This window comes from Lactuca sativa, chromosome 5 (assembly GCF_002870075.4).
Source record: "Lactuca sativa cultivar Salinas chromosome 5, Lsat_Salinas_v11, whole genome shotgun sequence".
Classification (NCBI taxonomy): Eukaryota; Viridiplantae; Streptophyta; class Magnoliopsida; order Asterales; family Asteraceae; genus Lactuca; species Lactuca sativa.
The window spans coordinates 169,468,208-169,529,155 of NC_056627.2; the positions used below are offsets into that span (position 1 = coordinate 169,468,208).

At 35.7% G+C, this 60,948-nt stretch overlaps 4 protein-coding genes and 1 pseudogene across 4 annotated transcripts; 1 reads left to right on the forward strand and 4 right to left on the reverse strand.

Annotated features, from left to right (window-relative positions):
• The first annotated feature begins 3,754 nt into the window (after window positions 1–3,754).
• On the forward strand, window positions 3,755–5,343 carry LOC111891347 (polyubiquitin 11-like; annotated as a pseudogene).
• Window positions 5,344–12,176: 6,833 nt separating this feature from the next.
• Window positions 12,177–13,722, reverse strand: LOC111891348 (polyubiquitin). Its single transcript, XM_023887400.3, has one exon. The coding sequence runs from the start codon at window positions 13,607–13,609 to the stop codon at window positions 12,443–12,445; it is 1,167 nt and encodes a 388-aa protein (XP_023743168.2). The 5' UTR covers window positions 13,610–13,722; the 3' UTR covers window positions 12,177–12,442.
• Window positions 13,723–52,659: 38,937 nt separating this feature from the next.
• Window positions 52,660–53,133, reverse strand: LOC122197888 (uncharacterized). Its single transcript, XM_042902042.1, has one exon. It carries the CDS (start codon window positions 53,131–53,133, stop codon window positions 52,660–52,662), a length of 474 nt encoding a protein of 157 aa, XP_042757976.1.
• A 43-nt stretch (window positions 53,134–53,176) lies between these two features.
• On the reverse strand, window positions 53,177–54,110 carry LOC122197889 (uncharacterized). The gene is made up of 2 exons (XM_042902043.1): window positions 53,830–54,110; window positions 53,177–53,627 (listed from the first exon to the last, which is right to left on the reverse strand). Exons 1-2 carry the CDS (start codon window positions 54,108–54,110, stop codon window positions 53,177–53,179), a joined length of 732 nt encoding a protein of 243 aa, XP_042757977.1.
• An 873-nt stretch (window positions 54,111–54,983) lies between these two features.
• On the reverse strand, window positions 54,984–56,537 carry LOC122198262 (polyubiquitin-like). Its single transcript, XM_042902635.2, has one exon. The coding sequence runs from the start codon at window positions 56,411–56,413 to the stop codon at window positions 55,235–55,237; it is 1,179 nt and encodes a 392-aa protein (XP_042758569.1). The 5' UTR covers window positions 56,414–56,537; the 3' UTR covers window positions 54,984–55,234.
• Between the last annotated feature and the right edge of the window lie 4,411 nt (window positions 56,538–60,948).

The following is a 60,948-nucleotide window of genomic DNA, read 5'->3' on the forward strand; positions in this document are numbered from 1 at the left end:
TTTTGCTTTTTATATTTCAGTTAACCAACTAACATATTTCTATGTACTATAAATGTAGGCGCCAGAATCCGATTCGTTTAATGTTTTATTGGCAGAAGTCGGATCTCAAGACATATTAAATTAGAAGGTTTTAAATATAGTATAACTAAATCTAATATTTTATAAACTTTAAAATATTATTAGCTTTTAGATTGACATATGAATTTATTTTCTACATCTAGAATGTTGTTTTGTTAACTGGTGATAACGCAACACCCGCTTCGAATCTTGATGAAAACACCGCAACAAGTCCGCTAACTAAGTGGAAAACCTTTAAAAAAAATATATGGACATGAAGAATTAAAACGCAATCGGTAAGATGTTTACGATGTTGGTAATCTGACAATCATGTCCTCAAACAAACGACCATCAACATCAATGACAAATCGTACTTCTAGAGAAGACAAGCCAAAATTGTTAATTCCAAAGCAAGATAAATAATATATGATTTTCATGATTTTGTTTGAGTAGTTGAGTGATTTGAATATTATTCATTTCATATTTTGTTTACATACTATTTGGTTTTGGGGTTTGATTTTTGATGACTTTATTTCATACTATTCGTTTTTGGGTTAGAATTTTGATCAGTTGAATACATTTTGGGTTTTATGAAATGTTGAATTATTCATCTATTTTCCTTTTAGGTTTAAACTCAGATTAATTTAGAAATTCAATCATATTTTACTCTATTATTTCGTTTGAATGTAAATATTTCAACATTGTTACAATGTTATTCATTACAACCTCAATATAAATATTAGAAAACTACCACTTTTTAGGAAATTGTAAACTTTTATAAATCTTTTAACCGTTATAAAACAATTATTTATATTTCTTGTGAAACTATTTATAAATTTATTAGTAATATTTACTGTTGAAATATTATTCTTTTTAGATATTAATGATATTATACAATTTTATAGATTTAAATAATAAAACTCATTACAATGATGCTAGACAGAGACGATGACTAAGACGTTTACATTTACTAAATAGAAGATTGAGATCTATGTCTAAAAGAGAAACTTTATTTCCATCATCTAAAGCAATAAACACTTTTGATTGTGTTTCACTTATACAGTTTCCACCCTTAGATCAAATTGTTTATGTCATATTGCCCAATGTTTGGTCAAACACGTCGTTCATTAATGTTTCCGCTCAAACCTTCATCAATTTCCTTTATCCCTAAAATAAAATTCAAAATTCAAAATTCAAATCCTCTCCAAATTTAAAGCCGTAATTTATGCACTGGTCATCCTATATGTTTGCAAATCAACATGATATATCTTCATAATTATTCTATTTCTTTCTCAGTGTAGATCGATGCTACCAAAATTCATCAAGGGAAAAACAATCATCTTGAATTTAAATCTTATTAATATAGTAAATACCTTAAGTTTTGAAAGTAATAATCGGTTTGATACATGTTAAATTACAATTGCTCGATTTCCAACTATCTAACTCAATAATTGTATGTATTTATTCTTAAACTTACCCTTTTTTTATAATGTTATTGATTATATTTATTTTATTTAAGTTTAAATTGCAGAGAATTTTACTTGAAAGTGATGAGCATTAGTTGATGTTTGTATTAAAGCTTGTGGATGATGCAAAACTCTAAATACCTTAGTGATAATATCCTACATACTTAATAACTGAGTATTTCGGAAAAAAATATATTTTCCATTAACTTTGATAACAAATTTGTTGAATTAAACATATTTTTATGCTTATAAATTTGTTTTCTCTAATCACTTGTACTTATCATCTTGAAGATGAGAAAACATTAACCTCATCTATATTGAAAACTGCTAAAAAGATCATATTGATCATACCTTTCTGACATGATCTTCAAATGTTCTTTGCTCAATTCTTTGTTTTTTATTTATATCGCTTTTGTGTATTTGATTTGTTTCTTCAAAAAATTCAATTTTCTACTAATGTTGATAAAAAATTGTTAAATTAAGCATACTTTTATCACTATAAATTTGTCAATTTTCTATTAATAAATCAAGTGTAAATGAATTTGAACAATTGTTAATTACATATTCTATAATGTAATTAATGCACTAATTAATCAAATAATAATACATGTCCACGTGGTTGGGTACCTCCAGGACAATAAGCAAACATGCAAATTATAAGCAATTTCACAATATTGTATTTTTTTAACTAGCTTTAAATTAAAAATTACTTCTTTCACTTACTTAAGATTATTGATTACTCATATAGGTTTGTAATAAAATAAAATTTTGATAAATTGAAAAAATTGTTCAACAAAACCTAATTGGTTATATATCAATTTAGGCTTCTTTTTATGTTGTCATGTTTGTTGATTTGGCTATGTAAGATTCATTCGAAGTTCTATTTCTCTACAAGAATGTTAATGTTCACATTCAAGTAGAAACAATCACAATTGGTAAGTATTCTAAATGATTTTTCACTTACATTAATCAACACTGTTACTTTAAATGGTGCGTTCTCATAGAAGTCACATCGGTTGTCATTATACAGATCTTCTAGCGGTCTATAGAAGAATCCTAGCAGCTCTATGAATAATTTTGCCGTGTTTTCAATGAAGGATCACTTTTTCAACATTTATTCTCTAAAGTTCTTTCTCTTATTTTTGATATACATGTGTGTCACAACAATAAGGTAGGAAGATGTGTTAGTAATCATTAAAGATGAAAAGATAAGATATAATTTAAGAATATTATATAAAGTATAAATTGTGGATTTGTGATATTTATTTCTATGAAAAACATGTGGTTTGATTGCTAGGTTATATATTTGTTTTTTTTTTGTTTTTTGTTTTTTTTTTTTTTTTTTTTTGTAATTTGATTTTGACAAATTTGATCTAAATTTAATACTTGAAGCATGTAGGAAAGATATGTGCTAACGATTTTGAATTTGTATTGCCCTCCAGAAACCAGTTGTAGCCTCATAGACTGTTCCTTCATATCTTGGTAGGTCTTAACATTTCCCCAAATTTGGCTACATGAAGTCATGGGTGCACTTCTTGAATCAATCCTCTAAACTGGATTTCATTTGTTAGTTGGATGCAGTGACCAAAATGCAAGATTTGTGAAAATTCATTATTATTTATTAGTGTTAACCTTTGGCAAATTATGAAACTAATATTATATTTTTGTTCATGACATGTTTGTTTTCTTGTAATAATTTCTTTGATCAGAAGATATCTATATGTGATTGAGTGTAGCCTGAAAAATCATATTTTAATTCTTATAAGGAAAATATACTTTATAAATTTACCAAATTAAAATATCTGAATTTGATGTTGATGGTTATGACGATGCACTTAAACTGTAATGTTTACCGAATTTCTTTGCAGAATTTAATGTTGCTGGTATATATAACAACTTATTGTTGCTTTTGGTTTTACAAGGCCAATATAAAAAAGAGTTATGTGAACCCACATGGAGGTTGGTACACCAGACAAAGTCAAATCATAAACCTACTACACAACATGTTTTAATCAAGAAGTCGCATCATGTTGTGATAAAACAAAGATCATGTGGATCATTTATGTTAAAAATTACTGTATTAAAAAACCAAATTGCTCTAATATAAATATTAAATATTTTTATTTAATAAGTTTGGTTCAAAAAGTCTAAAACTGAATCTAAGTAACATTTTTTTTATTAAAATTTCACCTAAAACAATATCACCTATTAATATAATATGTATTTAATTTATGTCCCCGCGTTTAACCCTCACCAGCAAGACCATTACCTTGGAGCTCGAGAGTTCGGATACCATCGACAACGTCAAAGCCAAGATACACGACAAGGAAGGTATCCCCCCTGATCAGCAGAGGCTCATTTTCTCCGGCTAACAGTTGGAAGATGGCAGAACCCTCGCGGATTACAATGTTCAGAAGGAATCCACCTTTCATCTCGTCCTCCGTCTTCGTGGCGGTATGCAGATCTTTTTCAGAACTCCAATTGGAAAGACCATCACTTTGGAAGTTGAAAGCTCGTTCACCATTGGTAAAATGAAGTCGAAGATCGAGGAAATAGAGTGGATTCAACCCCAACATCAGCTTTTGACCATTGCTGAGAAACCCTCGAGGGTTCGAGAACTTTGGCAGATTATAACATCCAAAAAGAATCTACATTGCACCTGAGTCTGTCGTTGGGAGGAAATATGTGGATTTTCGTTAAGACATTGGCAGGGGATACAATCTCGCTGGTGGTGGAGAGCTCGGAGACCATTACTAAGTTGAAGAAAAGGATTCGAGACACAGATACGACTCCAATATCTCAATATGGTTTGATCATTGCTGGAAAGAATCTAGAGGATGGTAGGACTTTGAGTGATCATAACATCCAAAACGAATCTACATTGCACATGGTTCTAATAACGTTTCAATCAGGAACTGAGATGCAGATTTTTGTTAAGCCATTGACAGGGAAGACAATCACACTGATGGTGTACATATCGGAAACAATTGGCGATGTGAAGGAACACATTTATCAAGTAGAGGGGTTTCCACCTGATCGAATACATTTGATCTTTGATGGAAGATATCTAGAGGATGGAAAAACTTTGAGGGATTATAACATCAAAAAAGATTCTACATTGCACTTGCATCCCAGGATGAGAAGTTATATTTTTGTTAAGACTTTAACAGGGGAGATCAAGCTGGATGTGAAAAGCTCAGAGACCATTGGTGATGTAAAGGTATCGATTCAGAAGATAGAAGGGATTCCACAGCATCAGCAGCTTTTAATCATTGATGGAAAGATCCTCGAGGATTGTAAAACTTTGAAGGATCATAACATCAAAAACTAATCTACATTGGAACTGGTTATGAAGGTAGGAGGAGATAGTATTGGGATTTTTATCAACACATTTACAGGTAAGACTATCACTTTGGAGGTGGAGAGGTCAGACACCATTGATATTGTGAAGTCAAAGATTCAGGAAATAGAAGGGATTTCACCACATCGCCAGCGCTTGATAATTGCTGGAAAGTACCTCAAGGATGATGCGACTTTAATGGATTATAAGATCCAACAAGGATCTACATTGGATCTGGTTATGAGGTTGGGAGGCGATATGAGGATTTATGTTAAGGTTTTGACATGGAAGACGACCACTCTGGTGGTGAAAAGCTCAGACACCATTAATGATGTGAAGGTAAAGATTGAGGAGAAACAAGGAATTCCTCCTCTTCAGCAGGAACTCATATTTGATGGGAAAGAGCTACAAGGTTATTGGAATCTGGCTTATTATAATATCCAACCCGAGTCTACTCTCAAGCTTCTTCTGCGACTTTGAGATTTTCATTCATGAAAACATTGTATTATTGTATTTTAATTGTTTTTACAAGCTCTGAATTTACGTCTTCATGGATATTTAACTAAAAACCTCCTTATGTTCGTATGCTAGCTGTATTTCTTGTTGGTGCTCTTGCATAGTTGTAGTTATAACTATCATGTACCCTTAGTTAGGATTCAAGTTATTTTGTATGCAAAGGTATGATGCTTGAATATTAAACTTTATTCCACAACTTATTATTGTTATTGGTCTTGTTTAGTTCTTCACTAGGCTTTGGCCATTTCCGTGTGTTATTATTTTCCAAAGATGGTTTTCTATATCTTATGATTTCAATTTTATAAGCTACTAGTTGTATAGTGTTAAATAATGCTACTCCATATTCATTCAATCCAAACAATGAAATATTTAGTGTGGCTTATTTTAACTTGGTATGATCGTCTTGCAAGAATATTTTAAAAAGTGTTATGTTAGACGTAATACATATATATCATGCAATCCTAATTACCAAAAGTCAAGAATGGATGCTGCTGAGTTATTGCAATGCAGCGGGATATAAAATCATGTTCGAACATAAGTTATAAATTTTGATTTTAAATGAGTTGTGTTGTATAAATTTTCACATAAAAATGTTTAGAGGATCTGCTGCAGATTTTGCATTTGACTAGACAGTTTGTGCAGCTGGTTGTATCTTTAATGTGAATTGTCAATTTTACGGACATTGATTTGGTTTCTTGATAACAATTTTGATGTGTTATCATATGTTAGTTGAAGTGTATATTTTTGGCTATGAGAAATGACCTTCAAGAATATGAAAACCGACAGATTTCATGAAGAGTAATAGTAGTTGTACAAAAAGCTTCTCATTTGCAGATGATTTATAATTGCATATATTCTAGTTTGAATTGCATTTGGATAACATGTGTGCGATCGAATTTTCTAAATCTTAATCTCTACGAGTTCAGGTCCTCCTCGTAATTCAAAAATTGGTGTAGTGCTATTGTTTTATGATGATATTTGTAAGTCTCTTGTTTAGTTGTTTGCTATCCTAACCAACTATTTTATTGCAAAAATGGAAAAAAAAATACCGAAACGACCTACATATTTCAAAGTATAGTATGATGCTATAATAATAATAATAAAAAGAGTAAATTACAAAAATGGTCCTTATGGTTTGGGATAAGAGGCATATATAGTCCAACTTCATGAAAATGGACAAACTCTGTCGTTGTGTTTTGTTGATATTACATAGATATTATTTCCGACCCACGACGTCAAAAAATGCCATTAATTTTCTATAAAATGACATTTTTACCCTTTCTTTGCTCTTTTTTTCCTTTACCATTTTTTTGGAATTTGGGGTTATTTCTCTAAACTGCAGGGAACATTTATGTAATTTACCCCAACATTTACTCAAATGTGATGGAGATGGGAATAAAATCCCCGATGTTCGGTTCCCCTGCCCTACGCAATCGTCTTTCTCGTTCACCACCATTACAAACGTCTTCTCTAGTGATCTTAGTAAGCCTGGATCCAGATACATGAAAACAAATTTATGTTTTTGGTAAAGATCTACAAAAATGGAATCGATGTTCTTGGTCTAAATCTACTAAATTGGAATTGATTCTTGGAGGTAGTAGACGGAGATGGTGAAGGTGGTTGGTGGAGTGGAATGGTGACTTCTGTTGAAGGAATGTGGTGGTGTTTCTTTGATGAAGGTAGTAGGAGGTGGGGTGTGTGTGGGGCAGAGGGGGGGGGGGGAGGGGGGGGGGGGGGAAGAAGGTATGGGTTGGACAGTGGTGGTCATGTGTGACACTTGTGAAAATAGGTCAAGTTCCATCGAACACTATTGCTATAAACATGAATGTAATAGACCTAATGTAACATATTCCACTCATTATAATGCAAGTAAAGTTTTACACTTGGAAATGCATATGAGATATCATTCAAGTCTTTGATAGATGGGTATAGATCGTTGACAAGAAAACATTTTTCATTATACATAAGTAATGATTTGATACATATGATTGAAATAGATATGTGTATTAAGTAACATTATGCATACGTGATACACTAAACAAAAAATACAGGTAATTATGAATCTGTGGATATAAAGAACATCAAAAACGGAGTTCGTACGCAAAAGTTATGACAATCCGAAGAAACTGTAGTTTAGTGACAATCTAGGGTATGTAATCGTTAAAACGAAACTTCAAATGTTTTGTTAGGTGTCTTAAACAATGAATTTTGGAATTTCAAATAATTTCCCCTTAATCACCAATATAGTATTTGATTCTAAAACTAACTTGTTATGCCCGAAAAACCTCGACACTACTGTGGATAATATAAAGGTAGAGCAATACTAGCTTTCCCGTCTCATTAAGTTAGCTAAGCGGCTCGGCACAAAAACATATTAACATTTTACGAATTAGGAAAGGGTCTAATATTTGATTTAAGTGCTAACTTTTTCGTTTCACGAAAAACTAACTCTTTCGCAAATACAGTCGAATAACAGCAAACAGTAATCTACTATTAATGTACTTTCATATAATTCATTTTCCTAGTTGCACTACTCGTTTGGTGGATATTTTTATATTTTACGGAAGGTAAAATCGAATTGTATAAACCAAAAACTTGAAAATTCTATTTAGAAGTCTGATTGTAGCACTCGGGACACGTGGCACGAGAACGCACCACACAATACATTCTTATCCGCACACATCACTCAAGAAATGCTGTAAACAGGAAGCATTAACTTTTATAGCAAGCATCAACCAGTCTTTCTCCCTCATACGTCTCTCTCGGTCTCTCTTGGTTTCTCTCTCTCTCTCTATCTCTTTTTCATTTTTTCGGCCGACGAGTCACCGCCACCAACAACCGCGAGCCACCGCTGTTGTTGACGACCAACTGCCACTATGTAACACCTATTTTTTAGAATTGATCAAAAAAGGACTCAAGGAGTTTAATGATAAGGTTTTGGGGAAAACTCATATGCTGCGACGTGGTGAAGAGGTCACCACGATGTGGCCATGTCATTTAATGAAGATCGTGTCTGGCCTGGTTGCCACATCATAGCAAGAGGATGGCCACAACATGGCAACTGTTGTAGCCCCGACCCAAGATTTTTAGGTTTTCCCCCATATTTAAAGGCTCAAACTCATGGTATTGGTGATTCTCTTTAGCCTCCATCCTCCTAACTCGAAATCTTAGTCCTCATTTAAGTGTTCTTGATGTTTTTGTGGTGTTCTTGAAATTTTAAGCATTGAAATACATCTTTGGAATAAGAAGGTGGCGTGCTTATTGGTTGAGAGGTTGTATCTACTTTAAATCTTGTATCTCCGACATCTTAGGGGAGTTTTGGAAGGTATAAAGCTTCCACCTTTATCATTCTTCTTTTCATTTTATGCTTTGGGTCCCTTCTAATCCTTGGACAAGATGTTCATGGAGTTTTGAGCTACTCCAGAACCTTAGACTTGCTTGGCGACCATCTCTTGGCCTTATTTGATGGATAAAGTGTTAGTTCATGGTTTCCTTTGAACCATGCACAAGTTTTGGTCATATTAACGACTTAATGGAGTTATGGGTAGAGAAGATGGGCTCAGGTGATGGTTGGCTGTTAGATGTAGTTGTGCATCCATGTGAGCGTGAGGAGCTGGACCAGGTAGTGGGCCTTAAGAAATCAGACCAGGTATTGGGCCTTGAGAAATCAAACTGGGAAAGGGATTAAGAATGGCAACAATTGTTGGAGATAAATTATCATATGGAAATTTGTCTTCATCAAAAACAACATGGCGTGAGATATATATTTTTGAGGTAGGTTGATGATAACAAATATACCTTTTGTGAGACGCACTGTACTCCAAGAAAATACATGGTTTTGATCGAAAATCGATTTTGTCAGGATTGTAGGGTCGGAGATACGGATAACAAAGACAACCGAAAGTCTTGAGAAATGAATAATCTGGAATTTTGTGGTACAATTTTTGGTATGGATATTCATAGTTTAGTACAGGGGTAATGGTGCGATTGTTCAAGTAAGTTGCAGTTTTGAAGGCATGCTCCCAAAAAACTTTTGGGTAATGAAGATTGTGCTAGTAAAGTGAGACCCTTTTTGACAATAATCTGATTTATTCTTTCGATTGCCCCATTTTGTTCCTGTGTATGGTGATAGGATACACGATGAATGATGTCATGTGTTTTAAGAAATGAAGATACATTTCTATACATGAAAATTGTATTTTGAGTAAATTACACGAATGGTCCCTATGGTTTAGGGTAATTTGCGTGTTTGGTCCCTAACTTATTTTTTTTAACTCGGATGGTCCCTACTATTTGTTTTTGTTACGCGTTTGGTCCATATCTTACCTAAAAACACTATTTTGCCCTTGATTTTTTAATTTATTTAAATAAACACACCCCCAACCCTACCCCTTACCTACCCCATCATTTTTCCCTATTCAAATAATATTCTTTTTAGGTATGACAAGGACCAAGCGCGTAACAAAAACAAAAAGTAGGGACTAAGCGTGTAACAAAAACAAATAGTAGGGACCTTCCGAGTTAAAAAATTAAGTTAGGGACCAAACTCGCAAATTACCCCAAACCATAGGGACCATTCGTGTAATTTACTCTTGTATTTTCACCATTGTGAGAAAATTAAGAAAAGTTTGGTAAACTTGTGACTTGTGTGACAGAAAATAAACCCATATAAACTTGGAGCAATCATTCATAAACAACACAAAATATATGTGACCATTTAAAGAGAAAACGGGAGAAGGCCCCCAAACATCCGAATAAATCAATTCAAACGGTTATGAAGAAATAAAATGAGATGTAGGAAGATGCATCCTATGACTTTTTCCTAATTGACATGAGTCACAAATATTAGGAAATTTATTATTTGAAACAGGAAGTTGAAAACTTGAAACTATGCGTCTAAGAATCGATTCACGCGGGTGAGCAAGCCGCATATGCCATCCATGTAAAGAAACTCGACTGGTATTGAAGACTTTTGGAGATGAGCGAAAACTGGTAGGATGAAACCGATAGAGCCCCTCCTTTTTATCCCCTTGGATTAGAGTTTGACCCTGAAACATCTTAACAGAACGGGTTTTAGGCCAAAATTCAACAAAAACAGGATTATCAGTGAGTTTTGATACACTAAGAAGGGATTTTGTGAGACCAGGAACATGAAGAACGTTGGTTAGTTTAAGATGAGGGAGAGATGAAGATCCAATATGAGAGATAGTAAGTTATTACCGTCTCCCACTTGGAGTTTGTCATCTCCAGTGTATGGATCAACAATGTTGAGTTTGTTGAGGTCTGGTGTGACATGATCAGTTGCTCCACTGTCTACATACCAAGCTGGATCAAACACTGTAGATTGACTTTGTTGAGTCAAGTGAGTTTGGCAAGGATTGCCTTTAGGATTTTGTTTTCTGGAGGGATAATCTGTGAGATTGCCTCACTGCCAACAGCCAATGGCTTCATGTCCAGGCTCGCCAATTGACACATGATACGCTTCTTTCTAGGATCTGAATTTCAAGAAGCATAGGAAGAGTTGGAGCCCTGTCCATTATGAGTTTGGAACTGTGTATCATTAGACATTTTTAGTTGACGCAAATACAATCTGGGTGCTTACTAAAGAACACGAATAATGCCTTATTGCAGTGGCATATTCCACATGAGCTTCCATAAGCAAATATGGCTTAACGAACTTGTGTTTATGAAGTTACCAAGCTAACAAAAGCCAGTATACTAAACTTCATCATAATACCGGATCTTCCTATCTTTCACCTTAACAATCTTAAATATGGAATAAAAGAGAAAGAACATATATACTGTATAGGAGGTATTATGAAACAGACAATTATATGAAAAGAAAAATGGTGATACAAGCAATGTTCTTTTAACCAATTAGTATCAAGTATAACCACCTTACTTATGTAAACTTAATTATATATCATGAGATAATTCATTTGAAAAATTGATAAAAAGTACTCACGTTTGGACCCAACCCCTCGGAAACAGAATAATAATAATAAACCGGTGTATTATCTGAGCCCCACAAAAATGTTCTATACATCTATACTCGAAAAGCCATTGTTAACAAAAGCAAAGAAACTCTATAATCAAAATTCTCAATAGGCACAACTTAACCTTCTAGAATCAATGAGCACATACATTGATTGATATATAGAAGTTGCTAGATGTTGAAAAAAACAATTTCATCAAGGTCTAAGAATTGTTGAACTCATTTTGTTCCAGTAATGCACCAACCCACCAAATTAGAGTCTCAACTCTCAAAGAATTGTTGGACTCATTTTGATGTATTTCCTGGTTGCTATCTTTGTTATACTTAAAAAATAACCTACAAAGAGCCACTAATCATATCATCAAGTTTTGAGAAATTTAAAAGGGCAGGGAATCAAGAAAGTTCTTTTCCATCTTTTGTCACTAGTTCATGTACTTCAAGGATTTGTTAGAAGATTCTAGGCATAATTTTCTTCATTGCTGTGAGATTGGCACGATTTTTTTTTTCTACTCCTTGGTTCTAAACCTGTAGATTATTTATTAAATGGAAAAAAGTTTCCTCGCTCTTCATGACTAGATAGGCTGCTATAGTCCAAAAATAAAAGAAAATAAATAAATTTTATCGTTCAAATTCCAAACAATAACTTCAGTGGAAGAAACAGTTTCATTCTTTTGAGGCAAGAACTACAGGATTTGATTCACAAAAATTAATGAAATTTCAACCTTTTCCGAAGATTATCATAGCTTTGTTACAGGAGATCTTAGTTACTGGTTAATTGTATAGTAACACATCCAAATGTAAAACAAACATTTTATTGGGGAAGTTCATGGAACAATTAATTTAGCCTTCGTATAAATGACATAAAAATCGAGTAAAAAAAAAACTTCACTGAATTTCATCCACACTTGGCTCCTCAGTCACTCTCCTCTTCAAGAGCTTTATGCAACATGCAAAGAACAATATAGACAAAAGAAAAAACTAAACAAAGATACAAATAAATTCAGAATTTGGGATAAAAAAGATTAGTACACGTGAAGATACGTTGTTTTCATGATTGACCACCCACAGTTACATGGTGAAGCCACTCAGCCACAGAGTAGACTCGCGCTGAATACTATAATCAACCAGAGTCCACCCATTATTTAGTTTCTTTCTTTCAAATGTAAGTGTCTGTTGATCAATGGGAATGCATTCTTTCTCCTCAATCATTGCCTTCACATCTTTAATGGTGTCCGAGCTTTCTACCTCCAGCATGATGGTCTTGAACTCTTCCCTGAAAAACCGAACAAAAATACACATATCACCTTCTCCAAACCTCGGAACCAGATCCAATGTAGATTCTTGTTGGATATTATAATCCGCTAAAGTTCTAACATCCTCAAGGGTCTTTGCAGAATTGACCAAATGCTGATGAAGTGGTGGAATCCCTTCTAGCTCCTGAATCCTTAACTTCAATTTACCAATGGTGTCCAAAGCTCCCGGACGAATCTTCATGGTCTTGCCTGTCAAAGTTTTAACAAAAATATCATACCCACCTGATGAACACGTAATCAGCAGCACCCTCACTTCAGATTCATTTTGAATGTCATAATCCCTCAACGTTTTATTATACGCTAGAGGCCTTCCATCAAAGAACAACACTTGGTGACTCACCGGAATCCCCTCTAGGACCCAAATTTTCGACATCACGTAATAAATTGTCTCCAAGCTCTTCACCCTCAGGGCGAAGGTCTTCCCCGACAAAGTCTCAACAAAAATCTGCATATCATCTCCTCCAAACCTCTGAATACGAAAAAGGTCCAATGTAGATTCTCTTTTGATGTTATGGTCCCTCAAAGTTTTACCATTATCGAGCATGTTCCCAGCAAAGAACAAATGTTGTTGATGACAACGAATCCCCTCTATGTCCAGAATTTTTTCTTTCACACTACCAATGGTTTCCAAGCTGTCCACCACCAGCATGATGGTCTTCTCTGACGCAGTCTTCACAAATATTCGCATATCATCTTCAAACTTGAGACTCAAGTAGAATATACAAACACGTGGCATTTGATATTCCATCAAAGTTCGAGTTCCAGAAACATCGAGGTTCTTCCCAGCTATGATCAAGTGCTGTTGATGCAGTGGAGTCCCGTCTATGTCCTCAATCATGGCCTTCACTTTACTGATGGTGTCAAAGCTTTCAACTTCCAAAGTTATGGTCTTCCCCATTGGTGTTCGAACAAAAATCCGCATCCCGCCACAAAGACCGAGGACGAGATGCAGCGAAGATTCCTTCTTGGATATTGTACTCCGTGAAGGCTATGTTATCTTCCAACTGTTATCATCCGTAAAGTCAACCTTCTCAGCAATTGTATTTGACGGTGTCAATGATTTGTATGTGTTTAAAAAGTTATATATTTACTTGAACTTTTCAAAAATTGAAAGGGTGGATAACAAAAATTAGTATTTAAATGAAGGACCTGTTACACATCTTAGTCTAAACTTTGACTAATTTTTATTGGTATTTGGTTTCTCTTTTTATATTTTCTAAATATTTTTAGTTTTTTATACAATTCATATAAATGACCATTAAAACATAAGTCAACTATACAAAAATCCTATAATGCGACATATAAAACCTATAATCACAGGAATCAAAAATTAATTTTCCACCTTTTCTAAACTTTTCATTTTACTAATGGCTATAAAATTTGCGGATTTAAGACGAGTCACATGAATCCTAAATATGAACCTTATACAATCAATTATGATATATGGGTGAAAAAAAAACCAAGTCTTTGAGCCAAATAATCATCACTGATCGATGGGCTACGTAATATCCATTGTGCCGTAAAATAGTGTCGTCGGAACTACTATCTCCGTTGGAGCTTTTCAATCTACCAGATTAGTAAGTTTTTTTGCTCTCAACTCGACCTTATAGTTTAAAGAAAAAAAAAACAAAATACATAATCCTGAAGCTCTCTAACAGTCACCTATACCGGTCATCGGTCTCCAATGGATATCTCTACCGGTCATTGTCGTAGGACTTTCTATCCTTTTCCTTCTTCTTCTCTATTTTTCCTCTCTCTCTCTCTCTACCGGTCATTGTCATCGGTCTCCAATCGACCTTATAGTTTAAAGAAAAAAAAACAAAATACATAATCCTGAAGCTCTCTAACAGTCACCTATACCGGTCATCGGTCTCCAATGGATATCTCTACCGGTCATTGTCGTAGGACTTTCTATCCTTTTCCTTCTTCTTCTCTATTTTTCCTCTCTCTATTTTCTCAGTATATAAAACAATAAAACAGCAAACAGACTCATTATTTCTTGTCATATGGGTGTAAAAAGAGATATAAAACAGACTCATTATTTGTCATATGGGTGTAAAAAGCAAAAAAGTCACCTTTAATATAGACATCAAGTTTGTTACCTTTTTTTTACTTAAATTATGGGTGACACTTAATTTATTACTTTTTTGGGTTTTGATTGACTACTTGGCTATTCATCACTTTTTTGTAAAATTTATTAATAATTTATATTTAGGTTTCAGTCGTAAATTAGAAACTTCATTTTATATGATTTTGTTTTAATATTTTTGGTTTTTAATTTTGATATGTAGGAGAAAAATGGAAAGTATTTATGAGTTTCGTAGCAAATAAGTATATTATCTATTTTTTTATAAGTGTGTAATTAGTTGATGTATTGATCTATTTTTTTTTTAATATTAAATTTGTTTTCTGAATTTTTTGGTGTTTAGATCTCGTGAAGATTTAGGTGCTGTTTACTTTTTTGAAGCCAAAACATCCGCAGTGCTCTGCGGCAGAAGAAGTGGATCAAATGTTTGCAGTTTGCAATAAAAAGACTGTTTTTAACGTCTGCAGCTGTTGAAATAAATTGATTTTTCAAACTTAATTTCATGTCATAAACATTAAAAATGCATTTTCAGCAAAAAAAGAAAGAAAAAAAAATTACACAATGGTCCATGCTTTTTTTTTGTTTAGGTTAAAATGAGGTCTAAAGACTTTGGAAGGCAATGGCCCATGTCTGCGCTAGGAAGACCTCGTGCAGACGTTTTTTGATCTGGGCACTTTCAAAAAACAAACACTCTGCGAGGGCATATGTATGCGCGTTGTCTGCACGGCACAGACAAAAGTGGTTGTGCAGATGTTCACAAAAAAAATAAACAGCCCCATAATGATTTGGGTACAAAATGTGGTACGTTCTCAATGTTTTGTTATCGTCACTAAACGATCAAGGGCAATACCTATTGGATTCATCTCTAAAATAGTACTTAGTTGTGATCGTGGAAGTATTCCCAAAAGCAAATATACAGATTTAAAAAAAAAAAAAAATTGTTCATTCGAATTGGTAGGAAAGTATATGAAGGCTAATGGTTTTTGACATTAAGAGTCGTACATGATGAACACGATCATGAACCAGCAATGTATAGCAATGTATATGGAGGGTCATCCGTTGCAATGCGATTGTCGGATAAAGAATCTCATTTTGTGCAAGATTTGACAAAATTGAATGTGAAACCACAAGATATTTTGTCGACACTATAGGAGCATTCTAAGAGTACTTTAGAAGAACTATGAGAATGCATATTAGATAATTATGTCACACCCCCGAACCAGACGGCGGAAACATCCAAGGACTCGCGTGACTTAAATTGAATATCATCACAATGAATATACATGAATCATAACATAAACATCACCATGCATCACCATATTACAACTAACATTGATCACATCAAGTACATTGTTTTAACTTTACAATTCCATACATAAATTGTTTGATAGTTTTCAAAAGCAAAAAACACACTAACATATTTGGTACTTATCCCTCAACTTACCTATTACCTGAGAATGCAAGTCATTTTGAAAACGGTCAACATATGGAATGTTGGTGAGTTCATAAGCAGGTTTGATATGAAAATGTTTTGTGTAGTTTGAACGAAAACAACCCAGAAAATCCGATATTTTCTGAAAAGACCATTGTTTATAAAAAGGTGTGAAGATCCGTAAATATATGCATGATGATTTCAAAACATGTATAATTGAAAAACTTTGTATTAGACGTACAAGTGAAAAATGTTGAACTTCCCTGTAAAACCCGATGTTTTCCAAATACATAAAATATAGTTATTTCTCAAATCGTTATATCGCCACAATGAATGATTTTGATTACTCTTCCTTGATTAGTCGTATGGTATTGGATTAATTAATGGTTGTGAGTCGTTATAACCATGCCTGATAATGACCAGTTATAACTACAAACTACGAACGATCCTTAGAGGTGTCGCTCGTTATTACTCACTTAAATCCAAACAACCTTGATTACTATTGATTAACAACCTAAATCTGTTTACTTTGATTACTCATAAGCCTAGCAAACGAGGAGAAGATGAGTACAAAGTCCTGCTGCTTCCGTGAGTTATTTTAGGATGTCGGGTGTGCGAAGGACACGTTGGCCCATTTCACATTTGATTACTTTGACCTTACTAGCAACGCTAATTGGCCACTAAGGCCCGATAGCGCTCAAAAGCTATTGAGGGTCCTTTCAATATGGAATTGGGTCATAGAAGGCCCAATAACATATATTATGGCCTAAAGATCATGTTAATGGATCAAAAAGGTCCAACAAGCATGATTAACAACCTAAATCTGTTTACTTTGATTACTCATAAGCCTAGCAAACGAGGAGAAGATGAGTACAAAGTCCTGCTGCTTCCGTGAGTTATTTTAGGATGTCGGGTGTGCGAAGGACACGTTGGCCCATTTCACATTTGATTACTTTGACCTTACTAGCAACGCTAATTGGCCACTAAGGCCCGATAGCGCTCAAAAGCTATTGAGGGTCCTTTCAATATGGAATTGGGTCATAGAAGGCCCAATAACATATATTATGGCCTAAAGATCATGTTAATGGATCAAAAAGGTCCAACAAGCATGATTGAAGCCTCTAAGCCCAAGGTTTTGGAGTGTTTACTTGTCTTAGGTATTGTACGATTTTTGGTGGGTTTGATTCAACGATTGTTACTTTTGTATCAACTCGAGACCGATCGATTTATTTATAACGCTGCTCGGAGTTATGCGTGTATTCATCTTTCAAGTTTTGTACGTCGTAGTTTAGTATTTTTGACTCAATATTCTAAAAATAAAATAATTGAGTTAAGAATATTGGTTTGACCTTTTTCAGTCCTTCTTTAATGAAAACGTCAATTTTACTCCCATATATAAAAAAAAGACATTTTTTTGCCCTTAAACTCTTTTCTTGACACTTTTGAGTCATAAACTTGTTCAAATGATATTTTTAGCTCAAAACTTATTCTTTGGCAGTTTCAGCCCTTCCAGAACAGTATTTTTCGGTTAAAGCCCAAACTTTTGCAACTTTAACAATTTTGGCCCAAAATCCAAAAACTTTACATATTTTATCCTTTTTGGAAAAGGAAGGCATTTTTAACCATTGAAACAGTTTTGTTTAACTTTTTATCCCCTGTTTTGAAGAATTTACCATTTCAGCCCTTTGAAATTTATATTTTTTCGCAACTTTGGGCATATTGGGCCGAAAAGCCCAAAATTTAGCCCATTAAGCTAATATTTACATTTCAAGTCCTTTGAAAAGCTTAATATTCATAAAAACATTTATTGTAACTGTTTTGACTCTTTTGACCCTTGAGAAAACTGTGAATGATGATTTTGACCCAACTTTTGTTTATTTGACAATTTAAGCCCAAAAATTTGGTTTATGTTGCAACATGTTGATTTGAATCTTAGAGGGTACTTCTCTTGACTTGTTTAGTGTACTATACATTAGTTCATATTTGTTTTCTTTCTTATGTCATAGATCTCGAGATTTCTTCTCTTTTGGTTACATATTCACCACAAAAACACATAGAATCACACATACATGCATTAAATCATACATAGCACACACATACACATAGATCTACACATTTTCTTTTATTCTCCCCCATCAAACATATAAAAACCTAGAAAGAGAGGGGTATGAACTCACCTTGAGTTTGTGTTTTCAGTTTTGATGAAGAATAGAAGAATTTTAATGCTATTCTCGGCCTAGCAAGCTTCTTGGAGGATTTTTGACTTAGATGTGTTCTAAGAGGCAAGATCAAGAATTTTGTATGAGATAAGGGAGATTGTTGATGAAATGAAGAAGATCTGTTATGAATCAAAGCAATAACTTACAAAGGATGTGAACTACTTGATGAAAATCCTTCGATTTCTAGCCAAATTTTCGAGATCTTCAAAGAAGAAGAGGATGATCTTGAGAGTGGTTTAGAGAGAATTTGTGAGGTGTGTGTGTGTTTGGTGTCTTCGACCGAAGGAAAAGAGAGAGGGGGAAGAGAGAGCGTGAGATGACTAGTCTAGATACATGTTGGTCCGTGCATGGGTGCATGGTATGCAATAAGGAGGTGGCACCACCTAAAGCTAACCCTTCTCTTATTTATTTATTTATTTTGTTTTCTTTTTGGGCCGAGAAAAGGGAAGAAAGAAGAGAGTTTTGGGCCTTTGGTGCTTAATTCCATCTTATGGGCCCATTTTTGATGATTTTGGTCCATTAGGCTCCTATGATGAATTACGTCCAAATTTGGCAAAAATAATGGGTTTCATAGCCCATTAAAGCTAATTAGGTTAGTTATGGCCCAATATGGTCCATTAGGGTATTTTATTTCATTCTAGGCCCAATATGGTCCAAAATGTTAAAATAAATGGAAGTGGGTCCAATTAGAACCCAATTAAGAGTTCTAAGCCCAAAATAGTCAAATTGGAAGCTTATTGGACCATTAGGCCCAATAAGGAAATCCTAGTCCATAATGGACTTAAACCGGGATTTCTAGGGTTTCCAATTTGTTGTTGACTATTTGAAGTGCTCGCGAAGAGTGTTTGATGGACAATTTGTTGTTATTGAATAAGCATCATACATGCTTTCACATTTTCGGTTCACAAAGGTTGTCATTGTTGTTGTTACAAGCATCAAAATTCCTAGTTGTGACATCATCCCCCCGTTAGAGGAAATTTCGTCCCGAAATTCTTTCTAAAGGTAGGTTCAAGAATGCGAGAATAGGTGACGGTACTTCTGCTTCATTTGGTTTTCACGTTCCCATGTGAACTCTGGCCCACGATTTATGTTCCACCGTACCTTCACAATCGGAATGCGACTTTTCTTAGTACTCTTCACCTCCCTGTCCATGATTTCGACTGGTTCCTCGACGAATAGGAGATTCTCGTTGATTTCTATTTCTTCAAAGTGAATGACGAGGGTTTCATCGGATAATCACTTTTTCAAGTTTGAAACATGGAATACAGGGTGCACACTGCTGAGCTCACCGGGCAGCTGCAGTCTATACGCCACTGGACCGATTCGGGCAAGAATCTCGAAAGGTCCAATGTATCGTGGATTCAGCTTTCCCCGTTTTCCAAAACGAATAACCCCTTTCCAGGGAGAGACTTTTAACAACACCTGATCCCCAACTTGAAACTACAAGGGCTTTCGCTGTTTATCAGCGTAGCTCTTCTGTCGGTCGCGTAATGCTTGTAGTCGAGCTCTGATTTGAACTATTTTCTCTGTTGTTTCGCGAATGATCTCCGGTACCGTTAACGCATCGCCTGGTGTCTGTCCTCTTACTAGCTGGGCGTCACCTACCTCAGCCCAACACAATGGTGATTTACATTTGCGTCCATACAACGCCTCGAAAGGAGCAACTTTGATGCTCGTGTGGTAACTATTGTTGTACAAGAATTCAATTAAGGGTAAGTGGGTATCCCTTGAAGTAAATCCTTGTCAACCTCTCCATCTTGTAGGATTCTTTTATTGGCAGGAAATGGGCGGATTTCTTCAATCTGTCGACTATTACCCATATGGTGTCCAATCCATCTGTTGACTTGGGTAATTTGGTCACAAAGTCCATAGTAATCCTTTCCCATTTCCACTCGGGAATTACTAGTTGTTGTAATAATCCCGAGGGCTTCTGATATTCCACCTTCACTTTAGCGCAAGTAAGGAAGTTGCTAACATAGGCGGCAATCTCTGCCTTCATGTTGGGCCACCAATAATGTTGCTTAATATCCAATTGCATTTTATCTGAACCCGGATTGATGGAGTATCGTTTCTTATGGGCTTCATTCATGATTACCTCTCTGAATCCCCCAAGTTTAGGGACCCAAATACGGTTCATGAAATAATATGCTCCGTCCTCTTTCTCTTCGAGATTCTTTTCCATTCCTCGTAATGCTTCACTCGCTTTGTTTTCCGCCTTCATGTCATCTGACTGGGCTGTTCTGATTTGCGAGGTCAGGTGGGATTGGATGGTTATCGAGAGAGTTTTCACTCGACGATTTAAGTATTCTTTCCTACTCAAGGCATCAGCTACCACGTTAGCCTTGCCTGGGTGGTACTTGATTTCACACTCATAATCGTTTAGTAGCTCAACCCATCTTCGTTGCCTCATGTTCAACTCTTTTTCATTTAGGATGTGTTGGAGGCTCTTGTGGTCCGTGAAGACGGTGCACTTTGTACCATAAAGGTAGTGCCTCCAGATTTTCAAGGCGAAGACCACAGCTCCCAATTCCAGATCATGGGTTATATAATTCACCTCGTGTGTATTTAGTTGTCGGGATGCATAAGCTATCACCTTCCCACGCTGCATAAGTACGCAAACTAGAACTTGATTCGAAGCATCGCAGTAAAATACAAAGTCCTTTGTTCCTTCTGGTAGTGATAGTATTGGTGCACTGCAGAGTGCTTGCTTCAGAGTTCGGAATGCACCCTCATTCTTATCTGTCCATTCAAAAGGCACGCCCTTTTGTGTAAGCGAGGTAAGTGGCTTGGCTATTTTGGAGAAGTTATGAATGAATCTCCTGTAGTAGCCTGCGAGGCCTAAAAATTGGCGAATTTCTGTGGGTGTCGTTGGGATTGCCCATCCTTCGATGCCTATGACCTTAGAAAGATCCACGTGTATCCCTTCTTGACTAACAACATGACCCAAAAAGTTCACACTACGGAGCCAGAACTCACACCTAGAGAGTTCCGCATATAACCTTTCGGTTCGCAGGGTTTCCAAGATTTTCCGGAGGTGTCGGCCATGCTCCTCTTTGCTTCGAGAGTAAACTAGAATGCCGTCAATGAAACGATGACAAAGTTGTCAAGTAATAGTTGGCAGATTCGATTCACTAGGTAAATGAATGTGGCAGGGGCATTCGTTAGACCGAAGGGCATTACGACAAATTCATAATGTCCATAACGAGTTCGGAAAGCAGTTTTGGGGATGTCCTCTTCTCTAACTTTGAGTTGATGGTACCCAGATCGCAGATCTATCTTAGAGAAATAACTTGCTCCTTGAAGTTGGTCAAATAGATCGTCGATTCGCGGGAGTGGATAGCGATTTTTGACAGTGAGCTTATTTAGTTCCCTGTAGTCAATGCACATCCTAAAAGATCCGTCTTTCTTCTTAACAAAAAGAACTGGAGCTCCCCATGGTGAGAAACCAGGTTGGATGTGAAGAGAATTGTTATCGAGATTTACGAAAGCAAAATTTGATTTGAGTGATTGAAGAGTTAGAACACGAAGAGTAAATATTAATCAGATCCTATATTGATGAACACTGATTACAGAATAAGCAGAAAGGATATTTGCGTTTCAGATAGTTATCCTCTACTTCTATCCTCAGTCGCTATTTATAGGGAACATGAGTGTACAAAAAATATACTAAGTCTAAACATTACACTTCACACAAATATGACTTAGTAAAATAACATAAAATGCGAAACTATACAAACACAATATTCGACTTTTACAATTTTGCATCTACAATCTCCCCCTTTGTAAACAGTCGAAACTATTCAATCCATAAGCTTTTGAACAGCAGAGTGAATTGTCTTTCGCACTTCTCCATACCAGGAAATCACCTTCTTGAGCTCCTTCTTGTCACCTTCATTGTTCTTCTTGCAATTGTTCATACGAACAATAAAAGTGCGTATATTGCAAAGAAGTATATCTTTCCACCTCTGAGACTTTAAACAAGAATTTCTTGGGCTTCCCCTTCGTATCTCTTCCTGAAAACACCATGCCGAAAGGTTTTAGGCATATTTCCCCAACAACATATTTTGATAATGCTGATTGAGATAAAGTTTCTTCCCAACGAACATTCACTTCTCTTCCTACTACAGTCGCCAATTCTTCATCAGTAAAAGCCAAACAGTCAAAGTAATTGTCGATGTATGTCTTAACGTGTGCGAAGCCTATCTTGAACACTTCAGTCTCAGAGCCTTTGAGCTTATTCTCTTCCATATGCTTCAAAATCAGAGCCACTTGAATCAAATCATTGCAATTCATCAGAGGAAAATCAGCTACAGTGAAGTCATACTGCTTGTTGTCTGCTCGAATAACAAAATATCGGAAATTTTGAAGCATGTCTTCAAACAACGTATCTTTCTTTATTGTTAGCACCTTTTTGATCTTCATTAAAGACCAAACTTCATCCGGATTCTTCCCCAATACAACATGAAATCTGATTTTCATGTGTATATAATCATCAGGATTATCAAACTTCTTGCTAATCTTGTACTGAGCAGTAATGAAGAGCATTTCATTGATTGGAAAATCTAGCTGACAATTGTCTGAATTCGAAACATCATAACTTCTCTTTGGCTTCTTCTCGAATTCATACATTTCCCTCCCCACAACTTTTGACTCTATAGTTTCGTAAGAGTACAGCTTCGCAGGATCTCCTTTGTTCATCGTGGGAGGATCACTTTCCCTTTGCCTCATGATGCTTTGTACTTGCCTCATCCTTTCCAACTCTGCCTCAGCCTTATCTTTCTTCTCCTCCTTCGATTTTTCATACAATATCCCTTTTCCTTTTCCCACTACATCTGTTTGAGGTTTTGAACTCAAACCTCCTTCTTTTTCCCCAATAGAAATTCCTTTAGCAATCGGTCTTGTGGCTATTGTAGTCGAGGAAATTGGCTTCGTAAGTATTGGAAGAGTAGATGTAATCTGGGTAGATATAACTTTTCCCACTGTCTTCGCATCCTCCTCTTTATTTCAATTCTTCTCTCCCCCTTGCACCCATGTGAAAGCAGGTGGGGCACTCTTCGGTAGTAAAGTGGTAAAATTGGCGATTGGTGCTAGAGCTTTCTGAATTGCTTGTTCTAAAGTATTAACCTTTAGAGGCAAGAACTCAGGAGTGAGAATTTGTGTAGATGAAGATTGCGAAACCACCGTTTTGAGCTCAGTCACCAACTAGATCAACTGATCAAACTTCTCATGGGTTTCTTTTTGATTAGCTTCAAGGATAGGGACAACAACAACCTTTTGTACTTCTGTAGCAACCACATCAATCTTCTTTTGAATTTCGACATGTTGAGAAGTAATATCCCTGATCTCCTTCGCAAGTTCGGTTTTCAACTCTTCAAGCTTAAAGTTGACATCCTACCGAACTTTCTTCACATCCTGTACAAAGAGAAGATGACGTTCTTTTGCAACAGTTTTCAAATCCTGGACTACCGAAGAGAAATTACTCCCTTGAGCTTTAATGCGAAGCTCATTATTTTTATCAGACTGATCAACCTTCTCCATTATACGCTTCTCAGCACCCTTGAGCATTATATCAACCTCCATTGCTGAGATAGAAGACATCCTGCCAGAATCAGCTTGCGACTGAATAATAGCATTCAACTTATGATTCAGGATTTTAAATTGCTTTCTTGTCATAAGCATATGATCAGGAATTTCCTCCTCCTCTGAATCAAAATGAATATCTTCAATTACACCTCCAAAGGCTCCTCCTTCAGCTTCATTATCAGATAAAGGTTGCGAAGGTTGAGGAGTTTCTGGTGATTGTGAGGGAAAAAGGGTTGTAAATGGATTTTGAAGTAGATGATCAAAAATTGATGAGGTTGTGGATAGAGTTGTAGATGGAAATGAAACAAGTGGTAAAGAAATTAGTAAGGTGATTGGTAATGTGGTTTCAACACTCGTGAAAGGTGCCCCCGTATCAAATACGTTGACAACCGTATCGGAAATAGGTACCTCCTCAGAAACTTATTTGGTAGTGACTATTTCGAGTGGTTCGGTGAGTGGTATTGTGGTAGATATTTGTGAAGTATGGGTAATGGAAATTATTGGTAAGGAAACATTTACCATGGACGTCACCGGTGGAGTTTCTGGAACTATCTCTTCATTAGATGATTCATTGCGAACTACCAGCTTCCGTCTTTTTATTAGAGTACGTTGCATGTTTTTCGCAACGTCTTCAGCTCTCTGCCTTTTCTTTCCTGGAGAGACCGGAGCTGGAATACTGCGATGGTAACCACTTTACTGCTCACCTCAGTCTTGCGAATCTTTTTCAATACCCCAGACTTGGAAGGTATTGTTTCTTTCTTTGATTGAGATGAAGTCTCTTCAATATGAACATCTTCATCCTGAGCCTGTTGTGAAGATGGACCTTTCACATCCTTCTTTGTGGACTTCTTCTTCTTTGATGGTGCAGCAACATCTAATAAGACTCCAGTCGGCACCGATTGATCAATTGTTTTCAAATATCTCACCAAGACCTTGTGAGTTTGAGAGACCTTGCGAAGCATTGCATCTGGAATCCGAGCAACATGAGTAAAAATTGCCTCATCATCTTTCACTACCTTCGGAAATTGATATAAAGAGAATTCAGCAACTTCAACATCCTCAGGGACAGCAATCCCTTCTCTTTCATACACCTTCTCTAGAATCAAGCTCCAATACCTCACACACGAAATTCCTTTTTCAGAGTTTGTGTTTTCTAGACTCTTGACAAATTCCTTCCACAACTGGGTTGCATAATCTACACCGATATCGTAGTACAAGCCCATAACCATGGCATATACTTCCATTCTCCCTCTATCCAGTCCAACTGTTCTTCCTGTTAGGCATCGGAGAATATTTCCAAATAAGAAATTCCATATGCACGGCAACCCAGAATTTCGAAAGTCACTTATCTTCTCAAGCTCTGGTTGATGGCCCATCTCATTGAACATATGAATGATTTGAGAGTTAACAGGTTTGAAAAATGGAGGATTGTTCGGAATCTGCAAGAATTCAACAAACATCTTCTTGGAAAGTTTTACCCGTTTGTTGTTTATCAGGTTGAAGCTTATCACATCAGTTGTATGTGTATGATGTTGTTGAAGCTGCCAAGGATAACCATGTCATCGGAATGGAGAATGAACTAAACATGGCAATGGACAAAGGTGATCGTTTCAGGTCAACGATGAGCATCTTCAAGCCTTCGGGATAAGAAGAGACATTTGGATCAACTTGATAATTGGTGCTTTGAATTTTCATCAAGGATTGAGAAAGAACTTCATCAGTGTTGGATTGAGTGGCTGCCATTGTTAGGGTTTGAAAGAGATGAAGTTGAACAAGTTTGAATCTTTGGAGGTTTATGAGAGTTCTGTTCGCGTAACCGTATATAGTGTTCTTGATCCCCCTTTTATAGTTTACCCAAAATGATTTGAAATTAAAGAGGGATGCATTTAATGTTATCCAATGTGGCACCTTGAAAATCGGATCATGACTGCAAAAGATAACCATGCTTCAAAAAGTAACTGTCACATCTCCTTGAAAACCGGATAGAATACCAACCATCTAGATTACACAGCCTGTCAAGTTTCCCGTTATAGAATCCGAACCGTTAAAACCCTTTGCATGGAGTCAAGGCTCTTTCACTTTTGGGATGTAAAGTGAAGTCATACGCTAGATTTGCGAAATCATCAGCCTAAGTTGGTTTTACTCAAAACCTCAACGATTTCGTGTGTGCATTGTGTCAACAGAATAAGATGAGAAACAAAACAAAAAAAATTTGGAATTCTGTGATGTCAAAAATTCAATTTGACATGAATGCAGTTAAACCCCAGGCAAAGGTTGCTTCGTTAATCATCTAGAGAGACAATCAACAGCTTCTGTAGTTTCCTGTGAATTACAATCGAATACTTTTAGATAAGTATCGAAGGGCTTCTTTTAAAAGATATTTTGGGTTGGTTTCAAATTTCATTACATATCAGCCTTAACATAAGGTGAGAAATGGTAAATGAAATTACTTGTTTGACCAGTGTAGTCCGTGACAAGTTGGCTTTTGAAAATATTTATCTTGACTAGGATTTGCGAATAAAACTCACACAGAAATCATATTAAAAAAAATTTGTTCTGGATTTTGTTGCGTAACAAACATTGTGGGTTGCGAATGATTGATCAAGACCACACATGCGAATTGAATATGATTTGGAGTTTTGAAATTTTGATACTGAAAAAAAAGTTTCGTTAAAATTTGGAACGATGTTCCCCATCAATTCCTTAAGGTTTATGATGTTTGGGTTTCACTTCCATCACGATCTCATGACATAAACACAGACTTGTGATTTGTCTAGGTTTTGATTGGTTTGATCAAAGACCTCAAGGACAAATCTCTTCGAAAATTTGGATTGAAAGAATTGTTTGGTATAAAGAGATTGGTTAAGAATCGAAGTGTACCTCAGTTATAATGAACAAAACAGAAAACTCTTAACTCATTTGAGAAGAGTAAGGTAGCTCTTTTGACTTATGCAAATATAAGCCTTTTGGGAAGAAATTTTCATGTGATAATTTCATTAAGGCTTTCTTTTCTCACACATAGAGTCTTGTTGAGGCTTTTGGTCTACATACAGCAACATGCTTCTAGGGACATCCTAACTAGTTTTAAAAAAATTGATACCTTCCCGTAGAAACACATAAGCATGACCTCTTCGCATTAAGTCCTGTACTAAATTCTCCGCACACAATATTTAAAGAACAAAGAAAACAAAAATATTTTTGTGATTTTTGAATTTTTCAAAATTAAAAACATAACAAAATAAAATCCTTTTGAATTTTTAATTTTTCAAAAACAAAAATGAATAAACATAAAATCTTTTTGGATTTTTGATTTTTCAAAAATTAAAAACTACAAAATGAATCGTAAACCTAACCTTAGATGTTATGATCGCAAATGCAAAAAGATGTGGATGCGAAGCCTCTGGATGAACAGTAACATCTGAACAAGTTTGACTCATAACTGCTGAACGAGACTTTCATGCTTGAGTTTTTGGAATTGAATTCACATCAATCATCCACAAACCTGCTAAAATTCTAACAAATGATTTTTCATCAAGAGGTTTTGTAAAAATATCAGCAACTTGTTCAGTTGTTTTAGCAAAATAAATTTCAATATTCCCATCTTCCACATGATCTTTGATAAAATGATATCGAAGAGCAATGTGTTTTGTCTTTGAATGTTGTACTGGATTATGACAAATGCGAATTGCACTTTGCGAATCACAATACAAGGGAATCTTTTTCATGTTTATTGCATAGTCACGAAGTTGACTCTGAATCCAAATAATTTGTGATGTGCAAGCAGCAGCAGTAATGTATTCAGCCTCAACAGTTGATATAGCCACACAAGTTTGTTTCTTCGATTGCCAACTCACTAACTTCCCATCCAATAGTTGACATCCACCACTCGTACTTTTCCTATCCAAAGTACATCCTCCTAGATCAGAATCTGAAAAAGCTTGAATGAAAAACCCCGTTTTCAAAGGATACCAAAGTCCTAACGAAACTGTTCCCTTAAGATAGCGAAAAATATTTTTCACTGCAGTCAAATGAGGTTCTCTGGGATTAGCTTGATATCTAGCACAATTGCAAACCAAAAACATAATATCATGTCTACTTGCAGTTAAGTACAATAAAGACCCTATTATGCTTCGATAAAGTGTTAAATCAACAGCAGGAGCATCTAACGAAGGAGTTAGTCTTGTTCCTACTGCCATCGCTACTCTTCGTATATTTTTCTTAATTGATTAAGATTCCATCCCTGTTCTGTCTTATATTCAAACCAAGAAAATTATTAATTTTTCCCATCATGCTCATTTCAAACTGACTTTTCATTAGATTTTCAAATTCAATTGACAATGCTGGATCAGTCGAGCCAAAATAATATCATCAACATAAATTTGAACAAGCATTAGATGATTCCCAACTTTCTTGCGAAATAATGTGGGGTCTACTGATCCTTGTTTAAATTTAGATTGTTTCAAGAAATTTGTAAGTGTTGCGTACCAGGCTCTTGGTGCTTGTTTTAATCCATATACAGCCTTATCTAGGATGTAAACATGATCAGGATGTTCATCATTTATAAACCCTGGTGGTTGTTCAACATACACAGTTTCTTCTAGTTCTCCATTTAAGAATGCACACTTAACATCCATTTCATAAACATCAAAGTCTTTGTGAGCTGCATAAGCTAAAAATATGCGAACTGCTTCAAGTCTTGCAACAGGTGCAAATGTTTCTTCATAGTCTATTCCTTCTTGTTGCGAATAACCTTTAACCACTAGTCTAGCTTTATTGCGAATAATATTGCCATCTTTGTCGCTTTTATTTTTAAAAATCCATTTTAATCCGACAATTGAAACATCAGAAGGTTTAGAAATTAATCTCCAAACCTTGTTTCGTTCAAATTCAGTCGGTTCAGATTGCATAACAACAACCCAATCTGAGTCTTCCATAGCATCCTTTACTGTCTTTGGCTCTATTTTCGAAATAAAGACATTAAACATACATAGTTCTTGGTTCACATTCAGTACCTCATTTTTCGCACGAATTTGAGCTCTTGTCAACACACCATCTTGTGGATTACCAATTACCTGATCTTTTGAATGATTTCTTGTCTATTTCTCAAGTGGTGGAAAATTAGGATCAAATTCTAATGGTGCATCTTCATACATATCTTCATTTTCAGATCCTACAACAGAAAAATTATCATTTAGTTCATGAAACTCATCATTTTCATCAAGATTAATTGTCTCTGTTTCATCATGCTCCCCCTCAACATGATATTCATCTTGATGCTCCCCCTCAAAATAATGTTCCTGTTGATTTTGCGAATGCTCCCCCTCAACTTGATGATTCATATTTTCATTCTCCCCCTCGAAAGTTGGCTGACAATCTTCATGGATACTCGTATGCTCCCCTGCCATACGATCATCAGGCATACTTTCGCAAGTTATTGACCTTGTAGTAATTTTCGAATCATCAATATGTTTTGAGGATTCTGATGTTTGATTATCAGGAGCATTATTTTTCGCTTCAATTGCCCTGTCAGGAATTCCGAAAATTAAGTCATAATCAAAATCATTTATTTCAGAATTATCAATTTGAGTATTTGAATCAACAAGTATTGATTTATTTTCAAATTTACTATCCGTTTGTTTAAGATAGTAATCATCAAACGTTAAATTGAAAGTTTCTTCAACTTTTCTAGTTCGTTTATTAAGCACTATGTATGCAACTGAATTCTACAAATATCCTAAGAATATGCCTTCATCAGATTTAGCTTGGAATTTGGACAAATTATCTTTGAGATTCATGATAAAACACCTGCAACCGAAAACATGAAAAAATTTGACATTAGGTTTCCTTTTATTGATTATTTCATATGGAGTAACATTGAATCTTCGATGAATGAATGATCGATTCTGAGTAAAACATGCAGTGGAAACTGCTTCAGCCCAAAGATATTGAGGTAGATTCGCATATGTCAACATGGTTCTGGCTGCTTCGCATAGAGATCAATTTCTTCTTTCAACAACTCCATTTTGTTGCGGAGTATATGGTGATGAGAAATTATGCGAAATGCCTTTGCTTGTGAGAAAAGAATAAAGAGTTTGATTTTTAAACTCAGAACCATTATCACTTTTAATTTTGCGAACATTCTTTTTCAAACTAAGCTCAATCTTTTTGATAAAATCAATCATCGTCTGAGCAACTTCAGATTTTAACCTGAGAAAAAATACCCATGTGAATCGAGAAAAATCATCTACAATAACTAAAATGTACCGCTTTTTATTGATTGTAGCAACAGTCGATTGTCCACATAAGTCAATGTGAAGAAGTTCCAATGGTTCTACGATTTTTGAATCGATCACAATCGGATGACCTTTTCTATGTTGTTTTCCTTGTTCGCAAGCTGCACACAGAGAATCATTGTCAAATTTTAGTACAGGTAACCGTCGAACTAAATCTTCAGTGACAAGTTTGTTAATATTGCGAAAGTTCAAGTGTGACAATCTTCTATGTCAAAGCCAGCTGACATCTTTAGAAGCTTTTGATGGTAAACACACAACAGGTTTTCCCACAATTGGTTTGATGTCTAGTGTAAACATATCACCATATCTTTTGGATTTGAGAAGTACTTCATTTGACTTCGCATTTGAAATGATATTTCCTTCTTCATTAAATACAACTTGGTTTCCAGTACCAACAACAAGTTGTGACACACTTATCAAATTATGTTGAAGTCCTTCAACATAAGCAACTCTGTTCACAGTGAATTGTCCATTTGTGACTTTCCCATAGCCTTTCACTTGAAACTTGTGATTATTCCCAAATTTGACTACTCCTGCATTTTCCAAGCTTCTATAATCTCGCAAGTTTTCCTTTCTTCCAGTCATATGACGAGAGCAACCACTATCAATATACCATTTCATATCATATTGCTCGTCACACATCACCTACATTTATTGGAAAATTTTAGTAACCCAAGACTTGTTGGGTCCATCATTAGTAGAATGAAACAAATTCTTTGAATTTAAAAACCATGTTTTCGCTTTGTTTGTGACAGAATCCATTATTTCAACATCATCAGATCTAGATATCGAAATATAGTCGTTCAATAGTTTTGGATTTCCATTGATTGTAATCTTATCCTTCACAACATTCGCATTTTTGATAACTGGTTTCCATTTTTGAACTGGAACTTGCGAATGATGAGATGATGAACTAGCAATGGAAGAGTTATTTGCGAACTTGTCAAATGCATTCTTGATTTGTTGCTCTGAAAAAACTTCCCACTTTGATATTTTCTTCCTTTCCCTTCAAACCAACGATTAATTGTACTTACATCAGATTTTCCTTTTGTATATGAAACTTTGATCGGTTTTGAGACTGAAGGATTTGGAAAATTTGGTTGTTTTGGTGAAAATTTTACTTTTGCTTGAGTTGATCTTTCAAACTTGATGAAGTATTCGTGAATTTGCCAACATTTTGAAACTTTTGATTATTTACAAATTTTTGCGAACTCTCAAATTTTTGAATGTTGTCATATTTGCGAACATATGGAATTTTGTCAACAGAATTTATTGGTTTATGAAAACTCGAATCTGTTTGTTTATTTTTGCTTTGAAATTTTGATGATGTTGTTTTTGAAATTTGTTCTTTTTCAGCTCTTGGTTTGTCATTTGACACAACTTGCCAGAAAATTGTTTTTCTTGCTTTTCTTTTTGAAATATTATTTTCTGTTGAATAATTTCCAACCATCAATTTGAATTCATGAGAATTTAATTTCACTTCAGCCTTTGGTTTTTCAACTTTTTCAAAAACTTTGTTTGGTTTTTCACCTTTAACCACCCATTTTTGTAATGATTTTTGTTTTTGACACACAATTAAGAACTTTTAGTTAAATTTTTTTCTTCTGTGTTTTGATTTGCAAAAAAACCTTCAGTGGTTGACCTTAGATTATCTTTTTCAATCATTTTGGTGAATTCAGGATGAATTTGCTCAACATTTCCAGTAGTGAAAAAAACTTGATTTGGAAAAATGGTTTTATTAATGCATAAAAAATTTGGATATACCACAGTGTTGGTTTCCAAATAATGTGCGCCTTTGTCATTTAAAATTTTGTCAAATTCTTTTGTATTCTCAAACACTTGATCAACCACAACTCGTGGAGGTATTTAATGTGAATCTTTCACTTCTTCTTTGTTTTCTTCATTATCATCAGATTTGCAGCTTTCAACTTCCACATTATCAAACTTACAATGTTGCGAAGTTGAAGGTTTATCAATTTCATCCTCTACTATCGAATCAACAATAATTTCTTTACCTTTGATCTTATATGTGATATTAATGATTGACAATTGAGAACAATCAACGTCTTATTCCTCTTCTATCTCACTGATTTCACTCACATTATCAGAATTGTCATCAATATCAGCATAATTGAATTGAGATGCAAGAGATGAAGTTTCTGTTTTCTTTAAGATTTTCACTTGTTCACTCTTTGTCAAACTTTCATTGACAATGTTAACCAACTCATCACCATTCAGAAATTCATCAATTTTGACAATACCATATGGATATCTATCATCAGGTATTTTGTCAAATTGAGCAATTGTACTTTCGCAATCATAAGAAACAACATCAACTTTTTCATGTTCATACCCAAGAAAAGGTAAAAGTTTCCTATGTTGTTCTTTGCTAATGTCAGAAGAATGATGTAAAGCAGTTAATTTTGCATACAATCGTTTGGCAGAATTAAAATATATGTTCCTTCGTGCTAGCAACAACCTAACATCATTTGTAAGATTATCCCTATCACAATTTACATTTTTGAGCTGTAATTCAAGTTTGTCTACTCTGCTTCTTTTTATTTCTAATTCTCTTCGTGTCTCTCCTAGTTGCATATTTAATTTTTGAGCTTCTATACTAGCAGACACAATTACAGAATCAAAATAAGCCACAGTATCATCAAATGAAGTGAGTTCAGCATCATAAGCAGATAAAGGAATATTAAAAGATTCAAGTATAAAACGTACCTTGGTGGTCATGGGTGATTTGTCCGTGGATTTGGATACGAAGCACCTCCCTGAAATTTCCTCTTCGCAATCTTCAAAACTTGCGAACATGGCTCCATGTGTAGGATGCCTCATTTCCTCGTCATCAGATCCTGAAGACCAGATCTGATACGTACCACTCTCTTCATCATCAGTTTCACCTTTTGCAACCAGAGACATTCCTTTGGTCTTAGCTCGTATCTCTTCAATCTTTTCAGAATAGTATGCTTCATCTTTAACTTTTTCCTTCTTCTCTTCTTTCTTTCGCAAACATGCAATCGGCTGCGAAGTAATTTGCACCGTTGCAGTAGTGACAGTAAATTCCCGAGTCACCTTTCATCTTCTTCACTCCTTTCGCATCTTTTTGTTTTTCCTCAGCTTTCTCCATTTTCTTCCCCTCCTCTCCTCCAGTTTTTGTGACTCCACTCTTCGCATCAGTAGCCTTTCCTTTTGGATTAAATGGCTTCTTGAAAAATTTCTTAACTCTATTGTTTGAGTAGAATGTCACAGCTTCATCATCTGAATTCATCAAAAATCCTTCATTATCTGAATCATCTTTTTCATTCACATCAACTTCAGATACCTTTGAAACTAGAGCCAAAGGACCTCCAATACTCTGTTTTGATTCTTCATACATTTCTGAAACTTCAATTTCATGTGTTTTCAGCTGATTGTAGAGATCATTCAAATGAGTTGTATAAAAACTCTGTCGATTCTTAATCATCATGCTCACACTTCGCCATTCCTTGTGAATGCCCATAATGAAAGTTAAATTGAACTCCATGAGAGACCTAGTGATTCCATACCTATTGCAATGAAACATAAGCTCATTCAGACGATCATAGTAATTTTCAAGAGTTTCAGCATCCTCTTGTCTGAATTCCTTCAGTTCAACTAGACATTGCTTCACAGAGTTGATCTTCGTCTTTTCGCTACCTTGATACTTCTCTTTTAGAGTGTTCCAGATATCCTTTGTTGTTTTACAACTACGAATGTAATTATAAACCACAGGAGGAAGAGCACCTCTTAGTTCCCTCATGCACCTGTTTTCATTATTCTTCAACCATTTTTCTTGATCAACAACTTCAACAGATGCAGCAGATGGACCAATTGCTTGAACATTAGCAGGAGCTTGCACTGTTCCATCGATACAATTCCAAAGTTCTTCATCAATTCCATTTAAGTAATCTTCCATTCTATCAGCCCACTAATCATAGTATTCTGGAATTAACATCGGAATTTTGGTTGAGGAACCAAGCAAGTGAGAGAAGGAGGTCATTGTATTCATGTTGAAGTTTGCCATTGATGAACACAGAAATTTTCAGAAAGCTTGAAAAACTTGATGAAATTGAGAATTGATCAATTGAATTGATCACAAATCAGTGATCAATTACTCGACTAAACAATTCAAAGACAGAATCAATTCAAATCTGAAGATCAAATTTGATTTTCAAAACCAAAATGCGTGGAAAATTTTGAGTAAAGTTGCAACTCAAAAAGCAAATGATTCTAACACGAAAATCAGATCGATGCAGTTTGAATCCTGCTCTGATACCAATTGAAGAGAATTGTTATCGAGATTTACGAAAGCAAAATTTTATTTGACTGATTGAAGAGTTAGAACACGAAGAGTAAATATTAATTAGATCTTATATTGATGAAGACTGATTACAGAATAAGCAGAAAGGATATTTGCGTTTCTGAAAGTTATCCTCTACTTCTATCCTCAGTCCCTATTTATAGGGAACATGAGTGTACAAAAAATATACTATGTATAAACATTACACTTCATACAAATATGACTTAGTAAAATAACATAAAATGCGAAACTATACAAATACAATATTCGACTTTTAGAATTTTGCATCTACAGGATGAATCCTTTGTCCAAAAGTTCACTGAGTTGGCTGGACAATTCTTGCATCTCTGCAGGAGCCAATCTGTAAGGCGATTTGGAAATGGGAGTAGCACCTGGCACAAGATCAATTTGAAATTCGACTTGTCTTTCTGGGGGTATCCCCAAAAGATCTTCAGGAAAGACATCCGGGAACTCACAAGCTACTAGAATGTCTTGAATATTGACCTCTTCCTTGGATTTATCCACTATGTGAGCCAGAAACGTCAAGTCCTTCTTTCACAGATAATTATGTGCCTTAATGCGCGATATAAGACGAATGATTGTGCTAGATTTGTCTCCGTATATAATTAGGGTTTTACGATTCGGAAGGTGAAGGCAAACGGCCTTCTCGTGACACATAATCTCAGCATGGTGGGGGCTTAACCAATCCATGCCAATAATCACATGAAAACTCCTAATGGAAACAGGCATTAAGTTTATTTGAAAGACGTGTTGGTTTAAGGCTAAGGTACATCCGATATATATTTCCCCAGTGGATTCTATTTTCCCATTGGCCATTTCCACCTTAAAGGTTTCATTAAGCTTCTGGGGTTGTTTTTTTAACAAGTGTTTAAATTTATTGCTCACAAAGCTTCGTTCTGCCCCAGTACCAAATAGGATGCATTCATAAGTGTGGTTTAGGAGAAACGTACCGGTGACAACAGCGGGATCCTGAACCGCTTCTCCATGTCCCATGGTCAGCACTCTTCCTATTCCTCCATTCCCAGGGTTTTTGTTGTTGGGGCAGTTTTGACGGAAATGGCCGGTCTTTCCGCATCCATAGCAGGTGTGGCTCGGTCCTGCATTGTTTCCGCTGTTGTTGGTGTTGTTTTTGTTGCGGTTGTTACTATTGCTGTTTCCTTGCTGCTGATTCTGGGGAGGATAGGTCCTGCAATATTTTATTGTGTGACTCTTTCGAATGCAGCTAGTGCAATGCATCTCTCTGCATTCCCCATTATGATGGAGACTGCACTTGTTGCACTTTGGAAGAGTTCCAGAATACTGTCTAGGAGCACTTGGAGCAGCTGAGACTGGAGCATGTGGTGCGGAGGGAACTTGGGTGGTTGCAGCATTGACTGTCACTATTTGTTGCTTCTTGGACGATTTTGAGGCTTGACGTCGCTTCCTCTTGTTGTTCTTTCCATTCATGTTGTCACTCTCCTTTTTGCCTTCAGCCTCCACCGGCTTCTCACTCTTCTTGTTGTTGTGGTCGTACAGTTTCATGGCCAATCTCTTGGCACTGTCGAAAGTTTCGGGATTTTCTGCTATCACATTTCCCTGGATTGGGAAGGTTAATCCCCAGATGAATCGTTCGATTTTATTTCCCTCCAAAGTAATCATGTCAGGGCACAACAGAGACAGTTCGCTAAACCTTGATATGTATGCGTCAATGTCGGAATTTCGGACGATGAGATTCCACAACTCTTGTTCCATCTTCTGAATTTCACGTCGCGGGAAGTACTCGGCCATCAACATTTCTTTCATCTCCGCCCATGGCATAGAGTTGGCTACGGGAAGAGTCATGACTTCTACATGTCCATTCCACCAAGTGAGAGCTTGATCAATGAAAGTGCATGCGGCAAACTTCACCTTCATTTCCTCAGGGCATTTGCATATCTCGAACACCGATTCCATCTTCTCGATCCATCTTTTCAGAGTTAACATTCCCCCAGTGCCATTAAAGGTTCATGGTTTGACATTGGTGAAATCTTTGTAGGATCATGTCTTGGTAGTTCCTTGATTCATCTCGTTGTTTGAGCTTCCAGCCCCTTGTCCATTGACTCCACCATTGTTCCCTTGGTGGATTTGCGCCATGGCTGCAGTGACCGCAACAGATACAGCTGCTTGGAATGCAACTGAGTTGACTTCGGGTGGGGTTGGCCCACGGTTTCCGTGGGTTGGTCGTTGAGACATCTTTCTGTCATGGAACGGAAAGATGTTGAGTGCCTATGGTTTTTATGAGACTGTGGTCCTATAAACTAGGTGTGTGGCACAAACTTAAGTAATTTCACAAATTAGCATACAATCATGGATATATAACACATAGCAGATTACAACATCATAGTAGAACACATAAAATTTCCCATTAATATTATCTACACTTTGATACATGAAAATTTGCTCGAAAGAGCATACATAAGTGGTGCAAGTTTGGCAGCATAATGACTCTGTGAGTAGTGTAATCACTTAAACATAGAGTCGATAGTACATAGCATAAATCATAGTACCAATAGGTAAGTCTACTCCTAACACTCTATGGAGCGCCCTACGACTGCAGCGAGGTCATATATCGAAGTGTTGTGCCAACAACTGGGCCATCTCAGTCATTTCTCCAATGACTTCATCCCTCTCCTGCTCAGCTTGCACTGCTTGTGCTTCCATGGCAAATAGTTGTTGCTGCAGAACAGCAATCTCAGCTTCCGGAGAGTGATTCTCCCTTGCGGGATTCCCTGGTGGGGCGGGGTGGTCTTGCTGCGCCTCGCTGACAGGTGATGTGGCAGAGTCCTCGCCTGAGTCTTGTTCTTCCTCCATGTGGTCATCGATCCCATCAAACTCGTAGTCTAAGTCCATGTACTCGTCAGGCCCCACATCATGTGCTCTCCCCCTAACCTCCCTCACACTCATCTTCGATCATCCCGCGGGCCACTAAGACCGGATGAAACGGAATGCCCTGGTGTTCCCCTTCCATGGTGACTGAGAGAAGGTATACGAATATACTATCATTAATCCTAATACGTTTTAACTATTGTATAAATTGAGTTGATGTTCTATTCTTGGTGATAAAGGGGTATGTTTTTAGGCTTACCTACAATCGCGATTTCCTCGGGGCATGTGATAGTTGTATCTCAGAGGAAATGTAGTTGATCAGGCTACATTCACTCCTTAATACGGCTATGAACAGTCCTGGCTTAACCGAGATGCAAGTATCATCTTATTTGATCTAGTATTATGTTATTTTTCCTATGTCTTACGAGTAGGGGTGTTTTATCGTTGTGTTTTATTTGTTTTGTTTTGTTCAAATTTGTTTTGTCACTCTTTGGTTAATAGTTGCATATCAATATGTGGTTAGATATGCTAGTTCACTATAAACAGAACTCTGATACCAACCTGTCACACCCCCGAACCAGACGGCGGAAACGTCCGAGGGCTCGCGTGACTTAAATTGAATATCATCACAATGAATATACATGAATCATAACATAAACATCACCATGCATCAACATATTACAACTAACATTGATCACATCAAGTACATTGTTTTAACGTTACAATTCCATACATAAATTGTTTGATAGTTTTCAAAAGCAAAAAACGCACTAACATATTTGGTACTTATCCCTTAACTTACCTATTACCTGAGAATACAAGTCATTTTGAAAACGGTCAACATATGGAATGTTGGTGAGTTCATAAGCAGCTTTGATATGAAAATGTTTTGTGCAGTTTGAACGAAAACAACCCAGAAAATCCGATATTTTCTAAAAAGACCATCGTTTATAAAAAGGTGTGAAGATCCGTAAATATATGCATGATGATTTCAAAACATGTATAATTGAAAAACTTTGTATTAAACGTACAAGTGAAAAATGTTGAACTTCCCCGGAAAACCCGATGTTTTCCAAATACATAAAATACAATTATTTCTCAAATTGTTATACCGCCACAATGAATGATTTTGATTACTCTTCCTTGATTAGTCGGATGGTATTGGATTAATTAACGGTTGTGGGTCGTTATAACCATGCATGATAATGACTAGTTATAACTACAGACTACGAACGATCCTTAGAGGTGTCGCCTGTTATTACTCACTTAAATCCAAAAAACCTTGATTACTATTGATTAACAACCTGAATCTGTTTACTTTGATTACTCATAAGCCTAGCAAATGAGGAGAAGAGGAGTACAAAGTCCTGCTGCTTTCGTGAGTTATTTTAGGCTGTCGGTGAGCGAAGGACACGTTGGCCCATTTCACATTTGATTACTTTGACCTTACTAGCAATGCTAATTGGCCACTAAGGCCCAATAGTGCTCAAAAACCATTGAGGGTCCTTTCCATATGGAATTGGGTCATAGAAGGCCCAATAACATATATTATCGTTATCCCTTGAGCCCAAAGATCATGTTAATGGATCACAAAGGTCCAACAAGCATGATTGAAGCCTCTAAGCCCAAGGTTTTGGAATGTTTACTTGTCTTAGGTATTTTACGATTGTTGGTGGATTTGATTGAACGATTGTTACTTTTGTATCGACTCGAGACCGATCGATTTGTTTATAACGTTACTTGGAGTTATGCGTGTATTCATCTTTCAATTTTTGTACTTCGTAGTTTAGTATTTTTGACTCAATATTCTAGAAAATAAAATAAATTGACTTATGAATATTGGTTTGACCTTTTTCAGTCCTTCTTTAATAAAAACGACAATTTTAGTCCCTTATATATAAAAAAACAGACATTTTTTTTGCCCTTAAACTCTTTTCTTGACACTTTTGAGTCATAAACTTGTTCAAATGATATTTCTAGCTCAAAATTTATTCTTTGGCAGTTTCAGCCCTTCCAGAACAATATTTTTCGGTTAAAGCCAAAACTTTGGCAACTTTTCCAATTTTTGCCCAAAATCCAAAAACTTTACATTTTTGATCCTTTTTGGAAAAGAAAGGCATTTTTAACCATCGAAACAGTTTTGTTTAACTTTTTATCCCCTGTTTTGAAGAATTTACCATTTCAGCCCTTTGAAATTTATATTTTTCGCAACTTTGGGCTTATTGGGCCGAAAAGACCAAAATTTAGCCCATTAAGCTAATATTTACATTTCAAGTCCTTTGAAAAGCATAGTATTCATAAAAACATTTATTGTAACTGTTTTGACTCTTTTGACCCTTGAGAAAACGATGAATGACGATTTTAACCCAACTTTTGTTTATTTGACAATTTAAGCCCATAAATTTTGTTTATGTTGCAACATGTTGATTTGAATCTTAGAGGGTACTTCTCTTGACTTGTTTAGTGTAGTATACATTAGGTCATATTTTTTTTTCTTTCTTATGTCATAGATCTCCAAATTTCTTCTCTTTTGGTTACATATTCACCACAAAAACACATAGAATCACACATACATACATTAAAACATACATAGCATACACATACACATAGATCTACACATTTTCTTGTATTCTCCCCCATCAAACGTATAAAAACCGAGAAAGAGAGGGGTATAAACTCACCTTGAGTTTGTGGTTTCGGTTTTGATGAAGAATAGAAGAAGTTTGATGCTATTCTCGGCCTAGCAAGCTTTTTGGAGGATTTTTGACTTAGATGTGTTCTAAGAGGCAAGATCACAAATTTTGTATGAGATAAGGGAGATTGTTGATGAAATGAAGAAGATATGTTATGAATCAAAGCAATAACTTACCAAGGATGTGAACTACTTGATGAAAATCCTTAGATTTCTAGCCAAATTTTCGGGATCTTCAAAGAAGAAGAGGATGATCTTGAGAGTGGTTTAGAGAGAATTTGCGAGGTGTGTGTGTGTGTGTGTTTGGTATCTTCGGCCGAAGGAAAAGAGAGAGGGCGAGATGACTAGTCTAGATACATGTTGGTCCATGCATGGGTGCATGGTGTGCAATAAGGAGGTGGCACCTCCTAAAGTCAACCCTTCTATTATTTCTCTTTTTTTTTGTTTTCTTTTTGGGCCGAGAAAAGGGAAGAAAGAAGAGAGATTTTTGGCCCATTGAGATTTTTGGTGCTTAATTCCATCTTATGGGCCCATTTTTAATGATTTTTGGCCCATTCGGCTCCTATGATGAATTACGGCCCAATTTGGCAAAAATAATGGGTTTCATAGCCCATTAAATCTAATTAGGTTAGTTATGGCCCAATATGGTCCATTAGGGTATTTTTGTTCATTCTAGGCCCAATATGGCCCAAAATGTTAAAATAAATGGAAGTGGGTCCAATTAGAGCCCATTTAAGAGTTCTAAGCCCAAAATAGTCAAATTGGAAGCTTATTGGCCCATTAGGCCCAATAAGGAAATCCTAGTCCATAATGGACTTAAACCGGGATTTCTAAGGTTTCCAATTCGTTGTTGTCTATTTGAAGTGCTTACATAGAGTGTTTGATGGACAATTTGTTGTTATTGAATAAGCATCATACATGCTTTCACATTTTTGGTTCACAAAGGTTGTCATTGTTGTTGTTACAAGCATCAGAATTCCTAGTTGTGACAAATTAGTTTAGAATAAAATATTTATCTAAAGAGCTACCTAAGATTCTGATTTCAAAACAAATATATATAATTATGAATTATAATTGGATTGTAATGTCATTGTGGGATGAAGAGTAAGTTTATTTGCAATGGGGTCCAAGCAAAACAAAATGACACAATCTACTACAAAACAAGAATACACTACTTTAGAAGTTAAAATCTAATATGATTTGATGAATGAGTTCATTGAAAAACTTTGATGATTTCTGCCATTCAAAGATCACATAGAAATCTTTGTGACTTCGTGAGTATACTTAATCAAGCTAAGAGATTCTATGTCACGAAAGAATACCAATCATATTCTCCACAATATCTAAATATACCAAGAGTAAAGTTGAATATGGATATGATAGTAGCACATAATTCACATAAATTAAGTTTAGTCTTCAGATGTAAGACTTTATTGTTCTAGAAATGAGATTTTGATTTGGATTTAGTATTTAGATATTCAAACATTGTGACAACAACTATTATATAATGTTTTGATATACTGGGAAATGATCATAACATCAATACTTGTTGTGCTCTATATTAACTTGTTTAATATATGAATAATTTTATTATTCTAAAAGTTCATAGTCGGTTATTATTGTGGGATCAATTATAAAGTAAGACTAATATGAAATAGATTGGTCGATTCTCAGCAGATGAAAATAGGCAAGTAGTTGTAACAAAGTTTCAAAGGTACTAGGCAGAAAACTAGTATTCAACTGACCCACATCAAGATCACATCATGAATCGCTATCATGTGGAATACTAGATTAAAAGGTACTATATTTTTTCAATAACACCTGAGATACATAGTGATACTTAATTATAGTGAGTGTTGTGATTTGATATGTTCAAATGCTGGTCCTTAAGTGTAGTGAGTGTTGTGGTTTGAATGGTGACACAGACAATACTCTTTTAACCAATTGGTATCAAGTATAACCATGTTAGTTATGTAAACTTAATTATATATCATGACAAAATTCATTTGAAAAACAGATAACAGAAGTACTCACTTATGGTTCCACCCCTCTGGAAACAAAATAATACTCTCACCGTCCCAAAATTATAGTCCATCTTTCGTTTTTCGTTTGTCCCAAAATAATAGTCCATTTCTAAAAATAAATAACATTTTTACCAAAATACCCCCTTATTATTACCTAACCAACTAAGCATTTAATGGAACATTAAATGCAAAGTAAGGACAAAACTGTCATTTTATTGATAAAGTTAGTGGTAATTAATGTTTTTCTTAATCTGTCACACCCCAAAACCAAGAACGGTGGAAACGTTCTGGGGCGGAGGACGTCATGTACAGTATCACAACAATGAAAAGTAGTAAACAAGCAACAACATCATCCATTGCATTAATAATATAATTATTTTACAAGTGTGTTCTGTCAGATTTTGATAAACACTAAAGCATAAATCAAAATGAAAGATGAGTCTTGAACGGGCTCCATCTTTTCTAAACCTTGCATCGGTACCTGTCTATGTCTGACCTGAGGATACAAGTTATTTTGAAAGAGAGTATCAGCTTTAAAGCTGGTGAGATCATAAGTATTTTAGTGTATTAATTTGTATGTAAGAATTTGTATGTATATGAACTATAAGTATTGAGAATGTATATGAACTGTAAGTATAACAATATTTTGTAAATCAACTGTAAATGTTTGAAAAACCCTAGAAATCCCTATGATTCCTACTATTATATAAGGGTGTCTTCTACCAAGACCTAACTGCTCTGAATGTAGTCTTCTACCAAGACCTAACTGCTCTGAATGTAGTCTTCTACCAAGACCTAACTGCTATGAGTGTAGTCTTCTACCAAGACCTAACTTCTCTAAATGTTCGTTTCTTGTAAAAGTGTGTAATTTTCCAAGTGTAACTATCATTAACAAAATATAGTTTTTACATTTAATGTTTAAGTGAAAAGATCACTAAAAATATGTAAAGGGAAAATTAATGTAGTACTGTAGTGTAGTGCTATAAGAACTACTTCTGTAAACTACCTTAAACCGAATTTATATTAAGGCATCATGTGATTAATTGTACCATACTATCGACTGGTAACAACGAAAAAGGTATGGTCGTAAAAAGAAATGACGTTTGGCACCCGCAGACCTGCAGGTCCGGCTGTAGCTAGCAGCAAGGTGTAGGATAGTCAATCCAGTATAGATCTATACGCAAACTCACGCTCTCCCTCCAAGAGAATTCTGGCTACAACTCGGGCCATGACATTTAAGGCATGCTCCGTTACAGTGGATCACAATTTTGTCAACGTATTTATGTATATGTAATGTACTGAAATGTTCTACGTCTGCTAGGTGTAATGTGTGTTCTCTCTCTATCTAGCAAGTATAGTAATGTACTGTAATGTTCTGGCTGTAATGTATGTTCTCTCTATCTAGTAAGAATAGTAATGTATTGTAATGTTCTAGCAAGTATTGACTCATGAATGAACTGACTCATTGTATGATATCGCGTTCTAGTAATAGTTCTAGTATCTTCCTAAACTACCCATATGGTAGTTTACTAGTAATCTAACTAGTACGTATGAACATGGATGTATACCCATGCTACCCAAGGTCATTGGCTGAACTGGAAGGACCTTTATGACTATATATGTACACATGATATATAACTAATACTTAAACGACCTTCGGACGGGTACCCGATATCCCATCAGACCACATCCAAATCGAGGAAAAGGAAACAAGGTGGATAGCCTTCCTAAGTCTTTTAAACATTTCTTATATAACTATACATATAAAGGCATGCAATTTATAATATAAAAGCATAAAATAAGTTTTGTAAAACCTTTGAACATAATTGTTATCTAAGAAAAGATCGACATGATGTCAATCTATAAAACGGTTTGAAGGCATGGGTTTGATAAAACAGTTTAGTATAAAGAAACATTTGTTTTAAAACACAATTGTAAATAATTTTGAAATGTGACATGTAGAGTAAAATGAACAGTTTAACAAGGAGTTTTAAACATATAAAATGTTTAAGAAAACATTTGATGGAAACTGTTTGGTAAAACGGCTAATGAGTAGCCAATCATTTTAATGTTGCTTATTAATCACATGTGATTGATATAATAAATAGCATAATTCTACTTGTATCCCCCCCCCATAAAACATTTAAAAACAGTTAAAACATTGATTAAGGGGTATGAACTCACCTGTAGTAAGTGGATCGGAAGGATGTGTCAGATAAGTGCTTGGTGTCAAGTGGAGACTTAGACACGCACAAAGATCCTAATAACATATAAGGATATATGTATATAAACAATTAGTCTTTGAACAACTAATAAACAAAGTTAAGACACTCAAGGACATGCTAAACACTTTATACAAGTGTTATAAGTCTCAAGGGTTGCATCTAAGTGTTGTAGGGAAAGGCTAGTGTGTTTGGGGTTTAAGGAACACTCTGAAAATGAGTTTACTCCCTAAGGATCAACACTTCCTAAGGCTAAATCATGAAGTAGGAATGCTTGGAATAGCTTAGAAGACTTCAAATCATCAAATGGTCAAAAGGTTAGGAGTTTACGACCGTAGAACATTTCAGTACATTACATATACATAAATACGTTGACAAAATTGTGATCCACTGTAACAGAGCATGCCTTAAATGTCATGGCCCGAGTTGTAGACAGAATTCTCTTGGAGGGAGAGCGTGAGTTTGTGTATAGATCTATACTGGATTGACTATCCTACACCTTGCTGCTAGCTACAGCCGGACCTGCAGGTCTGCAGGTGCCAAACATCATTTCTTTTTATGACCATACCTTTGTCGTTGTTACCAGTCGATAGTATGGTACAATTAATCACATGATGTCTTAATATAAATCCGGTATAAGGTAGTTAGTACAGCAGTAGTTCTTATAGCACTACACTACAGTACTACATTAATTTTCCCTTTACATATTTTTAGTGATCTTTTCACTTAAACATTAAATGTAAAAACTATATTTTGTTAATGATAGTTACACTTGGAAAATTACACACTTTTACAAGAAACGAACATTTAGAGAAGTTAGGTCTTGGTAGAAGACTACACTCAGAGCAGTTAGGTCTTGGTAGAAGACTACATTCAGAGCAGTTAGGTCTTGGTAGAAGACTACATTCAGAGCAGTTAGGTCTTGGTAGAAGACACCCTTATATAATAGTAGGAATCATAGGGATTTCTAGGGTTTTTCAAACATTTACAGTTGATTTACAAAACATTGTTATACTTACAGTTCATATACATTCTCAATACTTCTAGTTCATATACATACAAATTCTTACATACAAATTAAGACACTAAAATACTTATGATCTTACCAGCTTTAAAGCTGATACTCTCTTTCAAAATAACTTGTATCCTCAGGTCAGACATAGACAGGTACCGATGCAAGGTTTAGAGAAGATGGAGCCCGTTCAAGACTCATCTTTCATTTTGATTTATGCTTTAGTGTTTATCAAAATCTAACAGAACACACTTGTAAAATAATTATATTATTAATGCAATGGATGATGTTGTTGCTTGTTTACTACTTTTCGTTGTTGTGATACTATACATGACGCCCTCCGCCCCAGAACGTTTCCACCGTTCTTGGTTTTGGGGTGTAACAGATTGGTATCAGAGCATTGTTTATAGTGAATTAAGTATATCAACCCATAAAAGATATACTAACTATAAATATAATGGGATTAAAAATACTCTGACAAAGAGTTTATACTTAAAATAATAAAATATTTAATTAGGTATACGTGCCTGCATTCATACTAAAATCAAGTGTCACTAGGACAGTACAAAAGAATTACGATTGTTGGGCAACACAAGTGGACTTAGAGACATATAGTCAAAACTGGGAAGATATAGCCTGATCAACTATATTATCCGAGGGTTGACTAGCATGTGCCTAAGTGTAGTTGTGTGGTTGCAACAATGCTAAAATCTTACCAACCCTACCACAATGAGAACAGTAGAACATAACATTCAAACTTAAAATACTATAGGAGTATTTGGTGTTACTATAAGTACGTTATACTTGAGAACTAAAACGGGATCTTCATTACTAAGTTAATAGTTGCTAAGTGGATACACTAAGGCTATATGTAATTAGGATGTTATAGACTTAGAATCTGTGAAAATTTTACTTTACCCCTATTCTGTGTGAAATTGGAGTTAAGGTCACATATTCGAAGGCCTATCCTGTTTCGATTACATATAACTGGTATGCACTTCACAAATAGCGATGTAACTAATGAAGATTTTCTAAATAATTATCTAGCTAGTTCATCTAATAATTATTTTCTTACCCCAATTCTCGCGTATATAACATGGCTGGACTCCATCCCCACGGCAACCAGTACCTTCCAAATGAGGTCATTGCTGGATGGTTTGAAGAAGAACCATAGAATGATCATCCTATCCCTTTGAATGATCACCATGATGAAGACCTTTCGGATGATGCTGACTCTGAACCCGAGGTTGAGAACCTACCCCAGGCAGATCCCGTTAAAATTCCTAACCCTCGTCCGGCTTTTCATGGCCCGACGCCTGAGTGGGTGGAATGCTTGGAAACATGGAGCCAAGGACAAGATCAGCCCATGCCATTTAATGGTGACCGAAGCTTCTATGACCTGAGTAATGGGGGCTCAGCAGACAGAATCTTGCCAATCTTGCTCCGCAGAATGGCCTGAAATGAGATTCAAGGCAGGACAGCCCTACATTAGATCACCGAAGTTGTTGCCGATGCGAGAATGCATACCCTCCGCGCCATTCGTCTAGAAGATGCTCGCGAGAGATCTAAGAGAAACCATGAAACCCTACTGCAAGCACTGGCTGAATCACGAGCCGAAGTGATAGAGCTCCGAGTACGCTAGAGGGTGTACGAAAGACACCTACTTGAAGTGGAACGTCAACTGGCCGAACTGAGAGTTCACCAGAGGGATGATCGTTGCCAGTAATAGATGCTTTACTTTATTTTCCTTGTTATGAAGGAACCGTTTTTTTCTATTTTTGCCCGATGTGGCATTTTCTATGAAATTATCTTGTACTGTAAGTACTTTTGGTTAGGTCTTTATGCTGTCAAGAACTATCTTCTCTGGATATGATGTAAGACCTTTACAAGGTCATTTTTCTGAATCTTTATGTCGTGAATATCAAAGATATTGACAGCCGGCTAACTTCTGTGTCATTCTTCATTCAAGTACTCTTATCATACTTTCATTTGAGTCTATCTGAACATGCTTTAGTCAAGTCATTAGACTATAGTAATTTAACTCCGGAGCCATTTCCAGGTCTCCTTCAGTGGTTGGATCATGTTATTCACCAACCAACGATACCTCGGCATGAACGAAAAACGTCTTGAGAACATTCTACAAACTCACTTCCCTTCCGTACTAGGACCGCATCATAGGGATGTAGGTCAAACCTTCGCGAACATACTTCCAATCCGTACTAGGACTGCATCATAGGGATGTAGGTCAAACTTTTGAGAACATAGTCTTACTCTTTACTTGAACAAATCGAAGTACACCTAGGGTCAACCAGAATCGCTCACAAAATCATTATCTTTCGTGTTACAGAATCATGTCGTCATCCGGAAACAATCAGCCAAGCAACGAAACCTCTACTTTTCCTATGGACGCCGCTACTTTTCAAGCCACAATTACAACTGCCGTGATGGCCGCCGTGAAAACTGTCCTTTCACACTGTAGTGCTATCAGCACAATCAATACTGATGATGGGATTGAAGATTCCGATCGTAGTATCAATCCAAGAAGTCATCAAATAGTAACAGTTACAGGCTCGCAAAGTCGAAAATCAAAGAACAAGAAACGAAAGCGTTAAGCCCAGAAAGAACGCAAGAAATCTCACAGGCTGTTCATGCAAAAACAGCATGTGGAAACCTCTACTGCCATCCCCGTACCGAGCTGACCATACGAGGGAAAACTCCCGAAGTGTGATAAGTGTAGTTTCCATCATCGTGGGGCTTGCCATGAGACTCAATGTTGTAATTGCCTAAAAATAGGGCACCATGCTAGTAGCTGTGGAGCACCGGCACGACCCATCACTCAAGCCCCTGACATCAGAGTCAACCAGGCTTATGATGGTGGTGTTAAAACTAGACCCTATGAAAGGAAAATTCCAAAGTGGATGAACAAGGAGAACACTCGTGTCCACGTCACTCTAGCTTGACATTTCACTTCCACCACCAATGTTGGTGCTGTCCAGATATGTCACCAATGCGGTGAAATTGGACACCTCAAGAAGGATTGCCCGATAGTGAAGAACTCGGGTGCAGACAGGAAAATTCTCAAGATCACAGCTGCAGGAGAAACTACGTCGGACCCTCATTAATGTAATTTAGGCGTTTCGTTGTAACAGACTTATAAACTATCCAGAACTAGTGCAACTAGATTCTTACCTTTTTGCAAGATCATGTCGGTATAAGGATGCTCGTGTTGCATATACGTGTCTTTCATAGTATACCTCATTCGCAGCAACGGTCTTATTGTAAGTCTAAAGTACTGTAACTCTTTTGATGATTGCACGGTTGTGTTTTGTCTATAAAACGTCTTATGTTCAAATCTAATGTCTTTAAGTTTTAGTATGATTCCGACATTATCATACGACTCGATTCAATTTAATCCTTGCGAAAACAGCTTCATACGTGCATCTCTTTCTTCGAAATCGCCTTTTAGCGAAACCTTCATATCGGAACACCGAAGTACTCCTGCATGGAGTACCTCCTATTCCTTTCTTTTCCGAAGAAATCCCCGAAGTACCACTCGTGTAGTACGTCAAGTTCGACCCGAAGATTCATACGGTTAATCTATCACTGAAGAATATATACATAAGGGTGATATATAATCAAGGTTCTACAGGTTTAGAATTGATGGTTTCACTTTAACATCTTTTTCCCCGATAGGGGTGAGCTTAAAGAAGAATCAGTTATTCGACTATCTTTTCAACCATAATTATATACGACTCGTATACACGAGATAGTGATCATTGAACCATGTATGAATTCTAATATGAACTTCAGGACGGAGACTGCCCAAGACTACGAGTAATCGCATCATCATGTGAACAAACCTAGAACCCAGTATGACACCTGTAAACAGATCTTCCTTCAGTCAAAACACCTACGGAGATACAAGAACAGCAGGGACAACTTAGCGAACTACACAGAAATAGAATCGGAAGACTAGGCTTCTCACCCTAGAGAGCCCTAGTCTTATTCTTCCAGAGATCGACGGATTGCTTCGTATGTTCCTCAGATATCGAGGACTCCGTCCAGATTCCCATTAGAAATTGTTATCTCTGCCTCGCATAGATGAATTAGTTGAGCAAACGCAAGGAAAGAATTACTTTCAGAAATGGACCTGAGATCCGAATATCACCAGTTCGAGTGTTAGAGAAGGATGTTTGGAACACTACCTTCCAAACTTGATATGGACACTTCGAGTCCGTAGTGATACCCCTCGGATAGGACCAATACGCCCATAGTATTCATGAGTTTAATGAATAGGGTCCGTCTTTCTTACTTAGATCAGTTCGTCATTTCCCCATATGATGACTTACTTATCTACCCTCGTAGTAAGAAGGAACCCGTGGAAACATTTCCTTCAGAGATACTTTTCGCAAAGTTCTCTGAACACAAGTTTTGGAATTGAAGAGTCAAAATTTCCTAAGACACACTATTAGTGGTGTGGGAAATTTTGAGTAGTCTTTCGATTTGTCAAAACCGTTGAGAATTTGTCGACTCCAGAGCCGCCGACAGGAATTCGCCAAATTCTAGGTCTTACAAACCTACTGTCATAGATCATCCAGAACTCCGCACAAATCACAGAAACCCTTTCGACTTTGACCCAACAAGGGATGGCCCTTGACAGGGAAGATAAGCAAGAGAAGGAACCATTGGAATTCCAAGTGAGAGACCAAATTCCTTAGGGAATCTCACTCTAGGAAAGGCTTAAATATGCTTCGTAAAGCGTGGAAAGCTTAATCCAAGATAGTTAGGACTTCATAGATTCTTACCACAATCGGTCCTGTACCTCGCACAAACTAGACCTACTCCGCGAACTCAGAAACGCACATTCTACTCTTCGCATATCGATCTTGAAACCGTACCTTTCCGTTAGGACTCTTGTAAGTCCACTCGTCAAGATCCTCACCTTCGTATTAGAACCGTAGTGACCCTCGACCAAGAGGTCAAGCGGACGAAGCAAAACCGTCGCCATTTAGTGAAGGTTCGTTGGGATACCAACCGAGGACCCGATTTCACTTAGGAGCGCGAGAACCAATCGATTAGGAAGTTTTCCCACCTCATGACTCGATCATTCGTGCCTACTTCCTTACCTAAATTCTAAATTCGGGACGAAATTCCCTTTAACAAGGGGATGATGTGACAACCCGAAATTTCCATTCGGTCAAACCCTAAAAGTCAACCACTTCATATTATAAGTCAAGTTCACTTATACTTATTTTTGGGAAAAATAAGTTCGTTTGATTATTTTAATATTATTTTTAAACAAACGGGTGAAAGAAAGTGTCGTCTCGGGTTTTGATTTTTAGAAACCGCAAACACCTCGCGTCTTAAAAATTCCCGACCAAACTTTTATGTTTTGGGTTGAGAAATCACCCAAAACCGTGAACTCATACCTATGTATGAGTTTACTCCCCAATAGTCAAAAGAGTAAGCTCCAAAAACTCTTTCAAGTATCATCCAAGTTTTTATTCTAGATCTTCAAACTAGTAAGTGTTCTAACCCTTTCAAGTTAGTATATCACTTAATCTAGTGATTGTACATCCTTTAATCCATTCATTTATGTCTTTTGACTAGTTTTTCCAAAACACCAAGAACACACACTAGTGTTCTTGGACTTAAAGTTCATTTCAAGCTTCCACAATGTAAGTACTTCTATCCTAGAGTCATTTTAAGCTAGCTATACATGTTTATACGAAGGAAAAGTCCCAATAACACCAAGTTAAAGGTGTTCATGGTTTTGGGAGGTCCCAAAACCGTAAACACCAAGAATAAGGCCAAAATGGTGTGTTAAGGTGTCTAGATGCTTCACAATGCCTTAGGGACTTGTCTAGATCCATCCTTGGTGAGTGTATCACAAAAAGGCACCAAAATCATATATTTTTATGTGTTTACGATTTGGGATCTCCCAAAACCGTAAACACCTCAAAAGTGGTGTAAATGTCCCATAAATGGCCCATGGTTGTTCCTTATGCCTAGAATCTAACCTAGACTAGTGCCATGTTTGAGCTAAGAACTTGAAAACCGCCAAATACCAAACTTAGGAGTTTAAGGTAGTAAACTCATGAGTTTAAGGTAGTAAACTCATGAGTTTAAGGATAGAAGTACTTACATTGTGGAAGCTTGAAATGAACTTTAAGTCCAAGAACACTAGTGTGTGTTCTTGGTGTTCTTGGTGTTTTGGAAAAACTAGTCAAAACACATAAATGAATGGATTAAAGGATGTACAATCATTAGATTAAGTGATATAGTAACTTGAAAGGGTTAGAACACTTACTAGTTTGAAGATCTAGAATAAAAACTTGGATGATACTTGAAAGAGTTTTTGGAGTTTACTCTTTTGACTATTGGGGAGTAAACACAAATGACTAACTTTTTGGGGAGTAAACTCATACATAGGTATGAGTTCACGGTTTTGGGTGATTTCACAACCCAAAACATAAAAGTTTGGTCGGGAATTTCTAAGAGGCAAGGTGTTTGCGGTTTCTAAAAATCAAAACCCGAGACGGCACTTTCTTTCACCCGTTCGTTTAAAAATAATATTAAAATAATCAAACGAACTTATTTTTCCCAAAAATAAGTATAAGTGAACTTGACTTATAATATGAAGTGGTTGACTTTTAGGGTTTGACCGAATGGAAATTTCGGGTTGTCACATAATCTATGTGTTTTTTATCTGTGGACAATAATATTGGGAAGGAGGGAGTAATAATAATAATAATAATATTAAACCGTTGCATTTATTTGAGCCCCACATTAATGCTCTATAAATCTATACTCGAAAAGCCATTGTTAGGTTGGTGGGTGTGGGCAACATGTTATTACATGTTACCACACCAAAAAGTTGCCACATCATCATCCTAGTCATAATGGTTGTTATAACACCGAAGGTGGAAATGGGCAACACCTAATAACATGTAATAACACCACTTATGTTGTATTTGATTTTTTTTTTTTTGATGTTTTTACTTTCTATATTTTCGAATTTATTTATTATTTTTATTTATGTCATTATGTAATATAAATTAAATATTAAATTAAACATAACATTTTTAAAAATAACGATAACAATAAAAATCCTAAATTAAAAACAACATTAAAAAAAATTACAACTAAGGATAAAACCACATTTAGATACAAAAAAAAAAAGCAAAGACAAAACAAATTACATTTTCGATCTAAATTACTCAAACTTCACTACCATCATAGATACGATTTGTCAAGTCTTCTCGTAGGTGTTTGTGTTTTCGTTGATCTTGGATATCAACGACTCTATGTATGTATTCTGATGTCCCTGGTTGAAATTGAATGTGTCTTGGTTCGGTAGGTGAATACTCCGCAATGTTTCTTCCTTTATCTTCAACCACCATGTTATGCATAATCATACATGTATACATAATATCTCGTAGTCTGTCCAACTCATATGGTCGTGCCGCATGTTCAACTATGTGCCATTTTGCTTTCAGAACTCCGAAAGCACGTTCCACGTCCTTACGTGCTCCTTCCTGTCTTCTCTTGAAAAATTTATCTATTGGTTCTATCGGGTGTCGAAACGCCTTCACGAACGTGGAATATGCTGGATATATTCCATCCGTGAGGTAATACCCGAACTTATACTCATGGACATTGACTGTGAAAGGAGCATCCGGTGCCTTTCCCATCAAAAGGTCCTGAAATATTGGTGACTAATCAAGAACGTTTACGTCATTGTTCGAACCCGCAACTCCAAAAAAAGCATGTCAAATCCATAAGTCTTGTGATGCAACCGCCTCTAATACTAATGAAGGCGATCCAATACGACCACTTGTGTATTGACCTTTTCCACGCCACAGGACAATTTCTCCATATCCACTTTGTGCAATCAATGCTTCCAAGCATTCCCGGAAAACCATGTCGTTCTTCATGCGCCGGATATAGTTGTTGTATGTCATTCAATGAAGGTTTGCGCAAGTATTTGTAACCGAAGGTTTCGATAACACCTCTCGCCAATCTGTACAAACTTTTTCGTGCAGTTCGCTCTGACATTCTCATATAGTCATCAATAGAATCGGGTGACTCCCCCATAGCCATAAGCTTGATTGCAGCAGCACATTTTTGCAACCCTGTAAAACTTCGTTTACCTCTCGCATCGTACCTTAGTTGGAAATATTCATACCTAAAAAACATATAATAAAATTACCTAACAATTATTTAATAATCTAAAAAACATATAATAAAATTACCTAACAATTATTTAATAATCTAAAAAACATGTAATAAAATAACCTAACAATTATTTAATAATCTAAAAAATCATGTAATAAAATTACCTAACAATTACTTAATAATTAAAAAAAAAAACCATATAATAGAATTACCTGCTTTCCATTGCATTGACTATTCGTTGAAATACATTTTTCCGCAAGCAAAACCTTCTTTTGAAATCTTTTGGTTGGTAGACACAATCATCCACAAAATAATCGTGTACTAGACGTTTATGCCCCTCTTCACAATCTCTGTTCAATGCCGTACGTTTGGTCCGTAGTGGAGCTGGCTCTTGCAGTATCATGTCGGTAACATATTGATGCATCATACCCACAAATATATCTTCCTCATCGACATCATGATTGTATGGATGGAACGGATCAAAAGGATCCATTTTTTAACATTCAATAGGAAAAATGAAATTGAAATGATGTATATATTGAAAGGATTTGTTTGTTTTGTAAAATATAAAGAGTAAATGTGGTGTATTTATATGTATAGAGAATTTTTTTTTTTTTTAAAGTTTGTGACCGTTTGAAAACGGTAAAGTTTCAAACAGTTAGATTTTTGAATCAACCAATCAACGAATACATTTTCTCCCATCGCCACAACAACGCCCGACGACGTAACACCAAAAAACGGGAAGCCGGCGCGGTGTTCCCCGCGTTATACCGGCGTTATTAGGCGTCCACGTCGGATATCCCTTCGACGACGTTGCCCGCACCGATCGCTCTTAACAAAAGTAAAGACATTCTAATAAAAATTCTCAATAGGCACAACCTTCTAGAATCGAAGAGCGCATACATTGATTGATAGTAGTTGTCAGATGATAAAAAAATGCTTTCACAAATGAGATGTTATTCTGATCCGGTGATACACCAAAGTAGAGTCTCAAAGAATAGTTGAAATCATTTTGATGTATTTCCTGGTTACTATGTTTGTTATACTTAGAAAATTACCTACAAAGTAGAGTCTCAAAGAATTGTTGAAATCAAGTTTTGAGAAAATTTAAAAGGGCACGGAATCAAGAATGTTTTTTTCCATCTTTTGTCACTAGTTCATGTACTTCAAGGAGTTGTTACAAGATACGCTAAACCTTCAATTGTATCTTACTAGTTACAAGATTCTAAGCATAATTTTCTTGATTGCTATGAGATTGGCATGAAACAGTTTCATTGTTTTGAGACAGTAACTGCAGGATTTAATGATTCTAAAAAATTAATGAAATTCAAACGCCTTTAGGAAGATTATCATAGCTTGTTACCGGTGATCTTAGTTACTAATTACGTAGTAGCACATTTGAAGGGAAAGCAAACATTTTATTGGGAAAGTTGATGGAACAATTAATTTGGCCATTCGTATAAATGACATATAAAATCGAGTAAAAATAAGATAAAAAAAAAAAAAAAAAAAACATCACTCAATTCCATCCACACTTGGCTCCTCAGTCACTCTCCTCTTCAAGAGAATACATGAATAGCTAAATTCAGAATTTATGATCAAAAAGATACATTATCTTCATGATCGACCATCCGCAGTTACACAGTGAAGGAACAGACTAGACTCGTGCTGAATACTATGATCAAGCAGAGTCAGCCTATTATTTAGTTCCTTAGAATTAAAATAAAGTCTCTGTTGCTCAATGGGAATGCACTCCATCTCCTCAATCTTTGCCTTCACATCTTTAATGGTGTCCGAGCTTTCTACCTCCAGCATGATGGTCTTGAACTCTTCCCTGAAAAACCCAACAAAAAAAATCCACATATCACCTCCTCCAAACCTCGGAACCAGATCCAATGTAGATTCTTGTTGGATATTATAATCGGCCAAAGTTCTAACATCCTCAAGGATCTTTGCAGAAGTGACCAAATGCTGATGAAGTGGTGGAATCCCTTCTCTCTCCTGAATCTTTGCCTTCAAATTACCAATGGTATCCAAAACTCCCATATGAATCTGGATTGTCTTGCCTGTAATAGTTTTAACAAAAGTTACATACCCACCTGCACACATAACATCCATCACGTTCACTTTAGATTCATTTTGAATGTCATAATCCCTCAATGTTTTATTATACGCTAGACGCCTCCAATCAAAGAACAACACTTGGTGACTCACCGGAATCCCCTCTAGGACCCAAATTTTTGACATCACGTAATAAATTGTCTCCAAGCTCTTCACCCTCAGGGAGAAGGTCTTCCCTGTCAAAGTCTCAACAAAAATCTGCATATGATCTCCTCCAAACCTCTGAACATGAAAAAGGTCCAATGTAGATTCTCTTTTAATGTTATGGTCCCTCAAAGTTTTATCATTCTCGAGCTTGTTCCCAGCAAAGAACAAATGTTGTAGATGAAAAGGAATCCCCTCTATGTCCACAATTTTTTCTTTCACACTACCAATGGTGTCCAAGCTCTCCACCACCAGCATGATGGTCTTCTCTGACGCAGTCTTCACAAATATTCGCATATCATCTTCAAACTTGAGACTCAAGTACAATATACAAACAGGTGGCATTTGATATTCCATCAAAGTTCGAGTTCCAGAAACATCGAGGTTCTTCCCAGCTATGATCAAATGCTGCTGATGCGGTGGAGTCCCGTCTACGTTCTCAATCATGGCCTTCACTTTACTGATGGTGTCAAAGCTTTCAACTTCCAAAGTTATGGTCTTCCCCATTGGTGTTCGAACAAAAATCCGCATCCCGCCACAAAGACGGAGGATCGACGAGATGCAGGGAAGATTCCTTCTTGGATATTGTACTCGGTGAAGGCTCTGTTATCTTCCAACTGTTATCATCAGTAAAGTTAACCTTCTCAGCAATTGTATTTGACGGTGTCAATGATTTGTATGTGTTTAAAAAGTTATATATTTACTTAAACTTTTCAAAAATTGAAAGGGTGAATAACAAAAATTAGTATTTAAATGAAGGACCTGTTACACATCTTAGTCTAAACTTTGACTAATTTTTATTGGTATTTGGTTTCTCTTTTTATATTTTCTAAATATTTTCAGTTTTTTATACAATTCAAATAAATGACCATTAAAACATAAGTCAACTATACAAAAAGGGTTAATGTCATAAAAACCATCAATTTTTCAGGGTTTTGTCGGTTTTGTCGGTTTTACCCAAAGTTAAAATTTATGTCCGTTTTTACCCAAACATTTTCGAAAAAATATTCGGTTTTACCCTTTTAGCGGTGATAACAGTTTTCAAGGTTACCATTATATTAAATTTGCAAAAAAAACCCTTAAGTTTACCATTTTTTGCGTTTTCACCCTTATGTTTATAATTTTTTTACACTTTTACCCTATAGATATTTTTTCATTATATATATATATATATATATATATATATATATATATATATATATATATATATATATATATATATATATATATATTTGTTTGTTTGTTTGTGTGTGTGTGTGTTGGCATGGTTATACCATTTAAAAAGATAAATAATATTTTTAGAATTATGAATATGTGTTTTATAAATATAGTTTTTAGAAGTGTAAATACATATTTTTACATTTTTATATATTAATATGTATCTATACTTCTAAAAATATATTTATACTTAAAAAAAACATATATCAAAATACATATTTGCATTTCTAAAAATATATGTATATACTTATATAAACATGTTTATGAATGAATAAGTTTTTTTATTGATATGTATATTTTTAAATACATAAAAATACGTATTTGTAGTTCTAAAAACATATTAATTTGTTTTTTTACATCGGTTTATTCAAGAAAAAAAAACCAACATACATACATACACACACACACTCATATATATATATATATATATATATATATATATATATACAAAGAAATAACATTAAAAAAATGTAAATACAATATTTAATTAAATTTTTTTGTTTATAAATATAATTTTTCTACTAGAATGCGTATAATATGAAAAAAAATATACATAGGGTAAAGTGTAAAAAAAATTATAAACTTAAGGGTAAAAACGTAAAAAACCTGTAAACTTAAGGGTTTTTTGCGAAGTTAATATAAGGATAACCTGTTATCACCATTAAAAGGGTAAAACCGAACATTTTTTGGAAAATGTTAGGGTAAAAGCGGACATAAAATTCAACTTTGGGCAAAACCGACAAAACCCTGAAAACTTGAGGGTTTATATGACATTAGCCCATACAAAAATCCTATAATGCGACATATAAAACCTATAATCACAGGAATCAAAAATTAATTTTCCACCTTTTCTAAAATTTTCATTTTACTAAGGATTTTTGTCATAAAAGCCCTTAATTTTACACAAAAAAACCGGTTATGCCCAAAATCGTTTTCTTTTGCCACAGATGCCTCAAATACCGGAAAATTGGTTCGATTTTGCCCTTTACCCTGATTTTACCTTCTGGGGCCAGTCACCTTTGTCATAGAAGCCCTTATATTTACTTATCACCTCCACCACCACCCTTTTCCACCACCACCGCCCTTTGCCACCAGCACCACCATCAGCTACACACAAACCACCACCACCACTATCGTCCATCATCCACCATCACCACCACTACCATCCATCATCCACCACCACCAACACCATCATTATCCCTCCATCACAGAAACCCATCATCACACCACCATCATCTTCTCCACTTAAACACACATGGTTTCTTAACTGAAACACAAACATACACACACATTCAAACAAGAATTCAGAACTCAAAGAAGATTTTCAGAACAACTCAAACAAGGAAATGACTTCAGATTCAGAACTAAAGACAATTCAGAACTCAAACACAATTCAGAACTCAAACAAGAAGAATTCAAACACAATTTTGTTTTGCAGTTTTTACAGTATGAGAATTGGAGCCATCGGCGATTTGGAACTCAAGTAGGAAAACAATATTGTTTATTGGAGAAGTATAGCAACCCCAAATCAATCGGGATCATCGAGTTGTTCTTGTTTCTAATGGTGCCTTCCAACTGTTCGACAGAATGTCAAGCCTAGTCTGGTCGGAATTTGTGTGTTTAACGAATCAAGCAATCTGGTATGCAAATGCTCGTATTCTCTGTCCTTTGTTCCTTCTTCCAAATGCTTGCTTCCATATCAACAAACCTGCAAATCCGGTTCTTCAATCATAAGCTCGATCATACCTCATTATGTGCTATTTATCCACCTAACGAGATTTTGGAAAGAAGATGTTTTTGTTCTTGAAACGAAATTTTGGAAACACAATTCAAAACTCAAACAAGAAGAATTCAAACAAAATTTGGGTTTGTTCTTGGAAAACACATACACACACATTCAAAGCAACATGAATCTGGGTTAGAGACACACCAAACCTTCTTCAATTGAATTCAGAACTCAAAGAATTCCGAACGCAAACATACATATACATTCAATCGAGCATCAAGCCCTACCTATTATTGGTGAACAAAATTAGAAGAGGAAGAAGAACCTTCAATCGATTTTGGAGTTTTTCTTGTTTCTTTGGATCTTGTCGATCGAAGAAGCAGACGGTGGTGAAGGGAAAAATCGAAGATGGTGGTGAAGGTAGAGAGGGTGTTGAGAAGAAGACCAGGTGGGCTACCGGCCATAGAAGGTAAAATCAGGGTAAAGGGAAAAATCGAACCAATTTTCCGGTATTTGAGGCATCTGTGGCAAAAAAAAAACGACTTTGGACATAACCGGTTTTTTTGTGTAAAATTGGGGGCTTTTATGACAAAAACCCTTTTACTAATGGCTATAAAATTTGCAGATTTAAGACTATTCACATGAATCGCAAATATGAACCTTATACAATCAATTATGATATATGGGTGAAAAAAACAAGTCTTTGAGCCAAATAATCATCACTGATGGGCTACGTAATATCCATTGTGCCGGAAAATAGTGTCGTCGGAACTACTATCTTCGTTGGAGCTTTTCAATCTACCAAATTAGTAAGTTTTTTGCTCTCAACTCGACCTTATAGTTTAAAGAAAAAAACAAAATACATAATCCATGAGATAGAGAGCATGACGGTCGTTGTCGTCGGTCGCTACCGCTAGTCGTTGCCGATGTCACCTGAAGCTCTCTAACAGTCGCATCTACCGGTCATCAGTCCCCGATGGATATCTCTACCGGTCGTTGTCGTAGGACTTTCTATCCTTTTCCTTCTTCTCTATTTTTCCTCTCTCTATTTTCTCAATATATAAAACAATAAAACAACAGACTCATTATTTCTTGTCATATGGGTGTAAAAAGAGATAAAACAGACTCATTATTTGTCATATGGGTGTAAAAAAAGAAAAAGGCACCTTTAATATAGACATCCATTTTGTTACCTTTTTTGACATTAATTAATTTATAGGTGACACTTAATTTATTACTTTTTTCGGTTTTGATCGGTTACTTGGCTATTCATCACTTTTTTGTAAAATTTATTAATAATTTATATTTAGTTTTGAGTTGTAAATTAGAAACTTCATTTTATATGATTTTGTTTTAATATTTTTGGTTTTTAATTTTCATAAGTAGGAAAAATGGAAAGTATTTATGAGTTTTGTAGCAAATAAGTATATTATCTATTTTTTTATAAGTGTGTAATTAGTTGATGTAGTGATCTATTTTTTTTTAATATTAAATTTGTTTTCTCAATTTTTTTGGTGTTTAGATCTCGTGTTGTTTGTTTTTTTGAAGCCAAAATATCTGCACTGCAAATCTCTGCGGCAAAAGAGGTGGACCAAATGTCTGCAGTCTGTAATAAAAAGACTGTTTGTTTTTAACGTTTACAACTGTTGAAATAAATTGATTTTTCAAACTTAATTTCTTGTCATAAACATTAAAAATGCATTTTCAGCAAAAAAAAAAAAGAACGAAAAAAAATTGCACGGTGGTCCATGCTTTTTTTTTGTTTAGGTTAAAATGAGGTCTAAAGACTTTGGAAGGCAATGGCCCATGTCTGCACCAAGAAGACCTTGTGCAGACATTTTTTGATCTGTGCACTTCCAAAAAACAAACACGTTGTGAGGGCATATGCATGCGCATTGTCTGCACGGCGCAGACAAAAGTGGTTGTGCAGATGTTCACAAAAAAACAAACAGCCCCTTAATGATTTGGGTACAAAATGTGGTACGTTCTGAATGTTTTGTTATCGTTACTAAACGATCAAGGGCAATACCTATTGGATTCATCTCTAAAATAGTACTTGGTTGTGATCGTGGAGGTATTCCCAAAAGCAAAGATACAGATTTAAAAAAAAATTGTCCATTCA

Excerpts from the sequence above, each read along its gene's own strand:
- LOC111891348 (XM_023887400.3), bottom strand. The coding sequence starts at position 13,609 with ATGCGGATTTTTGTTCGAACACCAATGGGGAAGACCATAACTTTGGAA.
- LOC122197888 (XM_042902042.1), bottom strand. The coding sequence starts at position 53,133 with ATGGGAAAGGCACCGGATGCTCCTTTCACAGTCAATGTCCATGAGTAT.
- LOC122197889 (XM_042902043.1), bottom strand. The coding sequence starts at position 54,110 with ATGGATCCTTTTGATCCGTTCCATCCATACAATCATGATGTCGATGAG. Across the intron at positions 53,628-53,829 it reads GTCAATGCAATGGAAAGCAG|GTATGAATATTTCCAACTAA; the intron begins GTAATTCTATTA and ends TATGTTTTTTAG.
- LOC122198262 (XM_042902635.2), bottom strand. The coding sequence starts at position 56,413 with ATGCGGATTTTTGTTCGAACACCAATGGGGAAGACCATAACTTTGGAA.